The 72,089-nt window shown below is 33.3% G+C and overlaps 5 protein-coding genes and 1 non-coding gene across 11 annotated transcripts; 3 read left to right on the top strand and 3 right to left on the bottom strand.

Annotated features, from left to right (window-relative positions):
• Positions 1-2,799: 2,799 nt before the first annotated feature.
• Positions 2,800-7,690, top strand: LOC107915902 (probable serine incorporator). 4 transcript variants are annotated; one of them, XM_041102104.1, is made up of 14 exons: positions 2,815-3,045; positions 3,244-3,479; positions 3,780-3,856; positions 3,959-4,118; positions 4,231-4,255; positions 4,499-4,588; positions 4,885-4,974; positions 5,588-5,759; positions 6,135-6,208; positions 6,698-6,767; positions 6,872-6,943; positions 7,053-7,186; positions 7,268-7,341; positions 7,411-7,690. In XM_041102104.1, the coding sequence occupies exons 2-14, from the start codon at positions 3,245-3,247 to the stop codon at positions 7,503-7,505; spliced, it is 1,368 nt and encodes a 455-aa protein (XP_040958038.1). In that variant the 5' UTR covers positions 2,815-3,045; position 3,244; the 3' UTR covers positions 7,506-7,690. The 4 variants fall into 4 exon arrangements, with proteins under 4 accessions (XP_040958041.1, XP_040958040.1, XP_040958038.1 ...); XM_041102106.1 differs by lacking the exon at positions 7,268-7,341 and having other exon boundaries at positions 2,803-3,045; positions 7,411-7,553; XM_041102105.1 differs by lacking the exon at positions 4,885-4,974 and having other exon boundaries at positions 2,816-3,045.
• Positions 7,691-24,941: 17,251 nt separating this feature from the next.
• LOC121222147 (dirigent protein 18) lies at positions 24,942-25,957 on the top strand. The gene has a single exon (XM_041102103.1). The coding sequence runs from the start codon at positions 25,220-25,222 to the stop codon at positions 25,955-25,957; it is 738 nt and encodes a 245-aa protein (XP_040958037.1). The 5' UTR covers positions 24,942-25,219.
• A 312-nt stretch (positions 25,958-26,269) lies between these two features.
• LOC107915071 (hydroxyethylthiazole kinase) lies at positions 26,270-27,326 on the bottom strand. Its single transcript, XM_016844186.2, has one exon. The coding sequence runs from the start codon at positions 27,222-27,224 to the stop codon at positions 26,400-26,402; it is 825 nt and encodes a 274-aa protein (XP_016699675.1). The 5' UTR covers positions 27,225-27,326; the 3' UTR covers positions 26,270-26,399.
• A 17,373-nt stretch (positions 27,327-44,699) lies between these two features.
• Positions 44,700-48,561, top strand: LOC107915069 (beta-glucuronosyltransferase GlcAT14A). Of its 2 annotated transcripts, none has more exons than XM_041103226.1 (4): positions 44,700-45,456; positions 45,553-45,628; positions 46,096-46,211; positions 47,733-48,561. In XM_041103226.1, the coding sequence occupies exons 1-4, from the start codon at positions 44,871-44,873 to the stop codon at positions 48,338-48,340; spliced, it is 1,386 nt and encodes a 461-aa protein (XP_040959160.1). In that variant the 5' UTR covers positions 44,700-44,870; the 3' UTR covers positions 48,341-48,561. The 2 variants fall into 2 exon arrangements, with proteins under 2 accessions (XP_040959160.1, XP_040959161.1); XM_041103227.1 differs by having other exon boundaries at positions 44,702-45,456; positions 47,826-48,561.
• A 117-nt stretch (positions 48,562-48,678) lies between these two features.
• On the bottom strand, positions 48,679-49,885 carry LOC121222448 (uncharacterized). 2 transcript variants are annotated; one of them, XM_041103229.1, is made up of 4 exons: positions 49,428-49,885; positions 49,279-49,315; positions 49,057-49,178; positions 48,679-48,980 (listed from the first exon to the last, which is right to left on the bottom strand). In XM_041103229.1, the coding sequence occupies exons 1-4, from the start codon at positions 49,689-49,691 to the stop codon at positions 48,966-48,968; spliced, it is 438 nt and encodes a 145-aa protein (XP_040959163.1). In that variant the 5' UTR covers positions 49,692-49,885; the 3' UTR covers positions 48,679-48,965. The 2 variants fall into 2 exon arrangements, with proteins under 2 accessions (XP_040959163.1, XP_040959162.1); XM_041103228.1 differs by having other exon boundaries at positions 48,679-48,942; positions 49,428-49,858.
• A 20,844-nt stretch (positions 49,886-70,729) lies between these two features.
• LOC121222699 (small nucleolar RNA R71) lies at positions 70,730-70,836 on the bottom strand. The gene has a single exon (XR_005920062.1). It is a non-coding gene; the product is annotated as a small nucleolar RNA R71 (small nucleolar RNA).
• Between the last annotated feature and the right edge of the window lie 1,253 nt (positions 70,837-72,089).

Below are 72,089 nucleotides of genomic sequence, written 5' to 3'. Positions count from 1 at the left end.
ACACGCTCATGATGTCGAATTACCCAGAATCAATTCAATATTTCAATAACGAGAAAGAAAAGTTCAAAACCCATACCTGATTCGCAATCATCACGCCTCGAACTCAATCGACACTTGTAGGTGACTTAACCCGAAGCTTTTGTCGATGAAAGAAAAAGATGTAAACGAACCGATGCAACAAAATAATCCAAGAAGAAAATGAAAGAAAATTATTTGTGCAAAAAAAATTAAGAGAAAAAGAATAAGAGCAAAGGGAAAACGTTTGACAGAGGAAAAAAAAGAATGTGGACAAAAAAAAAGAAAAAAAACTATTTCTTCCCTTTTTCAAAATAATAAAAATACAATTAAAAAATAAATAAATAAGTAAATATCTTTAATTTAAAACAAATTGAAGTTGCATAAAAAATAAATCCTTAAAACACGCTCGAGGACTCGAACCCATAACCTCAAGGTACATTGACACTCATCCAACCTCTAAACCAGCAGGCCCATTTTGACACTAAAACGCAGAAATTAACCAATTGTACGATTTAGCCACTGACCCTAATTACACATATCAAAACTCCTAACCCTAAAATCTGGGGTGTTACACTTCTAGTAAGGTGGAACTTAAACCCGTGACCACATAATCATTGTCAAGTGGGCTCCCAAGTTATACTCCAAACCATGACCCCATATTAATATCTGTCAACTACGAGCCTTTGTTTTACTACAACCCGTGATTGTATAAGCACTGTGAACTTAGAGTTTGATTTGCAATACGATGATCTTCTAGGGCAATGGTTCCATCCCGACACGACAGAAGAAATGTATAGGTCTCCCAGCACTATCGCATCACTGTCAACTGAAATATACCTTTGAGATTTCACAATGTCTACCTCAAACACAAACACAAATAAATCGGTCTCCCATTATTTCTACCTTAAAACCTACAACCCAAAAATAAACCTTTAAAGCCCTAACAAAACCCTAAAATCCACTTGCTACCTTAAAAATTTTAAACCCTAAAAAATCTAATAAACCCTATTAAAACCTTTAAAACTTTTAAAACCTTAAACTCGATTGCGCGTTTTCACCTTCTCTATTCAAAATCAACCTATTCCAATAAATACACCAGAAATCGGCCTATTCCATTAACTTTTAAAAAAAATCAATCTTTTTGGCTAATTTAACCTATTTTGAGAACTCATACGAGATATTACAAAAATATTCATGTTTTCTCAATGTAAAATTAAATGTTACACAATTTTTTTATTAATAGAATAATCCAATATGAATTATGATTAATAATAATAAAGTGACACTCACTCGTATAGTTGAAGGGCCCTTTTGGATGGGTGGTGTGTTTACCTGCGATTAATGTAAGAATAACGGCGGTGGTGAGATTAGATACTGTAGCGTGAGATAAAAAGAAAGTTAAATGCACCACACTAGAGGTAAATGCCTATCTAAAGGGGCTCGAAGTCAAAATCGGTGCGGAGGAATTGGACAAAGAAAGAAAAAGGTAAATGTACTTGAAAGGTCACTTTATTCTAAGGACCTGATTAAATTAGTCCCTCTACTATTAAATTGACCAATTTAGTCTTTGTATTATTAAAAAGGAATCAATTAAGACCAATTTTGAATAGAGTTAACACTTGCTATTTAAAAAATATCATTTATTGTTCAACGTAGTTAATATTTTTAAAATTTTTGTGGTTCTTTAAATTAAATCTTTTGTTTGAAACTGAATTACGATAGAAACAAGTAATTTTCAAGATATTTTTTTTTAGTAAATGTTAACTGTGTTACAATTTGAACTTATTTTATTCTTTTAATAGTATAAAGACTAAATTGATCCATTTAATAATAGAAGGACTAGTTTAATCTAATCCCTATAATATAAAGACATCCCAAATACTTTACCGGAAAGAAAAACCAAAGCATCGCATGTTAAGGAAAAATGTAGAAATGAAGATTTTACAAGGTTTAGCTGAGGTAATTTGTACAATGAAATCTTTTATATTTAATAATTTTGAAGTTTTTATTTATTTTTATTTGTTTCTTATTTTTTAGTATCTAGTAATTATATTGAGTCTCAATTAAATTCGAAATTAAGTTGAGTTGAGTTGGATAGGGAGTAAAACTCTTCCAAATTATTTTTCTATCTAAAATAATTCAAATTCAAAATCTTTCTTAAGAGACATCAAACTTCTTATCATTCATTCAAACTCGACATTAAATCACATGAATTTTATTAGCAATAGTTCTTATATTGGAGCTTGAATTTTTTTGTCCAAGTTAACAATTGTTCTTACATTAGGGTTTGAATTAGGCAATTATTTTCACATCGAGGTTAATTGTTTTTTCAAATTAGTCCCTAAATTTGGTAATTATTTTTACATTGGGGCTAGAATTTTTTTATCTAATTTTTTTAAAGAAATATTATGGACTAACTTGAATTAAAAAAATCTAAATTTTAATGTGGAAATAATTGTTAAGTTGAGAGACTAATTTAGACTAAAATAAATTCAGCCCATAATATAAAAAAACTAATTTGAGATTAATTTAGAAAAAAAAGTTGGAGCCCTAATATAAAAACACTAAATTTATACCAAATAATGCATTAATCTAAATACAATATAAGCAATAATTCTTTAAATATTTAAAAGTTTCAAAAACCATTAAATATAGCTTAAAATATTAACTGTTTAGGATAATATATAATCATTACACTATAAAGTGAAAATGAAATTTAGGCTGAAAAGAAGCAACGGCTATATACTTTGTAGCAGTAGGGTTTTCCTTTTTCTAAAAATGATAATATTATTTTACCTTAAAAAAGAAGACAATTTTCTTGGGTGCTTGGTGGTCTTCTTAATAGTTTTTTTTTTCTTCAAAAGAATGTTCTTAATAGTTTACTTTAACGTGTGACCAAGGAGATTTTTTTTGGTCGGATTTTCTTTTTTCTTTTCAAACCAAGGAAATTCATTGTACCTATATATTTATCAAGATTCAATGTGAAGCCTCGAATTGCATTCCAGCTATCTGGACCAGAAGCAAAAGGTTTCAAGTTGAACCCTCTTTTTTGTGCACTTTTACCGTATATTTCCTTCTTATTTGTCTTGCATTTCATGGTGTTTTTTTTTGTATTCGAAATTTGTTTTTTTCTCTGAAAATACTGGTATTCTAGTTCTGTATGTGAATTATTAAAGACCATATATAATGAAGTTATTAACAGCAATGTAATGCTGGAATTGGCAGAATGAGTGGGTCTGGTGCAGCAGTTGAAGCTACTGTTATACAAGTAAGTTCAAGCAACTCTGAGCTTGTTCAGCGAGTGGAGGCATCATTTGAGGCAATGAACAATGTAGATTGTTCTGAAGAAAGGAAGAAATCACTCCGAGCCAGATACTTTTATGACATCATCTTCTTGATTACTAATCTTACCGCCTGGTTCATCCGTGATTATGGCCACACTATTTTCCCTCCACTGTACTGTGAGTCAAATAGTCCTTTCTGTCCTCCAAAAACTTTCTAGGATTTTGTTCACAACTTTAACTTTTGGTTTCTAACTCTACCCTCTGTTGATTCATTGCTGTATTGGCTAGATCTTGATTATAGCAGCTCATCATCTCACTTAGATTCAACTTTTTGGTCTCAAATTATTGTCTCTGTATTTGTATGTGCTATTGCTGAAGAAGAAACTTGTTATGAGTACGATTGGAAAATATTAATATAATTACATGTTCAATGTTACTTCTCCATAATTTTATGTGGCAAACATTACTTTTATACAGATGAAAAAGCTTGTGGAATCCGTGGAAGTGATTGTTTTCAAACATTAGGAGTTCTCCGTGTGAGTTTAGGGTGTTTTGTATCTTTTTATAAACACTTCTTTATCCTTGTATTATTATTCATTCCTTCGATTCTTTACTTTCCAATCTTTGAAACCAGAGTTCCTTGACAAAGAAGTCAGATATTTTTCCTTCTCATGTTTCTTACTACATTTAGCACAAGAAAACTGTTTGACGCTTGCAGTAAATGGCACTCAGGATGGTGGGCACTAAAGTTTTTCCTGTTGGTTGTGTCAATGGTGGTTCCATTCTTCCTTCCTCCAGGTTTTATTCAGATATATGGTATGTTTGCTTTGTATGCCAAATCTAAGAACTTGAAACTGTAAGCATGCTAATATGACTACCATGATACCATGATACCATGAACTAAGGAGCTTATTTTCTCTTCTTGCAGGAGAAGTTGCTCGTATTGGTGCAGGGTATTCTCTTTGTACTTTCAACTTTAGTTTAAGTGCTTATAATTTTCTGAAATTACCCCCAACTTTATTCTTCTTTGCATCCTATATTACAGTTTAAGTTTCAATATACTTGTTATGGTTTCATGCTTGCTTCTCTTAATTAATTAAAGAATGCCACATATCATGTAGTGTATCATTCATTTTTTGCAGCAAAATAATATACCAATCAGATTAAATATGTTGTTTTCCGCTCATATGATTCAGGATTTTTCTCCTTCTGCAACTTGTAAGTGTGATCGAGTTTATCAGATGGTGGAATAAATATTGGGCATCTGATGAGCAAAGTAAACAAAGGTATTTTCCCCATTCTTGAGGTTATATATCATTCAGATTAGGAAGTTTATGTCTTATCACAAATTCTTCATATCCTTAATATCATCTGTTTCCCAAGACAACTAGTGTATGATAGGTAAAACAGAAGTATAGGTGTGTTATATTATACACATCAGTTGTGTCCCTTGAGGAATGGTAAGTATTTCTACCTCCAAAAGAAACAGGGAAATGTCTGTCTATAGTGTATCATTCATTTTTTGCAGCAAAATAATATACCAATCAGATTAAATATGTTGTTTTCCGCTCATATGATTCAGGATTTTTCTCCTTCTGCAACTTGTAAGTGTGATCGAGTTTATCAGATGGTGGAATAAATATTGGGCATCTGATGAGCAAAGTAAACAAAGGTATTTTCCCCATTCTTGAGGTTATATATCATTCAGATTAGGAAGTTTATGTCTTATCACAAATTCTTCATATCCTTAATATCATCTGTTTCCCAAGACAACTAGTGTATGATAGGTAAAACAGAAGTATAGGTGTGTTATATTATACACATCAGTTGTGTCCCTTGAGGAATGGTAAGTATTTCTACCTCCAAAAGAAACAGGGAAATGTCTGTCTATAGTATACTTTGTCTATAGTTTGGTGATGAGGAACGGAAGTGCGCAGTCAATACAATGATTATACCATTTATCCTCTTTTCAGATGGTCCGCTGAATATCAAATTAGAAAAGACTTTTTACAGAATGATATTGCTTTTTCTGAATGCCTATCCGGATAAAACATCCTACATGAACCTTCATGACTTGCTGCAAAAGTGTGTGCATTTTGGAGATAGTAGCATTAGATCTGGAGTGAGCTATGGATGGAGGTCAAGAGACATTAAAAGCTTTATCGTATCAAGTTATTAGAATTATATTACATAATTTGGGGATTTGAAAACCTTTTGGCCTTTCTGATTTCCATAAAGTTGAGTAAGTATTTGCTGACGAATCACTGTCTTCTTTTCATTCGCAGCTGCTCCATCGCATTATTTACCTCAACAGTTTTTTACGTTGCTTCCATCTGTGGAATTGTGACCATGTACTATTTTTATGCCCCAAGACCATCATGTTGTCTCAACATATTCTTCATTACGTGGACTGCTATTCTGCTCATAGTGATGATGGCTATGTCCTTGCATTCAAAGGTATGATTCTCAAGAAATGAGTTTCTTTGAAATACCATTCATTGCTACATGAGTATTTTTTCTGCACTTCTTTCTGATGATACAGACAATATAACCTCTGTTGAGAAAGGGGAAGAAATGACTAGCATCACATATTTGCAGTCATCAAGATGATGATCTTTATCATGTAACAAATATGACTGTGTGAAACATCATTACCATGATGTTTTGGCTTTTATTCACCTTCATTATAGCATGAATCATCATCCACTACCTATACTGACATGAAACATTCAAACCTACTAAATATGATTGCTGTGGACTTTATGCATTATTTTCCTGTGCTAAAGATTCAATTCATCTAAAATGAGTACTGCCATTGCATGCGTAATGCAGGTTAATCGAGGTCTTTTATCTTCAGGAATTATGGCTGCTTATGTTGTTTTCCTCTGTTGGTCTGCTATTAGAAGGTTAGGAATTTCTCACCAGCAGCAATTCCATGCATTTCTCACTTCAAAGTTTTACATGGTGCATTAATATAACTCCAATGAAATCCATATATTGATTGTGGATGGACATAATTCACTTATATGGCCCTACTTTTGTTTTAACTTTTAATTGTTAGATATGTGTTGACATTTAAGATCAAGCACTCAAAAGGTAAGAGGAAGAGTAATTGCATAGTATATGCTTGATTAAAATGTCATGTGAAGGCTAAACTTTACCTGCAATTTTTGAATTTGGTTTAAATGTAGTAGTGTCCTGCAAATTTAATGCATCTTCTGAAGTGTTCTCTATATGTTTTACTACATTATGATGCTTTGTTTTTTTTTTCTTTTCCCATTTAGTGTCCAATTTATGCTATTGCTGAATATTAAAGGAGCAAATCACTCAGTTTCATTGTTTGAGCTTGAGGGTCAATTACTTGTATCATAATGTTTCACCTCATGTGTTTTCAGTGAACCAGCTGATGAGAAATGCAATGTACAAAAGCCAAAAAATGGACATGGTGATTGGACCACCGTACTTGTAAGAGTTGCCAATTCATGGTTTCTGCAATTTTAATCTTCTATGTCGAACTTGCAAGCAACTTTTGTCTCTCCAAATTGATGGAATAGGTGCATCATTTTCAGGGGTTCCTGATTGCTATAGGTGCTATTGTCATGGCAACCTTTTCAACGGGGATTGATTCAAAATCATTTCAGGTAAATAATTACTCCATTAACTTTCTGAAGATTGGTGTTTCCAATTTCCATATTATTTTGGTAGATGAGTTCTGATAAGAAATACTTAACAGCTCTTACGGTTTTCCAGTTTCGCAAAGATGAGGTGAAAGCCGAGGATGATATCCGTTACAACTACGGGTTTTTCCACATCATATTCTCCTTGGGAGCCACGTACTTTGCCATGTTATTCATCAGCTGGAACCTGGAAAACTCTGCAAGCGAGTAATATATATTAATTTTCGCAGTTTTTGTAAGAGTATTTTTCTAGTGTATATATGCTTCTACTCACTTTGCAACAATCAGATGGAGCATAGATGTTGGGTGGACAAGCACTTGGGTGAAAATCATCAACGAGTGGTTTGCAGCCAGCATCTACAGTAAGTGAATCCCTGTTTTGCAATTCTTTTGGAATTTGCTTGAATATCTTCTTTTCTTTTAATATGCAGTGTGGAAGTTGATTGCCCCAGTTGTGAAGCAACAACCTAAAGTGATGAACAATGAGGAGTCGGTGCAGCAGATAAATAACTCAAACTCGCCATGATTTTGTTTTGCTGATTAAATTTTATCACATCTTTATTGTTTATTTCTTTATTCTTTCCCCCACTTCTTTTATTGGCTGGTTTTACTTGTCCAACTTGTGCCTTTAAACTACGTAAAATGCAAGCAAATATCCAGAAATCTATACCATTAGTATATCGAGAATGGGTAGCTTTGAATTGTGATTAATGACGCAAACTAGCCTCATCCCTCGGGTCTCAAAATAGCCTTGGCAAGTTGTCTTAGAAACTGAGTTTCATCTTTGGCGAGCCATTTGCCAAATAATGGCCTACGGAAACCGATGATAAATTTTCTCTCTACTGTCCATGGACTATTTGATTTAGGGATAGTTTAGTGGTCAAAAAAGTTATTTGAAACGTAATCTTTTTAAACTTGATATTGTATAGAATTTAAATGGTATTTTTATTCATATATGAAAGATTAATTTTAAACACGATTAACCTGTAAATTTTAATTTTAATGTATAAATCATATTTTAGATATTAAAATCACTTATAAATATAACTGTTAAAAATTAAAATTTTCATAAGATAATTGACTCAAATGGCAAGTATTTTTCTTTCTCATGTATTATTATTACCACAAAATTATGTTAATATTATTTTAGTATTAATAAATATTCAACTTAGGCTATAATAAAAATATATATAAAAAAAAGCATGGTAATCTATGGTTAGTATTATAATATATAAAATATAATTTCTAAATATTTTTAAGTAATTAATATAATTTATTTTTTAATTTCAATTTGAATATATAAATCATGAATATAATTTATAAAAATGGGGAGCAAATTTATAATTTGACACTTAAAAGTAGCTTTTTAAAAAGCCAGAACTTTCAACTTTTTAGTTTGCTTGAAGAGTTTATTTGAAAAGTTGGTTTGACTTGAAAAGCTGACTGTTTAGTAGTACTTATCGGTCAAAAAGTTGTTTTGAGAAGTAATCAACTTATAAATTTGCACTTAATTTATATAAATTATAATTTTGATTTATATATTGGAATTAAGTTTTACAAATAATTTATATTAATTTCTTAAAAAGTATTAAAAACATATATTTTATATATCATAATATTAATAATGAGTTACCATAAAATATTTTATTACATTTGTATTATAATCTATGTTGAACATTTCTTAATATAATAATAATGACATCATGGTACTAATAATGACTAATATTTTCTATTTAACTCAATTAATTAATCCCTTATTATTTTTTTTTACTTTACACGAGTTATATTTATATGTGATTTTTATTATCCAAAACATGATTTAAATATTCAAATTAAAATTTTAAAAATAATTTATATTAATTTCTTAAAGTATTTAAAATCAATATATTATATATCATAATATTAACAAAATTAAATATCATTTTAAATTAACTTATTTTTTACATTATATTATAATGTCTAAAATAAATATTTTAATTTTTCAAACAACATTTGAAAATAATACTAAATACAAAATCTTAAACTAAATTTATCAAAAGTATTTTTTTTATAATATCTTTCAAAAGCAATTCTAAATTATCCTGTAGTATTAGCTTAGCATTATTGTTTGCAAAATGCTTGATTTAGAAAAAGTTTGAATTGGAAAAGTGTGTCTAAAGAATATCGTAAAAAAAAACCGAAAAAAAAAGAAACATATAGTTTTTACAACATATATCTTTACCTTTACCTTTAGTATGTATAAAACTACAAATATTTACCATTGAATTTTTTTAAATAATTCTTTTTTAATTAAAATGATGTATTAATAAAATATATTACCATTAACATTAGAATCCTTATTAAAGTAAAATTCCTTAATTTATTAAAATATTAATAAAATATTTTATAATTAATGTTCAAGTCCTTATTAAAATAAATTTCCTTAATTTATTATTTTTATTAATTTAAATATGAATATTTTTTATTTTTTAAATTGATAAAATAACTTATTGTTGATAAATTTTAAATTATTCAATATTTTTATTCAAATAAAGTATTAATTATTTTTTACTTCCATTAAAATCGAAGTGCTTTTATATATTTTATTAAATTAAACATTAACTAATTTTTCTATTAATTATATATATAATGTTTTTTATTTTAAATTATTTTAATATAACAAATTTATTTAAAAATTCTCTTGATAAAATTTGCATAAATTATTTCAATCTTATTCAGATATATTTTTAAGTGTTACAAACTTTAAAAAAAAAGTTTCTAAATGACTTAAACGTTCTACAAATTTTTTTGAAAACCCCCAAGTCTTTTAAAATGTTTCTAAGCCACATTTTCTAAGTTCTCAGTTTTGTCTTGAAACACAAGCATGTCTCTCTCGAGACAGACCAACATTGAAGCTAAAATTGCTTCAAAGGAACCCTGTATCATGAAAAAAGTAAGGTAAACTATAAAGGAGCCTTGTCTCGAGAAAATCGAGCAATTGTCTCGAGACATATAGCATATTGTCTTGAGACAAGCCTATTGTCTCTCGAGACCTCAAGCTCCAACGATCATATTTTTGTTCTTATTGTCTCGAGACAAGAGGTTTATGTCTCGAGACATACTGCTGCAGACTACTTTAAATACGCGAAATAAACACTCCTAACGACTAGAAACTTTCTCCAACAGCTCTAAACGTCCATAATTCAATGAGAGCTTATAAATATCATTCAAGGACACTCATATGAAGACAAAAAACAAGTACACAAAGATCAAGAGCTTAATTCCAATAATTTCTCATTATTATTCTTATTTTCTCTTGTACACACTTTTGGGTTTAGCTGTTATTCATTCTTTCATGTGTTTTATTGTTGTGAGAGAGTGCTTAATTGTTATATATCAACCTTCTAAAGGTAATAATCCTTTCAAACTTTATTTCTCATTTTTGTGAAGATTTACTTAAGGTTTTGGGTAGAAAATCTTACAAAGAAGTAACCCTATCTTGCTTTTTGAAAAGATAAAAATTGTAAAGGTTAAACATTGTCCTTGAAAGGTCCAAATCTAGTGAATTTGAGAAAATTTTAGTTGTGGTAAGCTACGGTAGTGGAGGTAGACAATTGGGGCCGAACCATAATAAATTCTTGAGTCTCTATTATTTTTCATCTTTGCTTTAATCTTTATACACCAATTCACCCCTGTAACACCCTATACTCGACCCGATTAACCAGATCCAAATATAATATGTCACAATACCTACACACTTAATTTTTTTTTACAATTTACATAAGTCATACTGAATGTACTTTTAATTTATTTAAAATCCTTTTTAGGACAATAAGTTTGATTATAACATTTATCGTTTGTCACAAACTTTCAAAGGTAAAATAAAACCTTACATCTTTGATAAAATAGACACATTTGTAGCATATATTACTATTTTTCATTTGAAAAACATATTTATATAAATGTCCCCTTGTATGCATAATATTACCCTCAATCTACCACCATGTCATAACTCTGGCTTGGTCCTTCCTGACACACTGGTTCAATTTTCAGACCTGTATACCAAAAGACGCATATAAGTTCAAAGGAACTTAATGGGTCTCACTCATTATTACCTTTCAATGATGTAGAATTTCTCGACTCAAGGGTTTAGACCCCCTCTTAGACTTAGGCGAATACCTTCTGGTACTTGATTGGCGAATAATCATACGTCAATCTCTGCATTTAATCATCTTATACTTTCTCACCTGACTGGTGGGTCTCAAACTTTACACCATACTTCAAATCCCATTGCACAATCTCTTTGCAATTTGTAGTTAGATGCGATTCCCAAAATGATACTCAACGGATACTACTCTTGACAGATTCCTTTACAGAGCCCAGTGATTATCAAAACACCAGTTACATCGTATCTTCAAATCAGTTCAGACAGACATACTAAAAAGAATACATGGTTTTAATTCAAGTAATAGAATCCTAGATAACTTCAATACAGGACCTAAGAAATTCGAAGTTTGGCGAGCACTTACACTACCCCATATTTCAATACATAAGGTTCTTGTCATAGTAGATCACTATAAGTAGATTCATCAGTTGGTTACTCTTGTCGAGAATTTTATTAGAAAATGCCTCACAAGCATACCCAGATCTTACTCGAGGCAGACTAGCATCTCACCACTTGATCATTATAGAATTCACTCTACGAATTTCCCAGCTAATTCGCCACAAAGGCTTTCTAGAGGATTTGCCACAAATGCTTTCCATGAAATCCGTGTTTACTGTCTCAGCAGACCATCTCAATGGATGCCATGGGGTTTCTCCCATATGGTTTTGTACCTGCATGCCCTCTTGGCATATTATCATACGATGTCATGGCCATAGACTTTCCACAGATTTATTTCGTGATCTGTCAGTCCAGTTAGTATTATAGCTTCCTTACCATAGGCTACACAATAAATCTTTATTTTCACAGTGGCCTACCTGTTCAGTGAGCAATATACCTACCCTACTGGAAGCAACACAAACAAATATATTTCTCACTTTTTTACATAACCTTGAATTGTCAGGTATTGAATCATATAACAGGAAAGTATTAGGTAATGACTACACACATACTCCAGCAATATCTTATATCACACAATGTCATATCATGTCACGTATTGTTCACTTCATTTACATATTTGTATATTCCTCTTAGAAACACATATACACATAATTACATGACATGCATGAGTTGGGTTTAGAGACTCACCTTTACCTCGGCCTAGAGCTTCTGCTTCGATAGTCCTTCCTAATCCGACAATAGCAACTACTTAAACGATCATAAGATTTCCATTAAAATCCTCATTACAAACACTTTAATAACATTTTAACTACAAACGACCCTCATGCAAGGTCTTCTTGTAACACTCTTCTCTTTTATAGTCGTAATGTGCAAAGTTGTAAGACTTACCAGAAGGCAGAATCATATACTCATTAAACGAGATCTCATACTAATCTTAACAAAAATAAAAATAAAAAGAAGAGACTGTTGAGATTAGAAAGAAAAACATGAACATTAAGCAGATAGAAAAACCATTTGAAGTGTCATCTTCCCATAAATATACTCTCGATCCCCTAATTTCCCTACCAAATCCAAGGTAGGTACAATAATTCGATCCAACCAATATTTGTTTTTCAATTTCCCAAAATAAACTTCTCAATATATTTTCAATTAAATAATTTTCTCAACTCAATTCTCATTCCATTAAAATCATGACGACTTTATTGTAAAAGAATCTATAAAAAATATATTTAATTGTTCTGTATTCAATGATTCACTATGATCAAACGATTTATTTCCATTTTCGAACTTCATTTAATTTGAAAAACATAAATTCATTTTTTTGGTCATTTTCATTTTGGGGAAAATCACATTAATTTCCAAATGATTCCATTTTTCATTATCATCTTAATTTTGGAGAAAATCATAATAATTTCCAAATGATTTCTCATTTATCCATTTTCACCATTTATATTCATTTTTGTTCATTTGATTCAACATGTAAATCATTTCTAGTTTCAATGAGCTAGTAGAATGACCGATTGGACATATGCAATTAAGGCTCAAATGATTATAATTAGGTTTCAGCTCTTCGCCTATTAATTGTAAACTCTTTTAATCATGAAGTCATTCCACTGTGAGCTCTCTCCAAGGCATACCATTATGAAAGCAACTCAATCAGTGCTTGTCCAATGACCATGTAATAAGTGTGTTACCCTCATAGGATATCCTTGATCTCTTTGGGATAATATTCATTCTCCTAATACTATCCTATTTTATCTCATGGTAACGATTACATCTTTCTTCATGAAAAGTCAATTACTATCAAATAGTAACCAAGTCATTCATCACAAAGATGAATGACCCATGGCCACGTTTACTTTTCATCAATCATGTAATGCCAATGAGAGGGTATCATTTACTGTCTTGAGCTATGAATTCCACTATTGTGAATGTCGTTGCATACTGCAGAAGTTGTACACCCAACACACTAGCTTTCGGTTTCTTATCAATTCGAACTTAAGCTTTTACTTACATCAAAGTGTACAAATCATGCATATATAGTTTGTCATCCACTCAAGATTTAGGTATGTTACACTATGAACACTACAAGTGAATAAATCAACAAACGAATTTAGGATCTATTGTTCTTGGGTTCAGTCCGATGTACTATCAGTCCAGTTAGTCAAATCTATGTCTCTACCTAAACAAAATATCTCTCCAATTAGACATGAAGCAATGAGACATTTTATAATAGCGGTTATGTGTTTGAGAATGGTCAGTGGGTCAAGAAAGGTGTTGAACGTCACGCTCAAAATCCGCAAGGTGACAGTCATAAAGAAAGAGGCCAATACCAACCACAAGGCGATGAGCATGCTCCCTTAGCAATAGTGGACTTGTTTATGTTTCTATTTTCTTTGGTTGGTAAATTTTTTTAAGGTGTTTATGTTTGGATTTTAAGAATGATTTTCTTTAGGATATTTATGTTTTAGAATGATTCTTCTTTAAATTATCTAGTGTCCATACATGCTCTTTCATTTCTTATTGTTGTGATTTTTTTATCTTTTTTTTTGCATTTTCTTCGAAACGCTTTGATTTTCAAACGTTTCTCTCTTGGTATGTTTCACCTCATTTTTGTTCTAACTTTTTTATATACTAAAAAGGGGAAGGAGTATAACAAAATTTACTTAAAAAGCAATGGCAAAACATAATTTCAAATTTTGAAAATAAAATTGCTAATAAGTTTTGATTTGTTAACTATTGATTTTGAAAGCCTTTTTTTCTAAATAATTTCTTTTATGAAATTCAAATCATTGTTTGGTCAAAAGAATGTCTTCATAAAGTGTTTTAGAAGGGAAGCTTAACTTGAAAATAACATTTGATTTAGGGCCGCTTTTGCAAAGAAAATTTTTCAAAAAAAAATTTATTATATAAAAAGAAGAGAGATTATTAGCTTTGATTTTTATTTATTTTGGTATAATAAACTTAATTATAAATTTCCTTAATTAAATTTACATAAATTATTATATTATTCAAATATATTTTCAAGTGTTACAAACTCAAAAACAAAATTTTTAAATGACTTAAACTTTCTACAAATGCTTTTGACAACCCCAAGTCCTTTAAAATATTTCTAAGCCATATTTTTCTAAGTTCTCAACCTTGTTTGGAGGCACATGCATGTTTGTCTTTAAACAGACCAACATTGAAGCTAAAATTGCTTCAAGAAAACCCTATCTTGAGACAAAAGTCATTTTGTCTCGAGCCAGCCAACACCGAAGCTAAGGTAAGCTATAAGGGAACCTTATCTTGAGACAAAAGTCTTTTTTTGTCTCAAGACAACAAAACATCGAAGCTGAGATTTGTTTTAAAAGAGCCTTGTCTCGAGACAACCGAGCAAATGTCTCAAGACATATAGCAAATTGTCTCAAGACAAGCCTATTGTGTCTCGAGACCTCAGACTCCAACAATCATAGTTTTGTTCTTCCTGTCTTGAGACAAGGGGTTTATATCACAAGAGATACTGCTGTAGGCTACACTAAATGCGCGAAATAAATGTTCCGAACAGCTATAAACTCCCTCCAATATCTCCAAACGTCCATAATTCAATGAGATGGTATAATATCTTTCAAGGACACTAATATGAATACAATAAATAAGTACACAAAGATCATGAGTTTAATTCAAACAAATTCTCATTATTACTCTTATTTTATCTTGCACACATTTGTGGTTTTAGTTGTTATTCATTCTTTCAAGTGTTGTATTGTTGTGTGAGAGTGCTTAATTGTTATATATCAACATTCTAGAGGTGATAATCATTTCAAATTTTATTTCTCATTTTTGTGAGGATTTATTGATAACACTCTAGAATAACGTATTTTTATGTATTAATTATGTATTTATTCTAAGTATGATCCTGCTAATTTGAGTTATTTATGATCTTTTATCTCATAGGGACTAAATTTGAGGTAAAAGCAAAATTAAGGGCCAAAAGCGTGAATTTAAAGATAAAATGGGCCAACGTGCGACACAAGGAAAAGTTGCCAAAAGTGCAAGCATGGAGGACACAAGGGTTGAAATGCAAAAAGAAGAGATTTTATTCTATTAAACTCTATTTTAATTATATTAGGATAATTAATATTGAGATAATTATTAAGGATTATTTTAGGATTTTATTTTATCTTTATTTATCTTCAATTAAATGTATTTATCTTTTAGGAATTTAAGTAGGATTAGACTATCTCCCCTAGCACTATATATAGGGGGTGAAGTGACTCAAAAGGGGATTTCCTCTTTTTCTGTAAACACTCTTTCCTCAAAAGTCTAGGCTTTTGTTCTTTTCATATTTCTTTTCAATAAAATCTTTATTTTTATTTTATTTATTTTCTTTTCTACCACAACCATGAGCCACTAAACCCATCTAGCTGAAGGTTGTCAAAAATCCCCAAAAGGGTCCATGAGGCTTAGAATCCGTACTTAGCCTCCTCGCTCAGTATTCATCGTTTCTCTGCACTACGGGGCTGACGCTTCCGTCCATGTCCCTAAAGAATAAGCTTTTCAACGTATGCAAAGGCGGCCGCTTTGTATGTTTTGGGAAGGTTGCATAGTCGGTTCGTTAGCTTACTGCGTCAAAGGTTGGCGAGCCCAAGAGACAAAATGGCGTGAGATTCGCCATTAAGAAGCGTTGATCTAGTATAAGACGATCCCACAGAAGCGATTGTTGGCTAGAGTCAGGTTCCACCACGTCATAAGTCTAAGTCATTGGAGCTGGTGGTCGTAGGCGTCCTCTTCCACTCTAACTGGCTTATTCGGTTTGGGAAGGATCATCTAAAAGCCAAGGATTGAACCCAAGGCGGAACGAGACAACTGGAGGCTGGAATCTCCCATAATAATTTCCTTTCTCTCAATTCTATTTTTAATTTTTCTAATTTTTGATTCAATATTCTTAAATTTGTTTTTATTTTATTTTTCGTTTTCAAATCCAAACATTTAATTATGTTATTTTTTATTTTATTTTTTCAGGCACGTAAGTTTTCTTGGGCAAGATTCTGCCTAGGATTTCACGGAACTAGATATTTTGCAAGTCCAGTCCCTGAGGATTTGACCCTACTTCCCTTTTACTTTTCTTTTTCATTATTTATTAGGGATAGGATATTTTTGGTGCTTTCAACGACTACATCAAATTTTGGCGCCGTTGCCGGGGACTGGCAACGTATTAATCTTGTTTTTTGCTTTTTATGACCAGATCTGCTCCAGGTACTCTTGCATTCGATTCAGAAATTGAGAAGACTGCTAGAGCCAATCGCAAGGAGACAAAGTTACGGAAAAAGCAGTCAGCGGTGGTTGGAACTCAAAGTAACCCACCGCCAGAAATAGAAGTCGACGACGAAGCTGAGTCTAGGGTTAACGAAAACCCTACTCGAACACTTGAAAGCGAAAAAGTAGAAGTCGACTCACCAGAAGAAGTGCTTAACACTAGGGTTAACGAAAACCCGAATCTAGCACACCAACTAATGGCTCAAACGATTCGCCAACTGGCCAAAGCTCTGACAGAACAACCGCCATTGTGCATCACGTATCCTACTATGGATACTGATTTTGAGTTGAAGTCAGGTTTAATCCAGTTATTGCCAACTTTTCGTGGGTTACAAAATGAAAATTCCCACAAGCATTTGAAAGAATTTCATATGGTTTATCTTAGCATGAAACCTCAATGGGTAACTGAGGATCAGATTAAATTGCGTGCTTTCCCTTTCTCTCTAGCATATTCTGCTAAGGAATGGTTATTTTATTTACCCCCTGGATCTATTACAACTTGGGTTGATCTATCTCGTTTGTTTCTGAACAGGTTTTTTCCAGCGTCTTAAGCAGCTGAGCTAAGAAGAAAAAATGTTGGAATAAGGCAAAAAGAAGCTGAGTCCCTTTACAATTATTGGGAGTGGTTTAAGAAGTTGTGTGCAAGCTACCCACAACATGGTATAACGGAGCAATCTCTCCTCTAATACTTTTACGAATGTTTGAGGCCCATGGAGATGAATATGGTAGACGCTGCTAGTGGAGGAGCATTGGTCAACATGACTCCCCAACAAGCGAGAGACTTGATCTCCACGATGGCTGCAAATTCTCAGCAGTTTCGAGCTAATACTGAACCCCCTAGAAGGGTTCACCAGTTAAGTAATTCAACCTTAGAGGATAAAGTTGATAGACTTACTAATATGATAAATTCTCTTATTGCAGAAAAAGTGAAGACATCTCCGTTATGCGGAATATGTACTACACTTGATCATGCAACTGATGCATGTCCCAGTTTGTATGATGATACCACGACCCATCTGGATGCTGTGGGAAATTTTTCTGGGCCACCACAAAGGCAGTACGACCTCTACGCTAATACCTACAACCCAGGGTGGAAGGACCATCCTAACTTAAGCTATGGGGCCAATCCACGAAACAACCAGCCATACCAAAATCAGTTTCCGCAACAGTCGCAAGGTTCGGGTAATTTTTTAGAAACCATGGTCAATAAGTTAGCAGCTAATGTTCTTGATTTTCAACAGCAAAATCTTAATTTCTAAAAAGAGATGAAGGATTTCCAACAGAAAACCGAGGCATCTATTAGAGAGTTGACCACATCGATTGAGAAATTGACCTCTCAAGGGAAGCTGCCGTCACAAACAGAACCAAACCCTACACAAAATGCAAATGCAGTGACGTTGCGAAGCAGAAAGGTATTGGAACCAATTCTTAACAGGAATCTTGCCCAAGAAATCGCCCAAGAAAAACCCGAGAAAGACGAACAGGTCTGACCGAAGCCTCCATTGTCTAAAATTCAACTTCCATTTCCAGAATGATTCAACCAGTGTCGAAGAGGTAAAGAGGACAAGGAAATTCTTGAAACATTTAGAAATGTCGAGATCAATATTCCGTTGTTGGACGCCATCAAGCAAATACCGCGGTATGCCAAATTTCTTAAAGAGCTTTGCACCAACAAGCGAAAATTAACAGGTAATGAAAGGGTGAATGTTGGTGAGAATGTATCTGCAGTGTTACAGCGGAAAATGCCAGTAAAATGCAAGGATAGGGGCATGTTTGCAATACCATGTAAAATAGGCCATCTGGGAATTAAAAAGGCTATGTGTGATCTAGGGGCTTCTATAAATGTAATGCCGTATTCTATTTATGAATCACTTAACGCAGGTTTTTTGACAAAAACAGGTGTTATAATTCAATTGGCGGACAGGTCTGTTGTGCATCCAGAAGGAATCCTTGAGAATGTTCTAGTAAAAGTTAACGAGCTTATTTTCCGTGCAGATTTTTATGTGATCAAAATGGAGGAGGATAGTACTCCTGGATCTTCAGATCTCCTGTTGGGTCGATCTTTCCTTAGTACAGCAAGTACTAAAATTGATGTTCGAAGTGGAACTCTCAAGATGGAGTTTGATAGGGAGATCGTAAAGTTTAATGTCTACAACGCCATTAGCGATCCAAGCGAAATCTTGAGCATAAATCGTATTCTTGAGCGTAAATCGTATTGACATAATTGACTCTTTGGTGGAAGAGAATTTTGAGTCAATTTATGGAGATAATTCTGAACTTGATGAAATTGAATTTGTTAATGAATTATTATCTCCAAATACTAAATTGTTACCTTCTGTTATACAGGCATCAGAGTTGGAGTTAGAACCCGCAGAACAGGCAAGGAAATTAGACATCCAAGAGTTAGAAGAAATTCACAATGATGACTACGAGAATGCTTACATTTATAAAGACAAAAAAAGTTGTTTCACGATAAGAGAATAGCTCAGAAGCATTTTTTGGTAGGACAAAAAGTTTTACTTTATAACTCCGTGTTAAAGTTATTCCCAGGTAAGCTTCGATCACGATGGCAATGACATTTTATTGTTACTAAAGTGTTCACACATGGAGCAGTTGAAATAGAGAGTGAAGAATCTGAAAGGCGATTTGTAGTCAATGGCCAGCGGTTGAAGCCGTATTATGAGAATTTTCAAGCCCACACGGTTGAGAAAATCCATTTTGAACCACCATAAAACTAATAACGGCGTCGAGCTAACGACGTTAAACAAGCGCTTGTTGGGAGGCAACCCAATTTTTATTTTTATTTTTATTTTTTTCTTTACTTTATTTATTACTTTATTTTATTTTATTTTACTTATTTGGATATTAATAATTTTTTCTTCTTTTGCTGAGATAAAACAGAGCAAAAATGCGAAGAAAACCGTTGAGCAACGCTTAGAGCGCATTGAGGCCCGACTTGAAACCTTTGGCCAGCAACTGACTGAGCTCATTGCCATCATTTACGATCGAAAGTAACAACACGGGGAGTTTTTCTAAACTTTTCTACCTATTTATTTCTTTTCGTCCACATTGAGGACAATGTGCTTTCAATATGGGGAGGTACTCATCGTTATTACTATCATTTTCTGCTGTGATTTTGGTTATTGTCGCTGTTGCTATGATTATTTTTGGCTGGTGTTGCTGCTTGAGGCTTTATTTTGTCCATATTTATTTTTTTAGAATCTTCTGCCTCTTTTCATGCCCAAAAATTTTACCAACAATTGCCTATTGTTTGACCTACAAGCATGATTCTTATTTTCTGAGAAAATTACGAATTTTTCATAATTGATGCCATCTCCACTATTTTATTCTTATTAGACTAAAAATAATTGTGATTCATAAAGTTAACTTTATCTTACTTTTCGTAAAATTGATCAAGTTTAAATACAAAGTGGACACTTAATATGTTTGCATGCTAAAATATGTTGATGACTATTAAGGTAATTACTGAAACTTATTTTTGACAATTGATTTTTTTTCTCTAAAGTCCTCATAAAAAATTTTATTATTAAAATATCGTTTAATATTTCTGTGGTTATGAGTGCAGCTTAAAAACGTGACTGACTGAGTAACCGGGGTAGGGTGCTTGGGTTGTCATCCTATTTCGTGTCAAAAGGTTGTGTGACGTGTTAGGTAAAACTCCGCTAACCAGAATTAATTTTTAAGAACATGTTGGGCTGAGTAACCGAGGTGGGGTGCTTGGCTGTCATCTCTCTTCGCGTCAAAAGGTTTGATGTGTTCTTAAGAAAAATTATAATAAATTAGGAGTTTGCTGGGCTGAGTAACCGGGGTGGGGTGCTTGGCTGTCATCTCTTTTTGCGTCAAAAGGTTCAGTATATTCCTAAAGCATAAAAAAGAGAGAAAAAAACAAAAAGAAAAAGAAAAAAAATAATTTGGGGACTAAAGGAGGAAACAAATAGGGTGTCTTGGTAGGTTTGGTAATTTACCTAATTTTCATTAAATAATTCAAGTTGATTCTAATTTTTGTGTCTATTAATTGGAAAACTTTTTCTATTTTACTTAAAGCAAGCTTAGGGTTCTCTTTATTTTTTATATGCATTTTTGACTGATTTTTATAAAACTTTGGAGTTGTATTTCTTTTATGGCAGAATCTAACTTTCACAGTAGGTAGGAACCATACTTGAGGGAAAGCATGGGCTAAGTAGGGGGGATTTGATAACACTCTAGAATAACGTATTTTTATGTATTAATTATGTATTTATTCTAAGTATGATCCTGCTAATTTGAGCTATTTATGATCTTTTATCTCATAGGGACTAAATTTGAGGCAAAAGCAAAATTAAGGGCTAAAAGCGTGAATTTAGAGATAAAATGGGCCAATGTGCGACACAAGAAAAAGTTGGTGCCAAAAGTGCAAGCATGGAGGACACAAGGGTTGAAATGCAAAAAGAAGAGATTTTATTCTATTAAACTCTATTTTAATTATATTAGGATAATTAATATTGAGATAATTATTAAGGATTATTTTAGGATTTTATTTTATCTTTATTTATCTTCAATTAAATGTATTTATCTTTTAGGAATTTAAGTAGGATTAGACTATCTCCCCTAGCACTATAAATAGGGGGTGAAGTGACTCAAAAGGGGATCCCATCTTTTTCTGTAAACACTCTCTCCTCAAAAGTCTAGGCTTTTGTTCTTTTCATATTTCTTTTCAATAAAATCTTTATTTTTATTTTATTTATTTTCTTTTCTACTACAACCATGAGCCACTAAACTCATCTAGCCGAAGGTTGTCAAAAATCCCCAAAATGGTTCATGAGGCTTAGAATCCGTACTTAGCCTCCTCGCTCAGTATTTATCGTTTCTCTGCACTACGGGGCTGACGCTTCCGTCCATGTCCCTAAAGAAGTAAGCTTTTCAACGTATGCAAATGCGATCGCTTTGTATGTTTTGGGAAGGTTGCACAGTCGGTTCGTTAGCTTACTGCGTCAGAGGTTAGCGAGCCCAAGAGACAAAATGGCGTGAGATTCGCCATTGAGAAGCGTTGATCTAGCATAAGACGATCCCACAGAAGCGATTGTTGGCTAGAGTCAGGTTCCACCACATCGTAAGTCTAAGTCATTGGAGCAGGTGGTCGTAGGCGTCCTCTTCCACTATAACTGGCTTATTCGGTTTGGGAAGGATCATCTAAAAGCCGAGGATTGAACCCAAGGCGGAACGAGACAACTGGAGGCTGGAATCTCCCATAAGAATTTCCTTTCTCTCAATTCTATTTTTAATTTTTCTAGTTTTCGATTCAATATTCTTAAATTTGTTTTTATTTTATTTTTCGTTTTCAAATCCAAACATTTAATTCTGTTATTTTTTTATTTTATTTTTTTCAGGCACGTAAGTTTTCTTGGGCAAGATTCTGCCTAGGATTTCATGGAACTAGATATTTTGCAAGTCCAGTCCCTGAGGATTTGACCCTATTTCCCTTTTACTATTCTTTTTCATTATTTATTAGGGATAGGATATTTTTGGTGCTTTCAACGACCGCATCATTTATTTAAGGGTTCGGGTAGAAAATCTTAAAGAGATCTTGTCTTTTGAAAAAATAGAGGTTATATAGGTTAAAACCTTGTCTTTGAAAGGTTCAAATCTAATGGATTTGAAAAGTTCTTAGTTTGATAAGTTAAGGTAGTGGAGATAGACAATCGGGTTCGAACCACTATAAATTCTTGAACCTTTATAGTTTGTCTTTTTTTGCTTTAAGTTTTTTAAACACCAATTCGTCTCCCTTTTAGTGGTTATTGATCCTAACAAATTATTAATAAATAATAGACAACATATTTGTGCTTTAATATTTTTAAAATTAATTATTCAATTATTTTTATTAAAATAAAATATTAATTATTTTTATTATAATTAAAACAAAGTCCTAATTAATGTGGAATTTCTTAAGTGATTGTTTTTATTGAATTAATCTTTTGACTAATTTTTCCTCTTTTTATATTTAAATTAAATTAATTTTTTTATTAAAATAAAATATTAATAGATAGTTAACCACATATTTTTCCTATAAACTTTTTTAATCAGTTATTCAATCATTGTTTTTATTGAAATAAATAGTAATTATTTTTCTTAACATTAAAAGTAAAGTCTAAAATTTCTTAATTAGTTATTTTTTATGAAATTAAATATTGACTAATATTTTTATTAATTTATTATATTTACATTGATAAAATAAATTAATTTTGATAATTTTTAATTTAATCATTCTCCATTGTATTTAATTTATGAGATATATATCTTTTAAAATATTACTTAATCATGTTGATTGATTTGTTTTTTTTCTCAAAACTCGTTTTAAAATTTTGTTTGTGCAATCTATTACACTGTTTGTTTGTTGTTTTTTTTTTTTTTGCTGGAGTATGATTGGTTGCAAAAAACATTGTTTTCCCTCGTGTTCACTCTAGCGGCAGAAGTTAAGATCAGAACTCTAATCTGAAAACTCATTAATAAAATGGATCTTTTGGGCCTCAAAAAATAAAATGAGCCTAAACATGATTTGGGCTTTGAAATTAATTTAAGAATAATTTAGGCTTGAATTGGACTTACAACAATTTGGGCCTGAACTGGATTTAAAATTAATTTAGGCTTTATCTTAAACCATGTATGATTTGGATTGGAACCTAACTCAATTTGGATAAAACCTAAATAAATAGGCCTGCTCTATGAAAAACAAAACATTTTTAAAAGAAAATAATTTTATTTTTATAAAATTAAAAAAAAAACAGATTTTATTTAAACAAAATAAAATTTATTTTTTTTGGATATCCAAATATCCACCCCTCATGCCAAATTCTCAAAGAATTAAATCAAATCAAATTAGAAATAATTTAAAATTAAATGAAAAGAATAAAATTTTAATTTAATTCAATTTAAAACCCTTAAACTTAGTAAAAAATTAAAATGATAAATCGAAATAATTCTATTTAGAAATATTTCGTTTTTCACCTAAAATCCACATCAAAATGCCAAGTATGTTGGCACTTTGTTTCTTAAACGCTTTGTCTGATTAACTAATTAATTAAAACTCAACTAAATGCATTTGAGATAAAACTAAATCTGAGTCACCAATACTTAAACCTCATTTCTTTTAGCAACATCATACCATTACTTAATTCAGGTCAACAGCGCATCACTGTAGCAGCTCACCCGGATGAATCTTATATATTTATATATTATTATCATATCTCAGTTTTTTTTATTAAAATTATGATTAACTAATTATTTGAATGTATGATATCCTTTTTATGAATATTTTTTTAATCATTGAATTAAATATAATTTTTTTTAAATATGAAATGGTTCAAAATTTTATAAACTATTTTATGCTATTAAATATTTCTAATATTAAATACATTATTTTTCAATATTTATTAAGTTGATTATCAAAACAAAATAATTGTATTATCCTTCACATGTAAACGTACTAAATGTTAATAAGCTGTTTTGCGTTACTATAAATAAATGGGGTAAAAATTTGAATATTAAAAATATTTGTTTATTTTATCTAACAATATATGTTTAAAATAATAAAATATTAAACATGTGAGAATAATAAAGAGTTTTTGGGGGATAATACTAAAATTATTTCGTTCAGAAAGGCCACATTTTAAAAGCCGAAGGTACAAAGATTGCTTTTGGTTTGATTTATGAAACAATGATTTTACTGCAGAAATCAGAATGTTTTATGCTAATAAGAAGGTTAGTTGTTGTGATAATGGGGTTGTAAGCTGACCACCAGTGGCACCGCTCAGGCCTTGCCGCGGGCACATGTGTATCTACAACGCAAAACTTCAAATCTCATTAACAGCCAATGATTAGTCTAAGCATTGGCTGCAACAAGCAAGTCAAGTCCCATCCAACCACTCCACCCTGTACGACCTCCTATTTTCCACCAAATCCATGAGATGAAAGATGATGCATTCCACTACTAATTTATATGCACTTGACTCTTTCCAAATTTTGAAGTTTGGGATGTTAATTTTAACCTGAAGTTAAAAATCAAAACTTGCCTACAAGGCTACAACTTCCTTCTTATAGTCACCCATTCTTAACTGGAAATACTATAGTAATCTTTATGTTAAATGAGTTTTGAGAATCGAATCGTAATTCATCTATCTCCTTCATCCATAATAATAAATAAAAGAAAACACACTCTCCCCATGACTAATGTAACACCACCAACTTCACCACCTCAAAATCCTTCCAACGACTCCATAGCTGATGCTATCCTCTCTGAGTCTCTATTTAAAGAGGAAGCTTCATGATGTCTAGCATGCTAATCTCAAAAGGCTACAGAGCAGCTATTCATTAGAAAACCAAAGACATTCAGAAAACATCACAAAATGTCAAAGCGACTAGCCCCAGATTGCATTACAATGCTGATTGCTGCTGTCTACGCGGTAACATGTTTGGCAGCAGTTAACCCCGCAGAAGAACTCGTCCTTGAGTTCTACATGCATGATATCCTAGGAGGAAGTAGCCCCACAGCTCGACCAATAACTGGCTTACTTGGAAACATCTACAGTGGTCAGGTACCTTTTGCTAAACCAGTGGGATTCCTGCCCCCAGATGGTGGAGTTGCAATCCCCAATGCCAACGGTGCCATTCCTACTGTCAATGGCATCACTGGCCTCCCTTTAGGAACTGGCTTAGCTGGTACAGCTTTTGCCGGCAATCCAAACCAAAATGTTAACCCTCAGATCCCTCTAGGACCAGATGGCTTGGGACTTGGCTTTGGAACAATCACCGTCATCGATGATATACTCACTGCCAGCCCCGACTTAGGGTCACAGGCAATAGGGAAAGCTCAAGGAGTTTATGTAGCCAGTTCAGCAGATGGAACAACCCAAATGATGGCATTCACAGCTATGATCGAAGGCGGAGAATACAACGACAACCTCAACTTCTACGGAGTTTACAAGATCGGAAGCACCATGTCACATGTATCAGTCACTGGTGGAACCGGCAAGTTTAAGAATGCTTGTGGAATTGCTGAGGTTCGACCACTTATACCACCTGGCCAACATGTGACTGATGGCGCTGAGACATTGCTCAGGAACACCGTCCATCTCAAATACTAGAACTTAACTTCCAAATTATTTCTGTGCTTGGTTGTGTGAGAATCAACATGGTCATGCATCTTCAATGTAACAATTTTAAAGATTTCTCCTTAAACTTCAATTTACAACCGTACGAAAATTTACTATCAGAACCACTCGTTATAATAGTACAACATTGAATAACTAATTTAAATCAAACATTTTGACAACTCTACCAACAAAAAAGAGAATCTTAACAAATTCATACATAATAACCCTTCCATTCACATACTTTGAAATGGCGATGGTAATTATGAAAAATCATGCAACATATTTTAAATTTATTACACTGGATTGAAGCAATTAAGTTTTAATTTATTTAAATAAAATAGTAACATAAATTTCGCTAATTAATATTAGAATAATCTGAATTTTGCCACTCTAAGCTCTACAAAAGAAAAGGCATCAATAGTAGACTGTTACTTTATATGGCAGTGATTTTAACACCAGAAATTACAGCAGTTTGATCAAGTCCGTGGAGAGAATCAATCAAGTGCGTCCGCAACGAAGCCGGGCCTCTCGCCGTCTCCATCCCCAGCTCTCCGGCGACGCCAAAAACGGCCAACGCGGAAGCTGTTGCTTCCATAGCATGCGACGGATCAGTCGCGACAAAAGCGGCGATCAATGCGGTGACAGCGCATCCCGTGGCAGTGATCTTTTGCATCATCGGCACGCCGTTTCGAGCTCCGACGATTCGATTCCCATCGGTGACGAAATCGACTGCCCCCGACACCGCCACCACGGCACCGCTGGAATTAGCCAAGGATTTGGCGGCTTCGACGGCGTCTGTTGAATCGTGAGAACTATCTACGCCTTTGGTGGAGGGAAAGGAAGCTTTAGCCAAGGCAATGATTTCGGAGGCGTTGCCTCTGATAACGGTAGGCTTAAGGGAGATAAGATCCAAACACGCCTTCAACCGAAAACGGGAGGCACCGGCAGCGACAGGGTCGAGGACCCAGGGTTTATTCAACTTGGAAGCCAACTGGGTGGCGAGTTCCATAGCCGGTAACCAGTTGTCGGAGAGAGTTCCTACGTTGATGTAGAGAGCGTTGACTTGAGGGGTGAAATCTGGGGATTCGTTGGGAGAATGGAGCATGGCAGGAGAGGCACCTGCGGATAAGAGAGTGTTGGCCGTTAGATCCATGGAGACAAAATTAGTGATGCACTGGATTAACGGTGATAGAGAGCGGACTGAGCTGAGGTAGGTCCACGCCTTTGCACCCCACTCTCTTTCTTCCCCGTCTTCCATTTCTGTCTTCTGTGATGGAGAAATTTATTGTTTTTCTATCTATAAAGGACTCGCTTGATTCTTTAGTTCAGCCGATTTCTCACTTATTTCCATTTTCTAAATTGGTTATTATCACTATAACTTTAATCTTAATAACAAGTAGATCTGTCCATGGCCGGGCGGCCCGGCCCGGTCCGACGACCCGTTCGAAATATTGGAGGGTTTAGATAAAAATATAGGCTCGAAATATAGGCTTGGACAAAAATTTAGGCCCGTTTAAAAAATGAGTCAGGCCTCGAGCAAGATTTTTTTTTATTTTAAGTTTATTTACTTTCATTTCCTTGACTAGTGTTACAAAATAATAATAATAAAACATCATGTTTGTTTTACTAATCAAATGTTAGATTTTATTACAACAATTAATACAATTAATACAATTAATAATTTGATAAATTTACTAATCAAATGTTAGATTTTATTACAACAATTAATACAATTAACAATTAATAATTTGATAATTTTACTAACAATTAATTTTAATAACAATTAGTTTTAATTTTATTAAAAAAATAATTTTAATTAAAAATGGGCCGGGCCGGGCCCCATATTTTTTCTCCGGGCCGGGCCTGGAGAAAATCTCAGACCCATATTTCGGGCCGGGCCTAGTAAACGGGATGAAATTTTTTTGTGGGCCCGGCCCGGCCCATGGCCAGGTCTAATAACAAGACACTCATTCAACTTTTAAAAGAATAACAAATCAGTTTTACTAACCATTTTTCATTAAAAACATAACTGAAAAGTGACATGACATTTAATCGACTCCCTTGCTATCATTAACTGACTAGTTAGAGGGTTAGCTATCATTTAATCAGCCCCATTTAAGAGCTCTAGTTGGGCAATAGAAAAAGAATAAGAGAAGAAATGGAGATGCTGATCGTGATTCCGGTGTGCTATTGTGGAAATCTAACCAATTTAAAGTGTAAGAAGTACGAGAACGGATTTTGAAATCCTTGTTGGTTTTTTGCTTGATTTGATCCACCATTGATGTCCCATTCATGAACTGTGTTATTGGGTTTTTTGAAAAAAAGTGAGGACATTGAAAGATGCGAGGAGGAGGGAGAGAAAAACATAGTGTTTGGTGTTGTTATTTGTAATATTGTTGTTGTTGTCTAAATGAATAATTAACTTAAGTGATAGCTGGTGTTGTTGTTGTTGAAATGGAAAACCAACTTATGTGACACATATTAATAATAATGAAAATCAAAATAATATATAATGTGCACAATATATAGTACACATATTAATTTAAATAAGTAATAGATATGGAGTGAAAAACTTAATATAAATAATATATGCACAATAATATATATAACAAAAGTTGAAATAAATAAAATATATAATAAAATAGGGTTTAAAAGAAATAAATTATATATATAAATGAATTCAAAAGAAAATGCATAAACATATTTAAAAGGTAATAGCTAGAATAATATGAAAACAATAGCATAGGATAAAAATAATTTAGTATAAATTGTGTATATATTTATATAAAATAATATTGTCTAAGAATATTATTCTATAAATCTTTAAATCATAAAAATATATAAAAATGAATTTTAAAAGAATAAAGTATAAAATAAGCCATAAAAAATAAATTATATTGAATTTACATAGAAAATATATAAAATAATAAACGATAAATGTAAATAATAATATGTGATAAACTTAAAGTATTAATGAAGAATTTAAAATGATAAAACAATAAAAAAATAAATTAAATATTGGACTAGATTGAAAACAGAACAAAAGTTGAGGGAAAATCTTAATGAATTCTAAAATAAAACGAATTGGGACCAAATTGAATGGGCGCTAAAGAGGGGAGGGCCGAATGGAAAAATAAACCAACTTCTGGACACGTGTCCACTTCCCAGCACTAGGGATTAAATTGCAACGCGCAAAAATTAAGCAAGCCAATTTAAAAAAACTAAAAAAAATAAAAATAGGACTGAATTAAAACAATCAAAAATGCGGAATGACTGTGCATGCAAATAACCCAAATGGCAAAAACACGCGGATCCTCCCTGGGTCGGGTCACAGCGCGAGTCAAAGGCCACTAAAGGACGTCGTTTTGGCACTGGGAACCCTAGCTCAAAACGGCGTCGTATTGTATTATGATATAAACAACATTTTCTAAAAAAAATCATTAGCAGCCCAGTTTAAAAAAAAACTATTGCCCCCTCTTTTGCTCTACTAGGGTTTTGACCCTAGCATCCATGCTGCCGCCGTTGTGCCCGCCGTGTAGCCGCCGCGAACGGTTAAAGCCAGGTGAGTCGCTCCCCTTGACCCGCGCTGTGACCCGACCCAGGGAGGATCCGCGCGTTTTTGCCATTTGGGTTATTTGCGTGCACAGTCCTTCCTCATTTTTGATTGTTTTAATTTAGTCCTATTTTCATTTTTTTTAAATTGGCTTGCTTAATTTTTGCGCGTTGCAATTTAATCCCTAGTGTTGGAAGTGGACACGTGTCCAGAAGTTGGTTTATTTTGCCATTCGGTTGGTCTTGGGGTTGTTGAAATTGATCAATTTAATTTTTTTATAAATTGTTTGTTGTCTTAAATCGATTCTTTGCTTATTTAATCGATTCATTATTCTTTGAATCGATTCTTTGTTGTTTAACTCGATTCAGACTCCAACATAAATTCACTATTGATATTCATTTGGTCCCTTATTAATACATGTACCTCATTTGTCAATACTGAATTACACTATTAGCTACTACCAAAAAATAAGCTCTAATAGACATAAGATGGGCCTTCACTATAAGTTAAGTATGTTTGTTGTTTTAAATTGATTCTTTACTTATTTGAATAGATTGTTTGTTGTTTTAAATCAATTATGTACATTCAAAGAATCAATTGTACAAAAAACATACCACAATTCACCAATTGTCAATCAAATCGTGTTCAAGCAGTATACAATACTTAAAACAAAAAGATAAGATAAATACACAACCATAAAAAAATTGACTAAGCATGCAATTTTCTATGAATGCCCATTTTCTACGAATGTCCTCCTACATTTAAATTACACATTACCCCTAATGTGTGTAACCTAAACAAAAAACGCACATACAAACACAAAATAATCAAAATATACAATACAAAGAAATAAAAAAACACATATAAAAATTATTAAAGTCCTCCATAATCGGGGAGACCCATATCACCACCGTAAAAGAACTTCCATGAGGTTCTCGAAACTTTGAATCGGTGTTTGTTCTTTATTTTCGAGACAACCACCTCCACATTCTATTGAAAACATTGATTCCGTCTTATCTTCGATCGTCGAGACAGCCTCATAACGATCCACTTCTCTTCAAAGCCTAACCAACTCTAAAACTCATTCCGAGGCACTATAACTTTGGGCAATACAAACTCAATGTTATATAAATTCGTATTGTCTTGAAATGTAGTTTTCAAGCCAAAAGAAAAATACATGTGATCGTCAAGTACATTAATCAGCTCCTCCAAAACAATAGTCAGAAAGTGTGTCGGCTCCTCTATACTTTCACTTAATTGCAGATTTAACTCTTCCTATACATCTAGCTCTACTCTTACTCCTATGTTAATTGAAGTGAAGAGACCATCTTCGCTTCTCACAATCTCATCACAGTTTCATTAACTACCCGATAGTCAATGGTGTAGCAAACGATGGTTTTAGAACCCCATTGTCGATGATCAAGACCGTAAATATTAATATTTAATATTTATGAGGTTAGTATAAAGTTTAACTAAAGTTTGGTTCATTAATTTTATCATTTGGATAATTAATCAAGGTACAATAACTAAATTATAAAAATGATAAAATTTAATTGCTATAGTATTTTAATTAATTGAATGACCAATTGAGCAATTGGACCTTTCCAATTATGTTAAATAGTGGTGGAGAATAGTTGTAACCCACTAAAATTGTTAATTAAGCTTAAATTTAATTAAACTTAGGCTAATTAAGTTAATTTAATTAATTAAAATATATAAGCAAAAATTAAAAAGAAAAGAATGCCATTTTCTATCATCTTCTCCACCTAGCAGGAGAAAAAAGAAGAGAAAATGGTTTAGAAGCTTTCAAATTTTGCCTCTTAATTTGGTGAGTTCGATTTAGTCTTTTTATTGTAATTTGTATATTTTTAAGGTCCTAGAAGCTTGATTTAGCTAACTTGTGTATCAATTTGTAAAATTTTTAAAGTTTCTAAAAGTTTCCATTAATGAGTTCTTGAAGTTTTTGGTGTTAAATGGTTAGATTTTGAGCTTAGATATAAAAAAGAACTAATTTATAAAGTGAAATTTGTTAATTTTGAACATAGGGACTAAAGTGTAAATCATTCAAAAATTGGTGTGAAATTTCTATAATTATGGATAGCAGAGGGCCTTAGAAAGATGTAATTAAAATCGATTTCGAAATCAAAGCTCAAATTTGAAAGTTATAGTAAATTTGATTTGAGGGACTAAATTGAATAAAATACAAAAATTTAAGGATATTCAAAAACTAAAAAATTAGACTGATTTATGCATCCAGTAGGCTATTATAAACTGTTTGAAATTGGTAAATTGAATTAAATTATTATATAGATCAAGATTTAAACCAAACTGAGGATAACTAGGGAAAAGACAAAATTATTGATCTGTCCTTGTAATTCAACTTGTCTGCTAATTTTGTCAGGTAAGTTCATACGATATAATTTTTTTTAATTATTGTGTATTTAAATTGTAAATATATGTTTTTAATTGAAATTTGGATTATTTACGATTTAGTATAAAAGGTGAGATCTAGACTAAATTACAAAGAAATGAAAATGAACTTATATGTTGAAATTACCTTAATGAAACTTCGTAAATGGCTTGTACACATGATTATAGATGTGGTTAATTGCCAATGAGTACCGAGATTCAGCATTTGTTACGGGCTCGAAGATACATGTGACATAATTTTAGCTCGGACGAGTAACCTGATGTCATTTCAAAGGTTTAGCCTAGATGGGTAACCTAACATGAATATATGTTCAACTCAGACGAGCAATGATTGTGACTAGTACTAGTGTTTTCAAGTTTATTTATTGAGTTTCATTGAACAATACTAATAATATGAAATAAGATGTGAAAATGATACAAAATGTAAGTGATGTTCAAATATGGTATTAGTAAATGATTTGAATATATGTAGCTTTGATATACAAGTATGATTACTAGAATGATATGTGTTAATATGTTATAAAGTTGATACATTATATGATTGATTATGTATTAAAGCTCAACTTATTGTTGTAATTTGCTATACTAGGCAAACTTTATCAAGTTAAATAGTTTAATATGATTAATTGTAAATTGATGTAAGTTTTTCGTCTGTCTATGGACTTACTAAGCATTCATTATACTTACCCCATTGTTTTCCCTTTTCTTGCATATTACCATCTTACGGAATGTGTCGATCAAATCTACGAGAAGCTCACGCTATCCCATTATTGATTTGGTAGATTTTTAATCATTTTAAATCTTGATTACGTGACATGTATATAAGAGTTATGCTTTTGGTAACATAAATGTTAGCATTATTGAACATTTTCTAATGTGAATATTTTGTAAGGTAAAGTCTATTTGAGTATGTTTGTTTTGGTAACATTTTGAACTATATGTGTGACACTTGATATGGTACATTTGAGTATGAATGATATGTTTAAATGATAGTGTGGAATGGCTAGATATATGGTTGAATTGGTATAAGTTGAATTGAAATGAATTGGTGTCAAATTATGACATACTGGTTTAATTTATTGGGAAAAGGGTTAGATGTAATGTTTTGCATGAATTTGACAAGTGTTTAGTAGATTTTTATGCAGGTAAATGTGTGCTAAATGCACTAATTGTATAGATTAGTTTGGTTGGTTGAAATAGGCACCAAAAGGCTTAATTTATGCCAAAAGTAGCCTCTACGTTGCAAGGTCAAGTGATAGTAGTCGCAACAAGATTTGGATTTTGGGCCACGACGTGACAAGGAACCCTGTTGTCTCAACGAGGCAAGTTAGACAGTCACGTCTCGACATCGTTTTGAAATTTTGAAAATATTGCAATTTGGTTCTAATGTGATTCTAGGTTAACATCAAAGCATTTGCAGGCTCGTATAAGACTTGAGAAAGATTGTACAATGAATTTGTGATTTGCAATGGTTGTGTTTGTAACGCCCCTTACCCGTGTCAGAAGCCAGGACAGGGTACGAGGCATTACCAGACTTTAATATAATCAATTATACAAAATAGAGACTTGAAATTTCGTCCAAATTAAAATTTTCTTTTTTTTATATCAGATTTATCAACTCAAAACGGCATTATCAAACACGTACAACCCATACAATATTCGCCAACATTGACAGCTTTATACAAAATGGACTATCAAATAATATGTGCTAAATCAATTATGACACATAACAAAATGACCAAGTCCTTTATACATGCCATAATTTCAAAATAATGTTTTCAAAATACCAGAAGAAAGTTGATAGTGTAGATGGATCTCTGACGAACGCCAAATCCCGAGCTAGCTTGGTGATTCTATAAAACAAGGGAAAAGAGAGGAGAGTAAGCATATAGCCTAGTAAGTAAGTATGTAATTAATAAACAAGTTTCTAGCATGTTTCCATAAATAATATAATCATAATCACACATAAATTCACTATTTATTCAAGTTTCAGCAAGCTATTTATTCGCGTTATAGTCACTAAATTATTTTTATCCGAAGCACCAAAGCTTATACCTCTGAAGACGCAGAAGGTTAGAATGAGGCTGAAGAAGAAGAGCGCCAGGGTCCAGCATGACCGGGCAAAATTGGGCATTTTTAAAGTCTTTGCTCTGTTCCTGTTACACGATAACGAGCAAAGAGGGGCAGCTGTAATGCCTAAATTTTGCCCGGCCCTTAATAAATAAAAAATTAAAAAGTCCAGTTTGTTTTACAAAGTCGAATCCAAAACAAGTAATTGGCCCAGAATACATGGCCCAAATTGAAATAAAGCAGAGGCCCAAAGCTCCGTGGCCCAAATCAGTTGCAGAACCCTAGGTTTCTAAGAAAACCTTCGCGCCACAGCCAGGATCCACACTAGCCGCGTCCCCGATCTTCACCTGCACAACAAGAAATAGCAAAAAAGGAAAAATCAAAGATTTCGAATCAAAAGCGATTTGTTTCTTTATTTTCTATTTTATTATGGCTATAAAAAAGCCATTGATACACTGTAAAACAGATCCGATTCGGAAATCAATAAAAAAAGAGAGACTATTATCTTAATAAAACAGAGAGTTCAAACAGGGGCAAGGCGGAAATCAATTCAAAAAGGTTGCTATTACAGTCTATTAATCTACTATTAGAATATATACTTTTTGTTTTTTTATTTACATGCAAATAAAATTAAATAAAAAAAGAAAGAAACAACCTTTCTTTTGATTCTGAAACGGCGTCGCTGAGACGGTAGAGGGAGCCACCCCCAAGGATCGGTGGCCGGAAATCGAAATGTTTCTTCTTTCCTTTAAGGATCTCTGTTGATATTTTGGGGATTTTGAGCCCAGATTTGGGTTTAGAAAGGCCAAAGGAGACGAATAGGGGTTTCCCCCTTTTCCAGCCACCGCAGATGGCGGTGTCGACGTCGGAGATCGGCGGCCGGCGCTGTGGCCGACGACTGGCCAATGGCCGAACGACTGGGGAAGGGAGAGTGTTTGGGGAGTTTTTTTTTTTTTGGTTTTTTTTAAAAGAGGAATGAAAATAAAATTTTTGAAGAGATTTTGGCTTAAATAGCCTAGTGAAACGACGTCGTTTCACCAGGCCTCCCCAGATGTCAAAATGACGTCGTTTTGGGGAGGCCGACCCGAATCTGACCCGATCCGGCGTAGAATTCGCACGTTTTTGAGCGGAGGGGTAAATTGCGCTTTTAGCCCCTCCGCCTTTTAATATTTTTACAATTAGGTTTTTATTTGTTTAAAAATTTATCCCTTTAATTTATTTTCAATTTCAATTTAGTTCCCTTTGAGCGTCGCCGTTTTAGAGGAGAAGGGAAAATTTCCCTTCTAGCCCCTCTATGTAATTTGCGTGTTTAATTTAGTCCTTTGGGCTTTATTTATTTTCGGATTTGCCCCAGATTTTTCATATTCAATTCAATTTAGTTTTTTTATATTTTTTAAATTAACTAACTTCCATAATGTAATTATTTTTATTTTTTTATCTGTAATTATTTTTTATTTATATATATATATATGTTGTTTTTATATACATATTTATTTTCGTATATATACACATATATTTATTTTTATCTTGTAATTATTTAATATTTTTTTACATATTTTTATGTACACTTATATATTTAGTTTTTAAGTAAATATTCTTTTATATCAACAAATACGTATATATCTTTTTATTTTATTTCTAAAAATGCCTAAATACCTATTCATATTTTTAAAAAAAACATATTATATATATGCTTATTTTTTAAAATATTATATTTTTTATAATCCTAAGATTTACATGTAAATCCATATGTAGGCGTCTATTCTTCATGTATATATTATATGCTTTCTACTCTTTATTTGTTTTGTTTTCTTTGTCCGCTATTTATTTATGTTTACATTCATGTATTTTTTTACTTATCTTGCTATTTTATATGTCATTAGTTCTTTTTGCTTTTGTATTATTTTAGTTTGTTTACTATCTATGTTATTACACCATTGATGCACTACACCAAAACAGGCTTTTAACGGCACTTTTTAGGAAGCGCCGCAAAAAATGCCGCTATTAAACCCGTCGCTAACTTTTGCGACGCTTTTAGAAATAAACGCCGCTAAAAGTCATGACCTTTAGCGGCGCTTTTCCACAAATGCCGCTATAAACCATGCCCTTTAGCGGCTCTTTTCCCACAAACGCCACTATAGACCATGACCTTTAGCGGCATTTTTGTCACAAACGCCGCTAAAGAACATGACCTTTAACGGCGCTTTTTATCACAAACGCCGCTATAGAACAAACCTTTAGCGACACTTCTTGCAAAAACGCCGCTAAAAACATATCATGCAGAAAAATTATTTTAATCAAATAATATTTATTTTTATGATAAATATTATATTATGTTTTATTTTTAAAATTTGAACTTTAAATATACTTTTAAGGATAAATAAAAAAATATTATTTAAATTAAATTTTCTATGAAAATGATAAAAGAAGGCAAATAAAGGAAGCTTAAATAATAATAATTAATAAAAGTGAGAAAACGTAAATAATTAATAAAAATTAAAAATTGTAAACCTCGAAATTTAAGTAAAATCAACACCAATGCAATGCAAGCCATTGTTGAGTCTAATACAAGTGAACAAACTAAGATCCTAAGAAGAGAATCCTATTTTACTAAGAGTAGTAAAATATCCATACTTTGTCCAGTATTTATATCGAAAAATCAGATCAGAAGAAGCAATCTCTTTGCACACCATTTCAATTCCTAGTAAGGCATTTGAAAGTAGTTGATGAAAGCCGGCATACACATCCGATCAATCAGCTTTCAGTTTCAGAATTTCCTTGGCAGTCCTTAAACGAAAATAGGGCATAGGGCATGTGTTCCCACATAAGCATGGAAAAATCCAACTCAGTTCAAAGACAAATAACTAGATATCGTGTTTCAAACGAATGAATGTGCATGTGAGAGTATCTCCAATATGTACTTCTGCCTTTTGTCATATATTTAGGCAGATAGACAATAGATTTTACATCCCAACAACTACTGCCCTGAGTACTAGAGTTTAATCACAGAAAAATCAAAATAAAACATGAACTACAAGGATAAAAAATTGTTCCATGGACTTACCTGCTCAAAACAAAGACTTAAGCCTTTGCTATAGAAGTTGATATATAGAATACATAAACATGCCACAATCAAACCTGTACATAGAGAAAATTGTTTAGGGGGAACAATTCAAATTGTAACACAAAAGGCATATGACACCACTGTATTATCAAAATGTCTATACTTCTACTTGCAAACATAAAAGTATGCATAAATAACAGATTCGAGAATTCAAGTTCCTTAATAAGGTATGTTTGAGGGGAAATTTTATAAACAAAAAATAAAGAAACTTGAACAAGATGAGTACCTGAAGCACTTCAACAGAATATCTCTGTGCAGCTGCATTTTGTTCGGCAAATCTACAAGCATCTTCTGTTTCCTTTTGATCTTGCTCAAATAGCATTAAGATCTATGAAATATTTAACAAACATCATTATCATAAAGACATACATATCGATAGAAGAAAATAATCTTCAAACTACTAAGAAAACTAGCAACTTCCAATTCATGATTCATGAAAACCAGAAACACGGGCTTTTTAGCAAGTTCTGGTGATGCATATTGACATTAAATTTCATGAAGAAGCCTAAGGTGCTAGGTAAAAGCAAGCAAAATGATTTGCATGACAGGAATTACATAGTTTTATAATTATCTTTAAAAACAAGTCGGCAATTGACTGTAAATTTTGGCAAATTGAATAACATATTCCAGTTTACCCTAGCACATAATTGGCGTCGATTGTCCTGCTTAACCATCTCCATCAATGTTGTCTCCAGTTCATCAAATCTAATACAAGTGAGGAATTCAATGTCACATTTCTCAAGGGTTATTTCAGCTGAAGAAAAACAATTCTAAAATAAATAACAGATAAGTTTCTCCTTAAAATGCAAAGATTAAATAGTCACTTATATCCAATTTATAAAACATTATGACATAGCAGAGGTAAAAAGCAACCTGTAACCAAGAAAATAAATTACATTTCCTCTACGGTCTATAGAGAACTGACAATCGAAGAACCAAAAGTAATAGACATAATATAAATTATTAACCTGAGAACAACTGATTTTTTCTCTTTTGTACCATGATTTTATTTTAAAAATATTAGCATAATAGCGATGGTGATTTTTATTTTCTTTAATGTTTTTTTACATTCAAAATTATATTTATTTGATTAAAATAGTACAAATTAAAACTCAAAAAAAATATTAACATATAAAATAAAAAAAGTTTAAAAGATGAATAATGTAGACAAACCTAACAATTTTATATGGATATAATGAATTCCTATTAATATATATAAATGCATATAAAGAAATAAATCAACTTTATGATTTTCCAACCAAATTCCTTATTTTCAAACAAAACTAAGAAAATCATAAATGGGCATACACGTTAAACATTTCCTCCTCTTCCATTGTTTTATTTTTTATCACCTAGAGTCGGTTAAGGACAATAACCCAGATATGGAAAATAAAAATTAAGGACACAAGTCTAGTTTAAAGCTTACGGTTAATGGCCAACCCTTCAACGGAAGGCTACCAACTCCAAGGTTCAGAAGAAAAGTAAGCATGGAAGTATAAGAATATATACAAGAATACCTCGATTTAATAAACTACAGAACCAAAGGTTATTATATATGGTGCCTTCATTTTAAAAGAGAAATCAACCAGACAAAATAGAAACAGCAACTTGATGCAGTATTTTTTTAGAGTAGCTAGATTTAGCAAATGACAATGCCAAACTAGAGAATCACCCAATTATCTTAAGTTACAGCGCACTAAGCATATTTTACAGCAGCCCACAAGCAAACACCTAATCTACTAGCTTTCCTTTCGAAATATTTGGGATCATATTGGCCAAATTTAGAAGCATGTGAGTTGAATAAGGTAGGAAAGATAAGATGGATTGTGATGAAACCAAATATAAAATTTTTTGTAGAGGCTGAATGGAAATGACATAATGTTATAGTAAATCAATAAATCCTTGACAAGATAATTAGAAGTTAGGTTATGGAAAAGAAACTCATTAGTATGTAGCAAGGTGAATGATGCAAAGTGAATATAAAACCAGTAGTTACAAAGAGTACTTGTATTTCCTATTCCAGGTTTTGACTGCATGATTCCCTGTCCATAAATTGAGGGATCCATGGGCATGGCTCTCTGTGGACCGCCCAAATTCACATCACCTTTAATGTCTTGCAAGGATATATATATATTAGTTCAAGAAACAGAAAGAGATTGATTGCAAAATGTTGCAGCAATTACAGAAAGAACTTTTTCGAACTAGCAAAAAAAAGTTAGTAGAATCAATGCCTGAATTTGTTGCAATGCTGCAGTTACACTTCCTTGATTTCCTTGAACCAACTGACTGCATCAAAAATGATGATTGTATGTATGTGCCTAACATGAATATGACATATAGTGAATGAAAAATTATGTATCTGCCTAACATCTTGAGCAACAGCCATAGTTCCATCAACTACAATCGATCCATGACTAATATCTTGAGCAAAAATCACAGGAATCGAAGACACAAATAAGAACCAACCGAAGCACAGTTCCATTCTGTAAATCAATTATAAAGGCCTCACTCACTTCCACCGTACTGTATTAACTAATATGTTAACTACAAATTAACGATATAAGATAGTATCAGAAACTGAACATCTATGGTGGAATTCTGTATGAAATGATTGAAATCAAAAGTATATTTTAAACAACAAAAAAGGCGAAAACTTTCAAGTTTCAGACAGCAAGTTGTCCTAAACCACACAGTTTATCACCTGTCTTTCCAGGTTATTAGTAACTTGTAAGAAATCATTCTTTAATACCTTGGTCAGGTGTTCGTTCTACCTATTTGATTGCAAATTCCCACTTAGAGAATTTATCTTTCCAATATCAATTTCAACAATCTTTAATCCTTGCAAAGGTAATGAGGTGAATAATACATACATATACATATATCAGGTCTCAATGTATCATGCCTTAACACATAATCAAACATATATGCCTGAAGAATGGAATAAGAAATAAAAGAAGTAGCAGATCCAGAAAAGCAATCTAAGTTTCAAATTTAAACCCAGAAAAGAACCCCAAAAGAAAAGAACCCCAAATAGAAATAAAAACCTAGAAAAGAAGCTAACTAACCTCCAAAAGAAAGAAGCTAGAAAACATCCATTGGGAAAAAGCAAAGAAAATGCAGTGAAGTTATCTTTGGAAACAAACAGACCCATCAACAGTATAGAACAAGCTATAGTCTTGGTTTAGCCAAAATAGAAAGCTCGGATCTGTTTAGGCTTAGGTTGGTGGTGTTGTTTCTTTTGTTCTGAAAGACAAGATAAACATGTTTGGTGGAATGGGTGGGGACTCGTATTTGTCGGTTAGCCATTGAAGAGCAGAAGAAGAAGGGGAAGTAGAGAAAACGATGAAGAAGGAGTTTAAAACATCGTCATCTGGTAGCGAGATGGAAAGCTGGGTTCCTTTGATAGGGTCAGGTGAAGAGGAAAGAGAGAAAGGGAGAGGGGAAAGGGTAATAGGGGAAAGGACTTGGTGAATGGAAAGGAACGGGTATCAAAAGAAGTTCAAAACATTGTCGGCCATGGGAAGATTAAGGATTTCACGGGGGAAATTTTTTGTAAAGTGGCGCGATTTCTGAAAGTAAAATGATTTTTGCGGCGTTTTTATAAAAAAACGCCACTATTGCTTACTTTTTGTAACGTTTCACATAAAAACTCACAAAAAATTATTTTATTTTGAACAAAACGACGTTGTTTTGCTCTACTAAAAATATTTTATTTTGCTAACTAAAATATAGCTATTTTGCTACATGTTCAATATGGAATGATTTTAGTTTTTGTATTTCATTTTTATTTGTTATAAATTGGTCTTATCCAAAATAGATACTTACCTATCTATATGATCAATCTGTTACATGAATTTATTTATTTATCAATTTTTTTAAATCTAATATTTAAATATATCAAATGGTTTAAACCATTTAATCTAAATTTAGATTAAATATTTTTAAATATAAAAACATTAATTAATTGTATAAAATTTCATCATTTAACAAATCTAAAGTAAACCTTAAATCCTAAACCATTTAATATATATAAAATTGATCTATTATCTCTTAAATAATTTAAACTATAATCATAATTTTAATATATTAAAATTAATATTATCTTTTTATAATTATATAAGAAATTATTTAATATATAAATTAAAAAACATCAATTAATCTAAACCCTAAACCCTTAACCCCTATCTCTTAAGCCCTAAATCATAAAACATAAACCCTAAAACCCCTGACCCCTCTTTTATAATTATATAAGAACTTAATTAATATATAAATTAAAAAATACTAATTAATCTAAACAAAACCTTAACCCAGCCCTGAATCTCTAAACCCTAAATCATGAACTCTTAACCTCTAAGCTCTAACCCCTAACCATAAACCCCTAACCCCTAACTACTGACCCCTAAACCTTATTTAATATATAAATTAAAAAATTAATTAATCTAAACCATAAACCCTAACTCGAATCCCTACCCCTAACCCTAAACCTTATTTAATATAAATTAAAACACACTAATTAATCTAAACCCTAAATCATAACCTAACACTGAATCTATAAACTCTAAATCTCTAACTCTTAATCTCTAACCCTAACCCCTAAATCACAACCCTTAAACTAGAACCCCTAATCCATAATCCCTAATTCCATAATATATAAACCTTAAAATTGTAACTCCTAAACCGGTCTTAAATCCTAAATTAACCATATACCCTAAACCATATATATTAAACCCTAAACTATAATGATAATTAATTAAATATTTTAAAATTAATATTATCGTATCTTTTACAATTATATATGAAATTATTTAATATATAAATTAAAAATCAATCAGTCATGTACCCAAAAAATTTTAAAATTATTTAAATAATAATATTTTAATTTTTCCATTTTTAACAAATATTTTCTATGTTTTTTATTTCAATTTATTTATACGTGTCATTATTTCAAATTTATCAATTTTTAACAAATATCCAATTAAAAATAAATTGAATTTTAATTAATATAAATAAACAATTTAAATAGTAATTAGACAGATAAAATGTTTTTACGGCGCTTTTTAAAAAACGCCGCTAAGCATTGAGCATTAGTGGCGCTTTTCCAAAAACGCCGCTAAAGCCCTGAACATTAGCGGCGTTTCTCCAAAAACGCCGCTAAAGCCCGGAGCATTAGAGGCACTTCTCCAAAAACGCCGCTAAATTCCCGAAAGGTCAAAGAACGATGTCGTTGGGCTTAGGTTTTTTGCGGCGTTTTCTCAAAAAATGCCGCTAATTCTTATTTTTAGCGACGCTTTCCTTAAAGCTAATGCTCGATCTTTAGCGGCGTTTTTTGTAAAGCGCCGCTAATGCTCGATTTTTACCGGTGTTTTTTATCCAAACGCCACTAAAAGCGCCGCTAAAAGCCTGTTTTGGTGTAGTGATGTATTTATTGTTGTATTCGTTATTGTGACATTCATGCACACATAGTATATAATCTTACGCCATCTTTTTATTCGAATTTAAAAATGGAATTTTTTAAAATAGAGATAATACTCGTATTGAGGATTTTCGAGATGATTGAAGCCCTAACGTATTGGGTTCCGATTTTATTCGTTAAATCTAACAATCAAGAATTGCTCTTGAATCAAACAAAAATAAAACTTGTCATCGGGAATTCAATATGTTGTGTCCTAATGTATTGGATGTGACACGTTGATTTCTCGAAACATGGATTTTAAAAAATAATAATAATAATAAAGGAAATATTGAATGTTTAGGATTTTAGGAAATTGTGCCCTAACGTATTGGGCTGCGATTTCTTCATAAATTTTAAACAATTAGATATTTTCTTAAATTTTATTACACGAGTTTTTTTTGGACTAACTCATTTTGAAGAGAATAAAATGTTGTGCCCTAACGCATTGGGTGTGATATTTTCTTTTTCCAAAATGAGAAAGTCTTAATAAATAATTTAACTAAAGATTGTATTTATTAACTCTCGACTTTAAGACATAAATTAATCAATTTGGTACCAATTTTTGGGTGTTACGAGGGTGCTAATCCTTCCTCGAATGTAACCGACTCCCGAACCCGTTTTTTAAAACTCGTAGACCAAAGTCGTTTTTAGGTGGTCCAATCACACCTTAATGAAAGATTGGTGGCGACTCCAAATTTTCATCGACAACTAATTTTTGTTTTTTTTTCAAAATAAAAATGGTTTCGACACATAGCATTGAAAATGGCTGATATGACTGTTGCCGAATATGAACGTGAATTTGTTTGACTCAGTAAGTAGGCTCAAGAACTCGTATCCACTGAAACTGAGATGTGCACCCAATTTGAATGGGGTTTAAATGAAGACATTTAGATGCTTGTTGGAGCGTTAGAATTAAAAGAATTTGTTGTGTTATTGGAACGAGCTCAGAAAATGGAGGAAATGAGAAATGAAAAGAAACGGGCCAAATCCAAAAATAGGGATACTGGGAAACGTAGCATGACTAGATCCTTCCCGACTCCTCTGTCCAAGCAAATCAGATATTTCAGAAGTTAATCTTTCGCCTCTACAAGGAATTCGAGAAATGACATGTCCATGCAAAATTATTAGAGAAAACAACAGGGGTAAGCATAACGAATGCTTAGTAAGTCCATAGGTATTTAGATGAAAAACTTACCTCGATTTACAATTAATCATATTAAGTTATTTAACGCGATAAAGTTTGCCTAATATAGCAAATCATAACAATAAGGTGAGCTTTAATACATAATCAATCATATAATGTATCAACTTTATAACATATCAATACATATCATTTCGGTAATCATACTTGAATATCAAAGCTACATATATTCAAACCATTCACTAATACCATATTTGAACATCACTTACATTTTGCATCATTTTCATATCTTATTTCATATTATTAGTATTGCCCGATGAAATTCAGAAAGGATCGTCTATACTTGATGATATTTTAGTCTTTTTTATTTTAAAAATCCCCCAAATAAAAGTTTACATGTGATTGGATTTGAACCCTTGTTATTTAGCTAAATAAAACATTAACTGTACTACTGAACCAAAACTTTATTTTAAAATAATATTTACATTTTAAATGTACTATTACTTCCATCAATTGTGTATATTGATAATGTAATTGATTGAGTTGCTGCCATAAGCTTAACTCGACACTAACCCAAGATTGATAACAATACTATGATAAACAATTATAGTGTATTTAATATTATTAATGTATTTACATGTTTAAATTTTATTTTACTCACAATTTAATCTATTTTTTATTTTAATATTGTACATATTTCATGTATTAGTATTTATTAGTCTCAAATCATATATTTCATTATTTATTGTATGCTTTTTTAAACTAATATATGTGTTCTAAGTACATAATTTTTTATTTAAATATAATAAATTTTTTATATATTATGGATTAATTTTAAATCGTATGTTTCTTTATTTATTATATTAAACGAACATGTGATTTTTACATGCAAATATGAAAGCTGGATGTTGAGAAAAAAGGGGAAGCTTACATAAACTCCTCACTAGACCGTAAATAATAATTTTCTAAATCGATCTCATTATTATTGTCTCTTTTTTTATCCTGAAAAGATGGGGAGAGTTTCTCTCATCACAATTAAGTTTGGGTTATTTGTTTAAGAATTATAAGGGTGGTTGCCCACCCAAGCAAAATACAAAGTGACAGTACTTCCAAATCCAGACATTTGCCGCCAGAATGTACCACCACCCAAAATCGCCGCCATTTACACCTTCCACCACCGCGGCAACCACCCTATCTAAAGATAACTCCAAATGCACTCCGTACATAATCTTAGCAAGCTTCTTCTTTTCCCTCCTCTTTATCCTCTCTCTTCTTTCCACTTCCGCCTCCCAATCCTTACTCACAATCCGACGCGACCCGTCTCTCTTCCCAAACCGCCCCGTCTCCCTAACCAAGATCCCTTATGGCCCCACCCCTCCCTCCATTGCTTACCTCATTTCAGGATCCGCCGGCGACTCCGCTCGGATTCTCCGCCTCCTCCTCGCTACATATCACCCGAGAAACCATTACCTTCTTCACCTTGACCTCTCTGCCCCGCAGACTGAACGTGATCGATTGGCCGTCACAATCCACTCTGTCCCCATTTTTAGAGCTGCCCAAAATGTGGACGTTATAGGTAAAGCAAATTATGCTTATCAAAGAGGGTCTTCCACCGTGACTTCTGCGCTTCACGGTGCCTCCATTTTGCTACGCTTGTCTTCCAAATGGGATTGGTTTATCTCTCTCAGTGCTGGTGATTACCCGCTTGTTACTCAAGATGGTAATCCTGAACTTTTGTTTTGGGCTTTCTTTTGGATTTAAGTGTTCTGTTTTTCCTTTTAATAGATTTTATTTCTGGGTATTTATGACGTTGCAGATCTTCTTCACATTCTGTCATACCTTCCGAAAAATCTCAATTTTGTGAATCACAGCAGTTACATTGGCTGGAAAGAGTATGTTAACTTCATCTCTAATTCACGCTTCTTTTGCAAATTGCACACATGGATATAAAATCAAAGTAGTGTCTTCGAAGGAATTGATGTTACAATTCTGTCATTTCTTCAAATTAATCAAATTGTGATTTTACTTTTACACAGAAAGTTTATAGCAAAAACAACTACAAAACCAGACAAAATTTACTTTAAGAATATGTGTAATGTAGTGTCTTCGTAGGAATTGATGTTACAATTCTGTCATTTCTTCAAATTAATCAAATTGTGATTTTGCTTTTACACAGAAAGTTTATAGAAAAAACAACTACAAAACCAGACAAAATTTACTTTAAGAATACGTGTAATGTACTTCCCATCACATTATGTTCTTTTAAACTTTTTTTTCCCCCTGGTTAGTAAGTAGGGTGGTTTAAGTTGGTGAATTCTAATTAATATTAGTCCTATGTGTGGGGTGTTACTTATTATAGGTCCAAGAGATTGAAACCAATAATCGTTGATACGGGGCATTACCTTTTGGAAAAGGATGAGATATTTTATGTTACTCAGAAGCGGGTATTGCCTAATTCTTTCAGGTTGTTTTCAGGTATGTGTTTATGCCTGACTTCTTCTTTATGTTGCTAAAAATGGGTGAAATTCATGTGTACGGCTTACATTCTTAATTACTGGAGTAGCTAGATAATGAACAAAGAGAGCTTGATTTAGTCTAGTGGACCTGCAGTATGGAGATGATTAAGAATGTGATTTGAATTTGTAGTTTTCTGTGTGAAATCATAAAATTCCATGATATCATAGTGTGTTTATTCACGATCTTTAAATCATCTAGTGGAGGTGCTAACAAGGATGTTATTTCTGGAACATATGAATCTTAGGACCTATCAGCTTGAAACCAACTTTTATTCCTTCAGACCTGATCTTATCGTTGATCTAATTATAATCTTGGAGGAGATCTAAAGAACATCTACTCATCAGGTAGAAACTGGTTGTTTTTGTTCTTGCAAATTGAGTAGAAGTTGACATTGCGGATTTTGAGTGAGAGGTCAATCTAGTAAACAAGAGAGAGCATTTGCATTCAGAATATCAAATTAGGATATGGGTCAAACCTAGGAAGTTACTGGTAGTTTTCTCATGGTGTTGGCATTAGTTTCTGTAGTGAATGCATCAATTTCAATCCAGCTTCAGAAAGGAATATAGTTTGGAGAAATAGAGGGGGAACTGGGGAGGGGAAAGGACAGAGAATCCAGCGTAGAAATGTCTGTGGTTGACATCCCATTTCAAAGGAACAGAATGCTTTGTAGAAATAAACTTGTGTAGAGAAGTGAGAGAGAGGGAGAAGGAAAAGCAATAAAAAATTGAAGTTTGAATTTTTTTGAAGCCTTTAGGTTTGAACATAGATATATCCTCTTTGCCAGATTTTGAATTCCATCATTTTGCTTTGTGTTGCTGGTTGAAATTGTCATGGACTGTAAAAGTATATCACTAAAAACAATTTTATTTATTAATTGAGAAGATTTTAGGAATTTAAATTGATCTTAAATTATAGGCCTCTCCATGTTTAGGTAGTGTGGCCTGAGCTTGGTGCATAAAGGCAGTTTTGTCTGCACTCTTGGCAGAACTTTAAGGATAGATCCATTGGGGAATGGCCGAATGTGCTATTTACCTACTAATCCATCATGCATGTGCTGGTTATAAAATTTCAATACATGATGGCAATTTGCTTGAATAAAAGTTAAAAGGAAAAGAGTAAAGAAATAGAAAAAGGAAACATTCCATGCATTTATTACCAAGTTGTGAGGTGGAGCCGATTAGAAGTAGAAGCAATCTTTTTCTGCTCTAAAAGAAAGCCTTGCTACTATCTTGCCTTGTAAGTTGTAACTGAAATCGTAAATCTATCCATTTGTAAGACATTGCAAGATGTTTTGAGACTGTTGTAGGAGACTGCATATGTTCCATGCATCTTTGTACAGCATTAAAGGTCCTCATTATGGCAAGAGTTGTTTGGTTTCCATCAAATACCAAATATAGATGTCCATTCAACTACTCTTAAATGGCTTTGGAAACAATAATCAATTCTGACAAGATTACTTCCTTTGTTGTTTATTTATAGCTGGTGTAGTCATACAAGGTAATTATATGCAGTTCCTTTTGTTGAGAAGTTTTTCTGCCTGCTTTGCCAAACTAGAGATCCCATCTTTTGCAGGTTCAGCATTTGCAATGTTAACTCGTAGTTTCATTGAGTTCTGCATCCTTGGTACAGACAATTTTCCAAGGACTTTGCTAATGTATTTGGCAAACATGCCTTATTCCTTCACCAATTATTTCCCTACCATCCTTTGTAACTCTAAGTTCAAGAGCACTGTTATAAACCATAACCTCCAGTATGTAGCCTTCAACATGTCCTCTTCGAAGAAGAAGCTTTCCTCACGTGATCTTGCAGAATTTAATGCTATGATTCAGACTGGAGATGCCTTTGCAACACAATTCAAGTTTGATGATCCAGTGCTTGATCATATTGACCGAAAAATTTTGAAACGCAAGCCTGGCAGAGTTGTGCAAGGTGGATGGTGCTTAGGCATTCCTGCAAATGACACATGTTCAGTATGGGGGGATGCTGATATCTTGAGGCCTGGTAAAGGAGCAAAAAGGCTTGAAAGACGTATTGTTAAGTTACTTTCGGGTGATAGGTTTCGGTCCCAGCAATGTCTTGACAGATGATCTGAATCAACCAGATTTGAGATATATGAAATTGCAAAAGTAAAAGGTATGACTAAAACCAAGATGAATTGTGTTTCCCCTGGGGAGTTAACCCTCGGACCCTCACATTCTTTTTAGGAGCATTCCATTTCATCAAGCACCTAGTTGTGCTATTATTTTTGTATAGTAATTTACGATTCACTTGTTATTGTACTAATTGATATTGAAAGTAAATTCAACCAGTACGGTATTAGGTACAAAGTATGTTCACTATTATAAGTTAATCATGAGAAAGTTGAGTTTCTATCCCATGTTTGTTTGGGAAATTAGGCCAGTATAATTCAGTAAACAAACAATCATGAAACGTATCCTGTGATTTATTGTTAATAAAATCACTGAAGAAAACGAAATGAAAATCACATAGTTTATAAATTAACGGATTAAAGTCTTTTTCCCTCTAGAGTTGTATCCATTGAGCTGCAAAAATAGTAATAATAAAAAAAGGGCCTAAACTGAAAGCAACTAAAATGAATAAACGACCCTAGGGTCATTTCAGGGTCTCAGAAGTTTTCAGGGCTGTCATCTAATTGTTTCTCATCTTCAATCTCAACCTCCAGGATTTCCTGACACGGAAATAGAAATAATTTCAACAAAAAATTGCCTGCATGCAACCCATTACAAAGGCTTAAGCTAACAATAATTATAGTGATAAAATTAAAAAGCAAATGTTGACTTACAGGGATTCTCTGCTTCAGATAATTTCCGACTCTGGCTACAACCGTGGTACGTTTGTGCCAAAATCGACCCTTGAGACTAATCTTCACAAAGGGTCCATCCAATTCCGATAATTCAACTTGACCTAAACGTATTTCCAATTTAAAATTCATAAAACTGCATCAACACATGTTTAAGATTGCTGAAAATAAAAGTCATAATGTACCTTAAGAAGAGTCAGTCACCTGTTATGCCAACCTCAGTGTCAAAAAGCTGAGCAAGCTGCAAAGCCATACATGTGCATCAGCTAAGACAAGTTCAATATTTTAACAATTAGATAAATTTAACAAGGATAGGATTATAATTCAGATGAAAGAAAAATAAAGAAACTTGCCTCTACACGGGCATCAGCTAAGACAAGTTCAGTATTTTCCTCTGTCAAATCCAATGGCGGAAGTGGAACTCCACCACCAGATGCTGCTTTTAGTGGCCCTAATGATTTTGATTGTGATGATATCCGGCTAATAATGTGTATATTAATGGATGATGGTCTTTGTTGCTGTAACTTTACCCCTGCTGGCCTGCTTCTTGGTCTTACTCTGCCTGAGATTAGGCCACCAGGACCGGGAAAAGTGACGGCTGCTGTTGATGCTACCATTGTTTTGGATTGGTACTAACAGTGGGAAACTAGCAGATCCTTCGACATCAGCCTTTTTCCTTATACCGTTTTTAGAACTCCGAGTTTGACAATGGATAAGGATGTTGTAGCGTGGCCATTTCTGGACCATTCAGTTTATAACAACTAACAAACCAAATCATATAGAAGGACCAAACCCAAAGGTGCCAATTGCCAAATGTAAAAGTATTGCGGGGAGTTTGGTTGTATTTTATTTTCTTAGTAAAACAATGAGTAAACTAATTTATGTATGTTAGATAAATGAGTAAATTGGTCATTTTTGTGAAAAATTTCATCTATTTGTACATTTAAAAACTAGTGTGATTGACAGAATAACCAAACAATAACATATAGTGTGCCACGTGTATCTTATTCTAATATATAAAGACCAATTTTTAATAGTAAAAATGAATGAAACTTTTAATAGAAGAACCAATTTGCTCTTTGACCTAATGTATAGGGACAAATTTAGCTATTTTTTGAATAGGGAAGACAAAATAAAACTTGACTCCTAGTATAGGAGACTCCATGGTACTTTTACTTGTCAAACACGGTAAAAACTCATGCATACTTTGATAGGATTTGTGATTTCATCATTGTACTTGTAAATTTCATCATTGTATTTGTATGATTCTCATCCATGGTTTTTGCATTAAGAGCAAAATGTATAAACAAATATTCGGCTAAATTAAGTTAATATGACATTTTTTAAACTAGGCTTTTAAGTCTTTTTTTTTAATTTAGGAAATAGGCCATTTTTGGATCTTCTAGGGTTAGGGTTTTTAATATTTTTAGGTTTAGGGTTTTTGAAAAGGGTTCAGGGTTTTCGACTGAAACCAGGTGTAACAGTAAGTTTTTTTAATGGCGTTGAAAATAGTGGTTTTGGGGCCACCAAATTCGACGAGTAAGTTTGTAAATATTATTATTTAATATTTACGAGTCAAATATGGTTTTAAAAAGGTTTTTGATTTGATAGTTTATGTTATATAAGCGATTTATAAAGTTAAAGTGGTAAGACCTTAAAGTCAAGTGGTTTTAGAAAATGAGGTATCGGGACCTCATTTATATAAACAGAGCCTTAAATATTTTTATAAATATTTACAGAGTATCATTAAGGTGGTATTAAAGTTTCGTTGAAAAATTTTAACGTTTCGATAGTTAATTAATTAAAAAGAACTAAATCGTAAAAGATGTAAAATTTAATGGTTATAGCATTATTTGGATCTAATGGATATAAAAGCATGAAATAAGGGCCTAAATTAGTAATCCAACTAATTTATAGGATAGTGGATGAACATGGCTTAGCATTCGGTGAAATTTGGTCGAGTTTTTAAGGGTAAAATGGTAATTAATCAATTAAATTAAATTAAATCAAATCAAAATGCTTTATAATCTTTTACAATCTTTCTCCACATATTATTAATGGAGGAAGAAGCCATTTTTTATGCACGGAGGTTTCGAAAAGTTCAATTCTAAATTGGTATGTGATTTTAGCTCCGTTTTTAATCATTTTTATGTTTTTGAGATCATTGGAACTAGGTCCAATTAGCTCGTACCTTCGATTTTGAAATTGTTAAAGATTTTGAAGGTTTCCATGGATGAATCTATATGATTTTATTTATTAAATGATGAATTTGAAATGTTAGTTGATATATAAAAACATTTTGTTAAGTGATTTTGGTGAATTTTTCGATTAGGGACTAAATTGTTGAAATTGTAAAAGTATAAGCATTTGATGTAAAATTATTTCAAATGTGGGATTTTTTGTGTGCCATGAATATTCGGCTGATGTGAATTGGTATTAAAAATGGTTAATTTACATGTTTTAGGCACAGAGACTAAATTGAATAAAAGTAAAATGTTAGGGGTGATTTTGTAAAAATGTCAAAAATAAATAAATTGCATAAAATACATTATTTTATTGTCTAAATTAATAAATTGAATGAAATTATTAATTTAGATCCAGATCGAGTGGAAAATCGAGGAGAATAGAAAAATACCATACTTTGTCTTTTCTGCAATTTAGCTAGGTAAGTTCGTATGTTTAAATAACATTTTAAATTATGTTTTAAATGTTATTATTTTATAATATCAAATTATTTCTCGGTGAAAAAATGCAACGGCATATCGACGATCATCGACCAATGAAAAGTGATAGCTTTGACTATCGATTATGAAAAGGGATGGTGATGACCATCAACTATGAAAAGGGATGGTGATGACCATTGATTATGATAAGGGATAGTTTCGACTATCGACTATGAAAAGGGATGGTGACGACTATGAAAGGGATGTGACGACCATCGATTAATGAAACAGGATGGTTTCGACCATCGTTTAGCACACTTTGTGTAAGCTTCGGTAAGGGTTCGATGAAATTCACTTTGATATTATGGAAATGTATGAAGTATGTATATTCATAAATATGAAAAGTATGATATAAGTGATGTTATGTTTATGTACCATACCTTACCATATGATGATATTGCTAATTTATGTGTTTAATCACTAGCTTGTGGTTATGGTTAATGTTATGTGTTATGCAAATGAAATGGTAAGTGTTCAATATGAACCAAGACATGTATGTATGAAAGACTTTGAAATGGTGAGCTATATGAAAAATATGTTATGTTGAGATGGATGATAAATCTAATTGAATCATGCTCAAGTATATTGGTTATCCATGTCAAATTCATATGAATCATGTTTAAATGAACTAACATGTGTTGTTGATGTGTTTAGACTTATACCAAGCTTGTGGATATGAGCGATGTTTATGATTATGCTTGTACTATGCATATGAAACGGGTAAGAAAAAGGGAATGAAATGGTAAGTATGTAATTGGGATGTGTTATGATGTTATAAAAGGTTTAATATGATAAATGAGGTAATTGTATGTGAGAAAATTGTTTATGCTATGGATGAATCTACCTATGTCATGGATGAATACACTGAATCGGGAATTAATAATATTGTTTAGGCTTAGGATAAGCATTGGGAACAAAATGGAAAGTAAGTAAATAAAAAAATATAATCTTATAAAAAAGTTGATGATTTTATATTATGTCTCATGAAATCCTATCATGTTATGAATGGTCAATAAATATGCGACATTAATGAACTTATTCAATTGTGAGTTGATGATTATGGTATGATAAGTCTTGAGACATTGCTATAGGTTTATTTTTAACCTATAAATTTCATTATTGAAATGAAAAATTATGCTTAAAGTTTATACGAGCTTACTAAGCATTCATTGCTTACGTAGTTATTTTCCTTTACTTTACAAATTATCGGAAGCTCAATCGGGTTGGAAGCTAGTTAGAGATCCATCACACTATCCACTGATTTAATCAGTAGATTTTAATGCTTTGGTCGTGGTTATAATGACATGTATATGTAGATTATGTCTAATGATTAGTTGATGATATTGTCATGTAATATTGCTATGAATTTGTAAAACTTATGTTATTTTGATGCCTTGATGGTTGGTGTGGTTTTGGCAAATTAATGCTTAATGGTTGGTGTTTATATGATCAAATGGATACATGGTTTTTATGACCAAAGAGGTAAGTGTTAGCATGTTTGCAAAATGATCATTTATGGCATGAATTGATATGGAATTTAATTAAGCATAATTGGTTGAATTATGAACCATTTGGTATGTTTGAATGTGAATTTGACTTGTGGTCAATTATGGCATAACTTGTTATAGAATTAAGCTATATATATATGGATAGAATATTGTTTTTTTTAAAAGGTATTGAATTAGATGTGCATGATGTAAATATGGTATATAAATGTAGGTTGTTTGGTTCCATTTGAAAATGGTTGGTTTGTGTCATTTTGGTGGATTGATGATGCATGTGAGGAATGGTCAAAAGGGTAAGGTTATTTTGATATGGCATGAATCTAATATGGTATGGTTGATATGTATCAATTGTGATATGTTTTGGCATGAAAGTAAATTAGTTGATAAATGGTAAATGCGCCCATGTTTAGGTTGAATTAATGATTTATGTTTGAGGTGCCTTTTGGCATATTGATTGTATGGATAAATGGCCTATTGAATTGATCTTAAAATGCATGTTTTGGGTGTGTTTTGATTCTTGAAATAGGTGCAAATGGCTTGAATGTGTGGGCATGAATTGAGTGAAAGAAATAGCTTGAAAATGACCTATTTCTTGTCCACATGGCCTAAGTACGAGCATGTGACTTAGCCATGTGTGACACACGGCCATGCGACACGGTCGTGTGTCCCCCTTGTAGGTTTTTAAAGGTTACATTTCAAGAGTTACACAGCCTAGCAACGGGCGTGTGACTTGGCTGTGTGAACCAAGTCAATGAGTTACACGGGTATGGACACGGGCTGGGACACGGCCGCGTGTCCCTACTTCGAATGTCCACATGGCCTGAGACACGGACATGTGTCTCAGCTGTGTGTGTCACACGGCCGTGTGACCCTTGGAGTGTGAATTTTTCCATATTTTTCTGTGAAGTTTTAAATGTTTCCGACTTAGTCCCAAATCATTTCTAAAGTGTTTCTAAGGTCTCGAGGGCTCGAATTAGGGACATTATGCATATGTTTGATTGGATTTTTCAATGATTATGAAAAGTTAAGAATGAATGATTTGAGTTATGTTTTTACGGTAATGTTCTATAACCCTATTCTTGTGACGGATACAGGTTAGGGGCGTTACACTAGGAAATTTTAAAGATAGTTTTGAGGAGTCGTGGATGTGATAATGCGCCTCATAACACATACATTTCATATGTCATGGTAGGATAAGACCATCACCTCAGAAACTCATTTTGGGGAAATCTGGTTTCGAGGTGATTCTGCTTGATAAGATCAGGGGTTGAAGTCCAAGTAGAGGTCCTAGTTGACGGCTGTGATGTGATTGTGGGTTCGAGTATAACCGGAGGCCAGTTAACGGTCGTTACACCGTCACGAGTTCAAGCTTTTTGGATACCTCGCAAATGATGTCTTATATATACCATACATAAGATTGAGGCCATAATCATAGGGAAAATCGGGGAGATTTTTGATGTAATCAATGTAAATTTTTTCTTTATTTCCACGCAGTCGATATGTTTAACCTTTCATTCTTATCCGAAGGCTGACATCGAGGTGGACAGAAGAGGACTCTTAAGGGGAGAGCGGATGTTTCAGTAGAAGTAGAGGTCAAACTTGAGTCGGTACGACAACGGTTGTAGTTATTAATAGGTTGTTCAATAACAGTAACTACTGTCAGACTGAAAGGAGTATCACTTTTACTCCATCGGCATAGCCGCTCCCCACTTGAGAGTCCTTTTACGTCCACAACGGTGTTGGCCTTCAGATAAGAAGGAAGGTTAAAGGTATCGACGCCTAGAAATGGAGAAAAAAATTATGCCAATTATTGCGAGAAAACCCACAGTTTTTCCGTATTATTATGCCCTCAAACTTCCGTAAGTTATTTATAAGGCAACATTTTCGGGTATCCAAAAAGTTTTAGCTTGTGGCCATGTAACGACCGTAACTTACTCCCCCGTTATACCTCGATCCATGACCGCATAATGGCCGTCGATTGAGACCTCTACGTATACTACCGCCCGTGACCATATAAAGCAAAATCACCCCAGAACCTGACTTCCCCAATATAGGTTTCAGAGGTAATGGTCCCATCTTGACATGATATATGAAATGTGTGTGGCTCAGAGCAATATCACATCACCGATGACTCAATAATACCTCGAACATCAACTTAAAATTTTTAGCGACATAAATTTTTAACACTGAGAAGTGTTTTGTAGAGGAGGGATGGAGAGGCTATGGGAGAAGATTTTTGAAGATCGATGAAGCATGGAGTGGAAGACCCCTTTTTATAAGCGTGAGTGAATGGTTGGATTCCAAAGTAGGAATTTCTCGCGGTTAAAAATGCACTATAGGACTAGCGTTTTCTAGGAATATATTCAAAACGTGCCTAAAAATGGATGAAAAATTGGTTGGGCACATACTTTTGAAGAAAAAGGTTAGAGAAAGCATGCCCAACTGAGGGTGCTTTCTCTAACCTTTTTCAGTTGAAAATTAAAATCAGAGGGTCCCAGAAAATAGTTTTGTATAATTGATGCACGTTTCGAGGCGCTAAACACTATTAGGGGCAATATTTAGATGAAATTATATAACTTTAGGAATGCGCTTTCGAATAATACTTTGCATTTCATCATCATTGTTCGACGAATGCATGTATTCATAAATGGATATTGATGCCCTCTCTCGCTGGCTTATTTTCCTACTAAAGGCACATAATTTGCATAACTTAGACACACAGCAAATTAATATAAAAAATTGAATTGTTGAGTTGCGAAACTTATGTGTACTTCTTTTGAAAACCCTTTTTTTGGTATTGTTAATCCAATCGTCTCTTGCTTAGGATTTTTCCGATTTAGTTTGCAATAACTCTTGGAGAAAAGACAGAGGACTAGGATTTTTTCCTGAGCAGGTTGCATCACTGCGTTTGCCTGTAGCTCAACTTATGTGTTATATCAGACAGGGGAACTAGAATTCTTTCCGCTATTGAATGCCAGGATAGCCTTTGGGATCGTACCCATCACAAGTACCACATATGACATGTCAGATCCAACTACCACTCAAAATGACTTTCAGAAAGTGAGCGGGATGTAGTAATTGACATGGGTATGTAATTGGTAATACCTGTACAGTCATGTTGTACCCTATTTCGTTCGTTGTTTGCATTCATCGGTGTGCTGTTCTCGATTGGTTATGAGCTTGTCCAATATCATTTCTATGAAATGTTGAACAACTTGAGTATCGTCAATAGCTATGGTACGACATACCTTATCAACATACCCTTCGAATAGTGGACGTAATCGTATGATGGGATTTATAGTATGGACACATGATGTCAAACTTAGCAGAGTGTATCAATTTCGTACTAAAGAGGATACGTCATTTGCCGATAACCTCAGTTGTGAAAGAAACATGCTTTTTCCTGGTTGTATTGTTCCTAAAGAGGGCGGCGGTGTACACTGGACAAATAGCAAGCGGACATACTTGGTGTGAGGATGTATTGGAAGAAATCAGACGAAATATAGTGAGATAGAATACTATGTATGTAGTGTGCCACTCGTGTCAGAACCTAGAATTTCGAGTCATGGTGCACGCTAGGCCAGATCAGGACTTGTTAGGGGCATCATATCGTGTCAACCTAATATGAGAGACTTGCAATTGTGGGAGGTTCCAAGCTTTTAGTTTCCCATGCGTACATATAATTGTTGCATGTGGGAACCTAAGAATTGAGTATACGTCTTACATCAATGATGTGTACAGTTTAGAACGCATGTATAGAGTATGGAGTCCTGAACTCCCGCCTGTCCCAGATGAAAATATGTGGCTGCCAGTGTCCAACACGCCATTTGAGTTGGCACCGAACATGCGTGTCCCAATAGGTCACTCAAATACCACCCGAATACAAAACAATAAAGATATTCAGGAGAGGGACGATCAACAGAGGTTATGCGGGTATTATAGAAACCTGGGGCATATAAAGGCAACATGTTTTGTGTTGAGGCATACTTTGGGGCCTCAACATCGATAGTATTATTTTCGAGAAAAGAAACGATGTCATTACGATGCTTCTATTATTCTGGTGTTCAAAATTTGTTATTTATTATTAACTTACGCATATCTCATCTTAGAATGTAACAAAGAAGATTATAGTGTTGGAATGAAAATCTATGGTTTCCTTAATTATGTCATATATATTTATTTTGTAGTATCAATAAAAAACTACATCAATCGCGTCGTAAGGTGGAATGTATTCCACAGGGCAGTGGACAGTCTCGTGAGGAGGATTTCTGCACACAATCGGAGATGTGGGCCTATAAACTTTCTCGTTGCCATTGTCCATGAAATCATCGGCTTCAACCCCACCTTCTTGCTCATCTCTGTCTCCATTGTCGTTATCGTGTTCATCTTGGTCCTTGTCTTTATGTTCATATTCATCTTCGCTTCACCTTCGTCTCCATCGCTTTCTTCCGTGCTCGAGTGTGATGTCATCCTAGCCTCCCATCGTGTATCCTCCACTCCATCAGTAGACGATTGTGCTGATGACTTACCTCGATAAAACAATGATGTAGGCGGTGTTTGTGTCACTATCGACATGTAACCGTAAGGTGCAACAAAACCCGGATACGCTGGCATTGACTCAGGCATCGACATTAACATCAATGTCTGCATAGATGTCATCATCAGTGGCGGTGCATGCACCGACATCTGGCCCAACCTTTGGGTCAGCATCGACATCGGCATCGGGGTGTAGAATGCGGAGGACGTTGGTGGCTTGAAATATGTACCTGCGGGAACATAAAAATCAGGCATGTACAGCGGTGGTGCATAGTACGGTGCTTGCGAAAAAACACAGGGTTAGTGAAATGAACAAGGACAAGTAGAGTGAACTGGCTGGGATATTGCATGGACATAGGTGGCACTTTCTAGGGAGAAGTCGATGATAAACCTGCCGTGCGACCGCTCTAACCCTACGTTGCTGTTGGGACGGTCTTCGTTGCCTCTTCTAACGAAGTTTCCTACTCCTGGCCTCCTTGATAGAAGATACCACTTGTCAGTGACTCTGAACCACGACAAGTACTCCAAGTAGGCCACTATGTCCTCTGAGAAAAATGGTTCGCGGATGGGTAAGAATTTCATTCTACGATCCAAAGCCTTGATGTACTCATTGTGCACCTCTCACCAATCCTCGCTGTTCTTCCCACGCATGTCCACCTTGTGCAGTTCCTTCTAGTCTTGTGGTGGTAATGGAATTTGTTTCCTCCACCAGAACTGTCGTATCACCCGATCCGATTCCTACATTTCCACCATCGCGTACACTATCAATGACACCTTCGCGTCCCACATCCCCCGATTGTCCAACACTTCTGGTAGGATGCAAGGTATGATATCAGTGTCAGCGTATGACATCCATTCAAACTAAAATGCACAATTGTAAATTTTGTTATGTACAAAATTTTATTTTACAAATCATTGCATAATTAATATAGGTTCGAAAGAATAAGTAACTAACCTCGACTTCCGAGTGTTGATCTAACAACAGCCTAATGTTTTCTAGCTCCTTCGGTAGTCCCACAAAACTCGACCCATGATTTTACCTGTAAAAGCCATATGTTAGTTCAAACATATGATAAAGAAAAACATTTACTATACAAGCTACGTATGTATTAATAAATGATTTTTACCTTGTCACCAACGAAAACATGTATTGATCGTTCACTCAGGGACATAGAAATGGTAGCCGTCACCAGGCCCATGACTGTAGCAGGAGCAAACAACCACCAATTGACATCTTATCCGGTTCTGTGACCCGACACAACTCTTGATATAACGTGGCCAACATGGCTAATCCTCAACTAAGTTTTCTACATTCTTTGAAGTCTACTAGGTGTAGTAGCCACCTTATGTGTACCAAATTTTGAGATTTATCAGGCAATAAAATGCCCTCGGTTAACTGAAGGATGAATGCTCGAGCGTATTGTTCTATGACGACCTCGGTCGCATCCACTGGAAGATTATCAAATTTTTTTGCCAACCAATTCATCAATGCCCAACCACCATCAAACTTGTTTGGGACCTTCCTCAATAATGCCACGCAGAGATCTTCTTTATTGGGAATGATTGCAGCTTCTGTGATGACCGATCCATCCACTGGCAGACTTAGTTATAATGCCACGTCCTCTAGTGTGATTGTATATTCGTCGCATGGAAGATGGAAAGCGTGTGTGATATGGGGTTGCGCGCGGACCAAGATCGAGTTGCCAAGACACGAGAAACTCCTACGAAAGGTCCTAGACGAACAAATCTGAAAACAAAAACAAAGATCAAGATTAAACCAAATCAGATTTGAATTTAAATCCCTAAATTCAATTAAAGGAGCAGCAAGAAACAAAGAAAGAGAACAATTGAATTGAACGATTCAAGAAGTGAATAAAGGATGCGATTTGGTCTAATTGAACACCCAAGATGATTTTCCCAAATTCCAGCAACCGGTTGACCCCCAAACAGATTATAACCCAATCGGCCAAACCCTAGAATTTTGGGGATTTTGAGGACGACTCCTTGCTGCCAACGAAGAAAGAATTAATCAATTCTTGGATTTGGAATGCGGCTGAAAGAACACAAGAATAACATCAAATAAGTAAGATAAAGAATTGACCCAAGAGAAACAAAGAAATAAATCGAAACAGCAAGAAATAAAAAAAAGTCCTAAGAATTCTTGAATTCCCGAAAGAATTCACAAATCCTTTCAAACGACTCTAATCTCCCCTCCAATGAATATCAATGGCAAGAAGAAGGTTGAAGATGGCTCCTACAATCCAAAGATTGTTAAAACAGCTTCTAAAGAAAACTCAAGATAGAATTCTTAGAGAAAACCCCAAAGAAAATTCTGCTCTCAACAATTCTGAAAATTTAATAAAATCTAAGTTGTGTTTACAAAGGGTGGCCGGCCATCACTTATATAGGCCTCAACTAATCCTAATCTTACAAGTAACTAAAAAAAATTAAACCTAATTAATAAAATAAAAGGGAAAATTTGGCCATGCACTCAATTGGGCTGTTTTGGGCCGAATTTCACATGTAATATTCCTAAAGCTTAAAAATTAAATTAAACAATTAAAATGTTTACAAATTGGGCCATTTGACAATTTGGCCTGATTTTCAACTAAGTATGTAGGAATTTCTTGATTGGGCTGGAATTTCCTTATTGGGCCTTGCCTTCAAGAATTTGGGCCTGTGATCCATCTCCTACCAAAATTGGGTCGTTGATGCTCGTGACGGAGATCCAATGCGCTTTGGCTGCAAGATTCGGTTTCTTGGACCAAGATTTCCAAGATTTGAAATCTTGATTTTCTTGATTCTTGAAATCGCTCCAAACAACAAATTGGGCCAAGATTCGGTTTCTTGATTTTCTTGAAAACAAGAAAGTGAATCTTGATTTTCTCGTTCTTTCGTGCACGCATCTAAGGCCTTTGTGACTCGTATCATTCCCCCTTCTTCAAAAAGATTCCTCATCGAATCTGAAAAATCAAATGGACTTGATTTTCCTCGATCGAACGGGACTAATGGCAATTGAGCCCACTGAAAAGAATAGGCATGAGTTAGTAAATAGCAATGCAAAGAAACTTGTAGTCCAATCATAAGTATAACGAAACAAGTACAACGCATGCGAATGGACAGATTCAGATTACCATGCGAATAAGCTAATTTACTCGCCAATGCCTCATCAAATATTCGAAATAAAGATGGACATGTTTTAAGGCATTCATTCATCTCAAATTGTTTCCACAAACCGTGAAGAAATCGCGAGTAATAAATCAAATGGTAAATGTAATTGTCACAAGTAGGTATTTGAAAAGGTCCACATAGTTCACAGAGTTGCACAATCATATCATGCATTAATCGATGGACTATGGATTCACTCACACATGCATCAAAAACAATAATCTTTTTATCAATCATTAAAACAGATAGATCATCAATAAATAAAATAGGATAGTCAAGCACATTTCGATCTAAGTGTTTTACAAAAATTAAATCATCAACACGATCTTTGTCACTATCTGCGGAGTACAAAGGTGTTTCAAAAGTTTCAAGCATCTTACCTTTATAAGCAGAAGAATAAGGGTCGATTTTACCTTTTTCATTGAAGACAAACCTTCGCTCATCGGGGGCATAGTGTTGTCGAAGCTCCGTTGTTGAGTTAACCTTTGTCAAATGGAACTTAAACTTTATGTATAACCATAGAAATTGTTTAAGGCACGAATATAAATTGAAAACAAACTTGGCAAAGCTCGTTACCTTATTCAAGAACCAAGTATCAAAATAATAGAAAGTATTTGCTAAAAGTGATTTGCACAAATTCGAGGATTTTACACAAGGCAAATTAAGAGAATAACAACTCACGCTTCTTTTCGTAATGACTTTATCAACCACAATCAAAGAATAACAATTAATGGGATCAAAATTAGGGGATCTTTTAAGAACTAAGTCACCAAAATTTTTATCAATTATTTTCAAATCTGCACGGGACTTGGTTGCTAAAATTTCCTTACCTCGCTTACCTTCGGGCTCATGTGGTTGGATTTCATCTTTGCCTATGTTGATTGTATGAAAGCGTCTTTCATTTGAGAGGTATTGAAGTTGAAAGTTATCTTTCGGTCTTTCGAGAACCTGAAAAATAGGAACACAAGAAAAATTCATATCTTGGTTAGTGGAAACATTCCTCACTACCCTTTCCTTGTCTTTTTTCTTTTGTTTCTTTTTCTAACTTATTTTCTCTTCTCTCTTCTTTCTTCAATTTCTTTTTCACTTTTCTTTTCTGTTTCACATTCCTTTTCACTCTCAATCTCTTTTTGCTCTTTTTCATTCTCTTTTTCTTTTTTCTCACTTGTTTTAACAACAGAAATTTTCAGTTTGATTTGGTCCTCATGGACTTGTTCCGGAGTGAGCGGCACTAAGGTGATTTTCCTTCCTTGATACTTAAAAGAATACCTATTGGTACGACCATCGTGAGTGACCTTTCGATTTAGTTGCCATGGTTCTCCTAGCAACAAATGGCTGGCTTGAATAGGTACTACGTCGCACACGACTTCGTCTTGATACTTACCGATAGAAAAGGCGATGCACACTTGTTGAGTGACCTTAAATTGGCCTTCATTGCTAAGCCCTTGTAGTTGATAAGGTCGTGGATGCTTGGTAGTGGTTAAGCAAAGCTTTTCCACCATCGTCGTGCTGGCTACGTTCGAGCAACTTTCACCATCAATAATAACTCTACAAAGCTTACCTTGTACATGGCAGCGAGTATGAAAGAGATGTTCTCGTTGCTGCTCGCTCTTTGGTTTTGCCAAAGAGGGTTGTCCACGATCATGAAGATCATATCCATTCTAGGGACACGTTGAGGGCCGCACTTATGGGGCTGGTTATCCCTATCTTCCTTGATTGGATCTCGATATTGATGTTCTTGATTCACTCGTACCTCATTCAAAGTAGTATTCAATGCTTGAAGTGTAGCATTTATTTGTGTGATTGCAGCAGTATGTCCGTCTAACTGTTGTTGGACTTTCATAAGTGTATCATTATGGTCATCTTTAGACATTTTCCAAAAAAAATACCTGCAAAAATAAACACTCAACACTCAAAAATAAAAGTTAGCAAACCTCACCGTTAATCACTCAAAAAGAAAAATTCAAACTCTCAATGAGGTAGAATTCAATCTTGTGAGTTCTTTATTAGAGTTTATATCAACCAATTAGAGTGTATGAACCAAACTACCAAAGAATCCTAATTTGCACTAGGATGCAAAAAACTGACGAGACACCAATTGATTCGTGTTGCACCGAGGAAGGATTGTGCACACGTTTAAATCCTACTAACACAAGAAACAAGAAGGTGTTATATATTGTAAAGAGAGAATAAAAATCAAACAAATGAAAACCTACAGCTAAGAATCAATAAAAATTGCTGAAAATAGAAAACCCGAAAAACTACGGAGTAACTTGACAACTTCGTTCGAGGTGTTCCCGATCTCAAAAATTCATGAAAATAAATCTGGAATGTCCTTAAATATTTAATTTTTGATCTGGAAATTTTGGGCACCAAACTCAACCCACTGAATATTTTTTTTAAATTTTTATTGGATTTCGTCTTTTTTCGATTTTTTGACTTTTTTGACTGATTTTTTTCGGGAATAATTTTTTTATATTCAATCACAGTGCCACAAATATGTATGTAAAATTTCAGATCAATTGGACAACGTTTACCCACTCAAATGAATTTTTTTGAAAGATTTTTCTGGGTAAAACTTCTGTTTTTGCTTTAAAAAATTGAGATCAGTTTAGAAATCAACCAAGAACACCCAAAACGCCCAAAATCTGATACCAAATGATATGGGGTTGCGCGCGGACCAAGATCGAGTTGCCAAGGCACGAGAAACTCCTACGAAGTTCCTAGACGAACAGATCTGAAAACAAAAACAAAGATCAAGATTAAACCAAATCAGATTTGAATTTAAATCCCCAAATTCAATTAAAGGAGCAGCAAAAAACAAAGAAAGAGAACAATGGAATTGAACGATTCAAGAAGTGAATAAAGGATGCGATTTGGTCTAATTGAACACCCAAGATGATTTTCCCAAATTCCAGCAACCGGTTGACCCCCAAACAGATTATAACCCAATCGGCCAAACCCTAGAATTTTGGGGATTTTGAGGACGACTCCTTGCTGCCAACGAAGGAAGAATTAATCGATTCTTGGATTTGGAATGTGGCTGAAAGAACACAAGAATAACAGCAAATAAGTAAGATAAAGAATTGTCCCAAAAGAAACAAAGAAATAAATCGAAATAGCAAGAAATAAAAAAAAGTCCTAAGAATCCTTGAATTCCCGAAAGAATTCACAAATCCCTTCAAACGGCTCTAATCTCCCCTCCAATGAATATCAATGGAAAGAAGAAGATTGAAGATGACTCCCACAATCCAAAGATTGTTAAAACAGCTTCTAAAGAAAACTCAAGATAGAATTCTTAGAGAAAACCCCAAAGAAAATTCTGCTCTCAACAATTCTAAAAATTTAATAAAATCTAAGTTGTGTTTACAAAGGGTGGCCGACCATCACTTATATAGGCCTCAACTAATCCTAATCTTACAAGTAGCTAAAAAAAATTAAACCTAATTAATAAAATAAAAGGGAAAATTCGGCCATGCACTCAATTGGGCTGTTTTGGGCCGAATTTCACATGTAATATTCCAAAAGCTTAAAAATTAAATTAAACAATTAAAATGTTTACAAATTGGGCCCTTTGACATTTTGGCCTGATTTTCAACTAAGTATGTTGGAATTTCTTGATTGGGCTAGAATTTGCTTATTGGGTCTTGCCTTCAAGAATTTGGGCCTGTGATCCATCTCCTACCGAAATTAGGTCGTTGATGCTCGTGACGGAGATCCAATGCGCTTTGGCTGCAAGATTCGGTTTCTTGGACCAAGATTTCCAAGATTTGAAATCTTTATTTTCTTAATTCTTGAAATCGCTCCAAACAGCAAATTGGGCCAAGATTCGGTTTCTTGATTTTCTTGAAAACAAGAAAGTGAATCTTGATTTTCTCGTTCTTTCGTGTACGCATCTAAGGCCTTTGTGACTCGTATCAGTATGTCTCGAGTCTCTATTTTTCCACCAACGCGCTGGTAAGTCTAGGATCGAGTTTGCATCCCCCGAGCATACAAGACGCATGCAAAAATCTTACCTCTTGCAAGTAACCACGAATTTCGGTGATTGGAGGCTTTGCCAAATTATGTATGAACGCCTCCAAAACACGATCATTTGCCTACTTATAATGATAAAAAATCATTTTAATTTATTAAATTTTTTTAAAATTTAACTTAATCGAAAATAATGAAAATTAGAATTTGGTCTTACCATTTCTGCTTGAACAACGAAAATGTGCTTATCGTCGAAACGAATTAGAGAAGTTGTCATTTGTGAAATTTAATCTGAATGAATCAAATACAAAATAATTAAAAAAAAACCAATATTTTTAAACGAGAATATCAAAAAATTTTGAATAAGAACTTGAGAAAATTGAGAGAGTTGAGAGTTTTAAGAGATTGGAAAGAATTGGGATAATAGGATATGAGTGAAAAAAATATTTTGGGGGGTATTTATAGGTAAAAAAATTTGACCTTACCCTTTTAAACTTTTTTAACATTGAATGCATAACAGTCATTTGAACGTTGAGGGAAAGTGCGTCTAGCTGGGCACGCTTTCCGTTTCTCTCTCCAAAATGACTTATTTCCCTAATTTTTTTTAAAAAATAGCTTAAAAGCCTAATTAAAAAAATTGGCATTTTTTTTTCCTAATTTGACTCAAATATTCGTTCATTAATTACCTAAAGTTTTAACTAATATCGAATTGTCATAACTATCATTTAATTATATTATATTTGACTTTTATCATTTTTAGAGTTAGCTCAGGTTTATTTTCTATTTTTCTCTTTACAGTGTAGATTTTTGATGAAGAATAGAAAGCTTGGAGCATAGAATAAAAAGTAGTGAAAATAAGTCTTCCACTCCACCGGACTTCAATGCGGTGGAGTACAATATTCAATTCAAAATTTCAAATAACAAGCAGTCTGCTCCACTGCAATTCAGCATTTGGTGGAGCGAAATGATTAAAACCCTAAAAATAAAGGGTGACATGATTTAAGGGGGAAAAGGGGGAAAAGAGTAGGAAATCAACTTAGAGGCTAAGAAACATTTCTCTCACACCAAGGGAAACTTCAACATTGCAAAGACAAGAAGAAAAAGAGATCTGGAGCATTTGACATCAGTTAAATAATTATTTTTATCTCTAGATTATTTTCTTTTTTACTTTCTCTCAATGCTAGTTTGTTTTGAATTTTTTCTTGTGATGTTTTCTCAAATCAACATGAGCTGAACTCTATTTTCTTGAAACGATGATGAATCCTATTTTTAGTTAATTAAATTATTTTCTCTTCAATTGTTTTGATCTCTGTTAATTATTTATTCAGTTTTGAGCTTATTTAATTGGCTTGTTTGGCCATCAAGTTGTATTAATTTGATAACCTTGAGTTGTCTTGGAAGAGAAGATTAATGCTTAGATTTAAACTGAATAGATTAGGACTAGCTTTAGTAGCACCGATGAATGAGTCAATTTGCAACTAGGATAGAAATATACATGATGCTCTTATCAACCCAATAGGTTTATTCGTAACGGCTTTGCCCAACTTGACTAGCATAGGAATATAGCTAGTGGGGAAGGGAGATTAACTTAGCTAGATACCGGAAGGGTCTAGTTAATACCATTGAATTCTGGGTTAGTAATTACATAGGTTGAACAATTGAATGAGAGATCAATGATTAGCTCGAATAGGTGAAGTTAGAGTTCCAAGATCTTAAAATTGATTGAGAAACGTACGTATAGAATTTCATTGTTTTTTATAGAAGTTAGAGATCACTCTTTACTTTTATTGCATAACCAGTAATGTTTGTTGATATTTTTGGTATTTTTTTGTTTAGATCTTATGAATAGCTAAATTACTTTGTAGCTAATGGTATGAGGAAGCTTGTGAATTGGTTTTAATTATCATGGTTGAATATGCATGCAAAGTGCTTGTTAATTGGGGCACTTATATCACTTAGAACTGACGACCCCAATTAGGAGTATTTTTAGGAAAGATTGCAAGTACTAACTCTTATTAGAACCACCTAATTACACATCAAGCATTGATATTGAGAGAGTTGCTGTAGGCTAGCCCAAGAGCACGAAAGCTAGAGGTTATAGGTGATTGTTGCACTTAATGTTTACCGAGAGAGAAGCTTGATGTAATGGTAGCAGTGTTTCATGTCATTTAAGCCATTGTCTTTATAGATATATTAACATGCCAATAATCTTTACTCAATTCCGTTGGTAATTGTAGGTTGATTGCTTACTAGTGCTTCTCTTTAGTAGCTCCAATTCTTAAAAGACATTCAATTCTATGGATTCAATCTTCCGGATACACCCAAACAAGCATTTCGTTGTATTTATTACTTGGAAGAATACCGTACACTTTGACCACTCTTCCTCTCTTGCTACTAACTCTGTACGCCGCCTCCAACCAGGGAAACTTGCATTACCCGACTCTGAGTACAAATGCTCTCCTGTTACAACACAAGAAATTTTCCATCCGCAACAACACTATTTTTTATACTTTTCTTTTTAATTTCTTTTAAAAAAAACACACTTAGTGCAAACTTACCACTTGTTAAAGTATTTATTAAAATACTTACCATTGTTAAACCCACTGCTATGTGGTCATTGAATCTAGTGTACATATATATATAATATCCTTATGTAAATAAGGATATTACAAGCTTTTCCGTTCTCCATCCTAGTGCCTGTTTTTTTATTTATAGAAGAAAGAGAGAAAAAAAAAGTCATTGACAACAAAAATTCAACGGACATGGATGGCCGGAGTAGTTATGTTCTGTTTCTTGTTTCAGTTTTCATCTTCAGTGTAGCAGGGCGTCTAGGACTGGGGAAGCGTATAGCAACAGTTCATGTTACCAATTCCATGCCGAGAGAGTTGCAGCCTATCCAACTTGGCTGCAATTCCAGGTATAAAGATCATGGGATGCACCAGCTTCATGTAGGGGAAGACTATCAATTTGGGGTTGAAGAAAAAGCCTTACATTTCTGTGAAGCCATATCGGGAAGGCAAATAGCTTCGTGGCATGCTTATCAGCCTCGTAGAGATTGGAATCACAAGGCAGTTTTCTGGCGGGTGAAGGAGAACGGATTCTTTCTAAGTTGGGATAACTCCAGCTGGGTTAGAAAATCTATATGGCAAACTGAGTAAATTTAGTTAGGGACTGAATTTGATTGCATGCATTTAATTACTTTCTGGTCTTTGTTCAGAATAATGTTGTTTTAACTTTGGTACATGATATTATGATGAATTGTTATCTACTATTGCTTCTGATAAAAACAAATCATTATGGGGAAAATGATTCATTAAAATTTCCGATTCCAATGAAGTACCTGAGCAGTGCTATGTTATTTAACTCACATTACTTAATGATTTTCATTGCTACGGCAATCCAAGTTGTTGATGTAACTTTGTTGCTCCAAAAAACGTCCCTTTCAGCACTAATGACTCTAGTGAAAACAGAATTAAAGTGTTAAACTTATCATGGAGTCTTTGTAATATGTATGAAATTGTTCCTTGCTTCCTCTATGTAAAAAATTGGTAATTTAATTTTTGTACCATTAGATTAGAAAGTAAATCAATATTTTCTATTAAAATTTTTATTCATTTTTATTGTTAAAAAATACAGAATAACTAAACAGTAATACTTGACATATTACATGTATCTTATGCTGACTTACAGGGACCGATTTTTAATAGTAAAAATAGATAAAAATCTTAACACAAAAATCAATTTACTATTTAATCTAATGTACAAAAAATAATTTATTATTTTTTAATATAAATAAGGAAAATACACTTTGATCCTTAATATATAGGCCTCAAAGTTGTATTAACATCCAGGGAAATCATTGATTTGATTGACTACAGTGGCATGAGGCATGTGAAATTCTTACCCACTCAAGTTAGGTGAAATGGCATGCATGTGAAGCTTATAAATTTCTTTTCTGCCTTGATAAATCCGTTAGCCTCGGATTTCTTTGGCCTAAGACTTCAATTCTCCCCATTTAATTGGTTTTCTTGGTGCCAAGCGAACCAGGGAAAATGCAGAAAAAAATCCTGTGAAAGTTTACTAGGATAAGTTTGGGTAATGTGGGGAAAGTGAATATATAGGCAAAACAATCCCCTGCCCCTTAACTCTGCCTCCTTCCGTGCCTCCTAATAAATTTACGACACTGGTTTTTTCCTCTTATTTTTTTTTATAAAATAAGTGTGTTTTCCGGATAAAATTGTGAATCGTTTTTCAAATTATATATTGATTATAAAAACATTAAAATTAATAGAATATAAAAAAATGAAGGCAAGTCATCATATATATATTTTAAATTTATAGAATAGGAAAATAAATAGAATTAAAGATTGAACGAAGTCTAGTTCGTCAAGTTGATTATTAAGCTTGAGAAAAGATTACAGGCGTAACTGTTGTTTTTTTTTATAAAATAAAAATGTTTTTTTTCTATGATTTAAATTTGTAAACCATTTTTTATAAGAAAGAGTTTGTAACTATTTCTTAGACTTAAAGTTAATATAAAATAAAAAATATTAAAAAATAAATTAATTTATCATATTTTTTAATTCATGGAAAAAATAAAAATAGTCCAAATTTACCTTATATTAGTTTAGTAGGTTGAATTTTGATAAATTGATTCTTAAATTAAATTTACAATATTAAATCAAATAACTAAATTTTTTATTGATTAATGTGTTGTTTGATAAAATGAAAATTTAAACTCTAAAAAATTAAATACTAAATTTAAGTTATAAAAGATGTTTGATATATTACAATGCAATCAATTAAACCTTGTCATAGTTGTTAGACCTTGTGAATTGCTGCTCCAGTTTTCATTTGCTATTTCATTTACACATTTAGTCATTAATTTTAGTTAATTAGTTAAGTCAAACTTCACACTTTATTTGTTTTTTCACCACCAATTTGCTAATTTGTAATTTCACAACAATTTGTTTTACATATGCAGTCCTTGTGGAGAAGATACTTTTAGTCACTACTTTATTACTTGTTGACGATTGTGTACACTTGCATATCATTCGATAATTTCGCGACAAGTGTTTGGTGCCGTTGCCGGGGACTGTATTTTAGACATTATTTGTGAAATTGAAATTTTGCAATTTGGTTTAAATTTTTCTGTTTGTAATTAAGTTTTCTTTATTGTGTTTTTTTACTCAGGAACCAATAGTTTATGAATATAGATCAAACCATCGATCTACGTCCTATTGACCTTGAGATTGAAGGCACCTTCAGACAAAGAAGAAGGGAACGAGTAGCCTAGAGACAAGCTACGGAAATGGATCTTGAACACCAAAATCAGAATCAAAGAGTTGTTTACAACACTCATAATTTGGTCATTGTTGCTGATGACAGAGGCCGAGCCATCTGCCAATATGCCATGCCTTTATTCAATGAACTCAATCTAGGTATTGTGAGGCTCGAAATTGAGGCTCCTCAGTTTGAATTAAAGTCGGTTATGTTCCAAATGTTGCAAATGGCGGGCCATTTTAGTGGAATGCCTACCAAAGATTTGCATCTACACCTCTGCTTGTTCATGTATGCAAATTTAAGCTAGATGGAGTAACTAGAGATGCTTTGAGATCTAAGTTATTCCTACACTCGCTGAGAGATAGAGCACGAGCACGATTGAATTCCTTATCGCCTGCTTCGGTATCAACATGGCAAGAATTGGCTAAACAATTCTTGACGAAGTATTTTCAAACGAGAAAAAATGCCAAGCTGAGAAATGAAAACACTACATTTTAGCAATTTGACAAAGAATCTTTGTATGATGCATAAGAGCGATTCAAGGAGCTGTTGCAGAAATGTCCTCATCATGGCATTCCTCACTATATTCAGTTGGAGACTTTTACAATGGTACCAATGCACATACAAGAATGGTGGTAGGCGCTTCTGCCAATAGAGCTCTTATTTCGAAATTGTAGAATGAAGCATATGAGATCCTTGAAAGGATTTCTAGCAACAACTATCAGTGGCCGACTAATCAAATAGCCATAGGAAGAAGAGTGTTGGAGTTCATAAACTCGATGCACTTACGGTTTTGGCAGTCTAGGTATCTTCTATGACTTCCCTACTTAAGAACATTACTGCTAATGGTTTTAATACTAACATGTTAGGTCAGCAGCCAAGCTAGTTTGTGAAACAGCCCGATTTTCAGTGGTGTCGAAAATAGTGGTTTCGAGGCCACCAAATACGATAAGTAAGTTTGTAAATATTATTATTTAATATTTATGAGTCAAATATGGTTTTAAAAAGGCTTTTGATTTGATAATTTATGTTATTTAAGTGATTTATTAAGTTCAAGTGGCAAGACCCTAAGGTCAAGTGGTTTTAGAAAATGAGATATCGGGACCTCGTTTCTACAAACCGAGTCATAAATATTTTTATAAATATTTACGGAGTGTCATTAAGGTGGTATTAAAGTTTCGTTGAAAAATTTTAATGTTTCAGTAGTTAATTAAGCAAAAAAGAGTAAATCATAAAAGTTGAAAAAGTCAATCGCTATTAGTTTAAATGTGTTAAATTGATTAAAGAATTATAATTGGATGGCCTTAATGGGTAAATTACCCATTCTTAAGTTGGTGGACGGTGAGTGGGGTTGTTTAGTTAAAAAAATGATGTTTATTAATTTATAAAAACATTATATTATGTTATAATGTTATTATTATAAGAAAAAGAAATTAAAAGATGATTCATTCATCTTCTTCACCATTTTAGTAGAAACAAAAAGGGGGAGCAACTTCATGATTCATTCAAGCTTTAATGGATGCATGTGAGTCTGTTTTTCACCCATTTCTTTTAATTTTTATATTTTTGAGATCGTTGCAACTAGGTCCAGTTAGCTCGTACCTTCGATTTTGAAACTGTTAAATATATTGAATGTTGCCATTGATGAAACTTGTGATTTTTGATGTTAAATGATGAATTTGAAATATTATTTGATATTTAAAAGTATATTATTAAGTAATTTTTGATGAATTTTTTTGATTAGGGACTAAATTGTTAAAATAGTAAAAGTACAAGGATTTGATGTGAAATTGTTGCAATAATGGGCTGTATTGGATACCATAAGTAT

The sequence above is a fragment of the Gossypium hirsutum genome, chromosome D10, assembly GCF_007990345.1.
Source record: "Gossypium hirsutum isolate 1008001.06 chromosome D10, Gossypium_hirsutum_v2.1, whole genome shotgun sequence".
Lineage (NCBI taxonomy): Eukaryota > Viridiplantae > Streptophyta > Magnoliopsida > Malvales > Malvaceae > Gossypium > Gossypium hirsutum.
The sequence above is the reverse complement of the archived record's forward strand: the minus strand, read 5'-3'. Positions and strand labels throughout refer to the sequence as shown.

Excerpts from the sequence above, each read along its gene's own strand:
- LOC107915902 (XM_041102104.1), top strand. The coding sequence starts at position 3,245 with ATGAGTGGGTCTGGTGCAGCAGTTGAAGCTACTGTTATACAAGTAAGT. Across the intron at positions 3,480-3,779 it reads TATTTTCCCTCCACTGTACT|ATGAAAAAGCTTGTGGAATC; the intron begins GTGAGTCAAATA and ends ACTTTTATACAG. Across the intron at positions 4,119-4,230 it reads AGGTTTTATTCAGATATATG|GAGAAGTTGCTCGTATTGGT; the intron begins GTATGTTTGCTT and ends CTCTTCTTGCAG.
- LOC121222147 (XM_041102103.1), top strand. The coding sequence starts at position 25,220 with ATGTCAAAGCGACTAGCCCCAGATTGCATTACAATGCTGATTGCTGCT.
- LOC107915071 (XM_016844186.2), bottom strand. The coding sequence starts at position 27,224 with ATGGAAGACGGGGAAGAAAGAGAGTGGGGTGCAAAGGCGTGGACCTAC.
- LOC107915069 (XM_041103226.1), top strand. The coding sequence starts at position 44,871 with ATGTACCACCACCCAAAATCGCCGCCATTTACACCTTCCACCACCGCG. Across the intron at positions 45,457-45,552 it reads CCCGCTTGTTACTCAAGATG|ATCTTCTTCACATTCTGTCA; the intron begins GTAATCCTGAAC and ends ATGACGTTGCAG. Across the intron at positions 45,629-46,095 it reads AGTTACATTGGCTGGAAAGA|GTCCAAGAGATTGAAACCAA; the intron begins GTATGTTAACTT and ends TACTTATTATAG.
- LOC121222448 (XM_041103228.1), bottom strand. The coding sequence starts at position 49,691 with ATGGTAGCATCAACAGCAGCCGTCACTTTTCCCGGTCCTGGTGGCCTA. Across the intron at positions 49,316-49,427 it reads TAGCTGATGCCCGTGTAGAG|CTTGCTCAGCTTTTTGACAC; the intron begins GCAAGTTTCTTT and ends ATGGCTTTGCAG. Across the intron at positions 48,943-49,056 it reads ATCTGAAGCAGAGAATCCCT|GAAATCCTGGAGGTTGAGAT; the intron begins GTAAGTCAACAT and ends TTTCCGTGTCAG.